The sequence below is a fragment of the Poecile atricapillus genome, chromosome 36 (genome assembly GCF_030490865.1).
Source record: "Poecile atricapillus isolate bPoeAtr1 chromosome 36, bPoeAtr1.hap1, whole genome shotgun sequence".
In the NCBI taxonomy this organism is placed as follows: Eukaryota; Metazoa; Chordata; class Aves; order Passeriformes; family Paridae; genus Poecile; species Poecile atricapillus.
The window spans coordinates 1,367,681-1,438,044 of NC_081284.1; the positions used below are offsets into that span (position 1 = coordinate 1,367,681).

The 70,364-nt window shown below is 50.5% G+C and overlaps 3 protein-coding genes and 1 pseudogene across 3 annotated transcripts in view; all 4 read right to left on the reverse strand.

Annotated features, from left to right (window-relative positions):
- Positions 1-5,562: 5,562 nt before the first annotated feature.
- LOC131590999 (olfactory receptor 14J1-like) lies at positions 5,563-6,495 on the reverse strand. The gene has a single exon (XM_058861418.1). The coding sequence runs from the start codon at positions 6,493-6,495 to the stop codon at positions 5,563-5,565; it is 933 nt and encodes a 310-aa protein (XP_058717401.1).
- A 22,817-nt stretch (positions 6,496-29,312) lies between these two features.
- Positions 29,313-50,143, reverse strand: LOC131591000 (serine/threonine-protein kinase pim-1-like; annotated as a pseudogene).
- Positions 50,144-60,008: 9,865 nt separating this feature from the next.
- Positions 60,009-60,941, reverse strand: LOC131591001 (olfactory receptor 14A16-like). The gene has a single exon (XM_058861419.1). It carries the CDS (start codon positions 60,939-60,941, stop codon positions 60,009-60,011), a length of 933 nt encoding a protein of 310 aa, XP_058717402.1.
- A 7,016-nt stretch (positions 60,942-67,957) lies between these two features.
- The window catches only part of LOC131591002 (synaptonemal complex protein 1-like), a 21,718-nt gene continuing 19,311 nt past the window's right edge, over positions 67,958-70,364 (reverse strand). The window contains exons 26-30 of the mRNA XM_058861421.1: positions 70,282-70,356; positions 69,963-70,022; positions 68,630-68,776; positions 68,249-68,335; positions 67,958-68,163 (exon numbers count right to left, since the gene is read on the reverse strand). Of these exons, the coding sequence (XP_058717404.1) occupies positions 68,020-68,163; positions 68,249-68,335; positions 68,630-68,776; positions 69,963-70,022; positions 70,282-70,356 (513 nt within the window). The 3' untranslated portion in view covers positions 67,958-68,019. The remainder of the gene's footprint in view (positions 68,164-68,248; positions 68,336-68,629; positions 68,777-69,962; positions 70,023-70,281; positions 70,357-70,364) is intronic.

The window sequence follows — 70,364 nt, forward strand, 5'->3', positions numbered from 1 at the left end:
TCTCTGGCTGGTGATGGAATGTGTGGATGGAGGCCCTTGACAGGAGGTTGTTTGAGACACGTGTGGGGCTGAAGGAGAGATGGCAGCTGTCAGTCGGGAGGGCAGGGACCCCACTTGTGAGTCCATTGCCTTGGACACCCTCAGCCACAGGATGTCCAAGAAGTCACACAAGGCTTTGGCACTCTTGGCCTTCTTCTCCCCAAGTTCCTGCTTTCTGTACATTTGCAGTAGAGAATCTTTTTTGTTTTTAGAACTAGAACAAAGATCCCAGAGGCAACAAGCCTTGCTGGTTTTAATCAGAAGCATCAGTGAACAAAACTTGCATTTCATTGTGGGGTGTCCTGATTTGCTGCATTTTCTGAGTTCCTCTTGGATCCTTTGGAGGGCAATAGGTTGTGCCCTCTGAGGATCCTTTGTGCTCCTTGGTGACCCAGGAGAACCTTCCAGGTGGTTTTTGGGGGAGCTGCTGCTGTGATGTCACAGGAACGTTGCCGTGTCCTTGTGGTGTTCCCGTTGCTGTGGGGCACAGAGGCCTCAGTGTCAGAGTGGCTCTGGGTGCCTGCTCATTGCCTGAGGATCCTCCTGCCTGAGGCATTCTCAGCAGCCAGTCCAGTCCAGCCCCTGACGGGTGTCCTTCTGTCCTGGCAGGGGGACAGACAGTCTGCAGACATGTGCAGCACAGCCAAAATGATCCAGCAAGTGGTTGCTGCAGTTTGCACTCTGGACACTGGGGCTTCTTATGGGTATTTTTTAACTTACTCAGCCCCTAAGTCAAGGATTTCCCCAGGTGCACCATATGTGCCTTTGGGATTGCTGTGGGCTTTCTGTTCTTCCTTTGGAATGGATGTGATTTTGAAAGAAAATTGCCATTACATGCCATTCGTTTGGGAGATTTCCTGGCAAAAGCTTCTTTAAAAAGGGTTTTTTTCTAACTAGTAGGGTGTGCACAGCATTTGGAATGGAGCCTGGGGGGGTTGTATTCCACAAGAGGAGAGTCTGTGGCAGCGGACCCTGGCATTTCCTCCATTTGCTGGTCCAGCCAAAAACGGGACACAGCCTAATATTTTGTGTTGTTCTCGTGCCTGCTGTGTGATCCAAAAGGACTGTGGCTCCAGGAGGGAAATTGTGAAAGGAAAATGCTCTCTTGGCATTGACTTGTTGTGTGGGAGTTTCCAGCACAGGCAGCTTTTTCTCCTAACAGCGTCTGGTTCAGGTGAAGGTCACCTCACACATGGATACTGCGAAGCTCCTTCTTCAGTGAGTGGGAAAGGAACCTGTGGTGTTCAGAGATCCCAGTTGTTCCCTTTCAACACCAATATGAGCCCAGTAAGCTCCAGGATGATCCTTGTCACATGCCAGCACTCCCAGGATGGTCCCAGTTGCCTCTGGCTAGATCAACCCAGTCAGTCCCAGTATGATGCCATTTGCCCCCAGTGTGCTCCCAGTTGCTCCCAGTCACTCCCAGTATGGGGGATGATGTGCAATGTATGTTGCCAGTCACTCTCAGATACTCCCAATAGGAGTCCAGTCACTCCCAGTATAATCCAAAGATGGATGGATGGGAGGCCTCATGGAATCATGGAGACCATTGTGACACTCTAGGGCCCCATGGAACCGTGGTGACACCAAGTTGGCTGGGAGTGTTGATGTGCTGCAGGGTAGGAGGGCTCTGCACAGGGACCTGGACAGGCTGGATCCAGGGTCCAAACCCAACAAGGTGAAGTTTAACAAGTTCAAGTGCTGGGTCCTGCACTTTGGCCACAACAACCCCTGCAGTGCTCCAGGCTGGGGAGAGAGTGGCTGGACAGCAGGCAGGCAGAAAGGGACCTGGGGCACTGATGGACAGCAGGCTGGGCATGAGCCATCAGTGTGCCCAGGTGGCCAAGGAGGCCAATGGCACCTGGCCTGGATCAGGAAGAGTGTGGCCAGCAGGACCAGGCCAGGGATTCTTCCCCTATGCTTGGCACTGGTTGAGCTTCATCTCGAGTGCTGTGTCCAGCTCTGAGCCCCAAATTTAGGATGGACATGGATGGGCTGGAGCATGTCCAGAGAAGGGCAGCAAGGCTGCTGAGGGGTTCTGGAGCACACATCTTGTGAGGAGTGGCTGAGGGAGCTGGGGTTGTTTATTCTGGAGAAGAGGAGGCTCAAGGGAGACCTCATCACTCTGTACAACTCCCTGACAGGAGGGTGCAGCCAGGTGGGGGTCAGGCTCTTTCCCAGGGAACAGTCCCAGGACAAGTGGACACAGCCTTAAGCTGCACCAGGAGACTTTTAGGCTGGACATTAAGAAATATTCTTCAAAAAAAGGATGATTGGGCATTGGAATGGGCTGCCCAGGGAGCTGGGTGAGTCACCGTCCCTAGAAGTGTTTAAGGAAAGTCTGGACGTGGCACTGAGTGCCATGGTCTGGGTGACAAGGTGGTGTTGGGTCACAGGTTGGACTTGATGGTCTGCAAGGCCTTTTCCAGCCTGGTTGATTCTCTGATGATTGTGACCCTGCAGGGCCCTGGGGAAGCAAGGGGCCACTGTGACACTGCGGGGCCTGGTGGAACTCAGAGGACCACAGTGACACTGTGTCCCACATGGCACCAAAGAGCCAAGGAGCCATTGGGATGCCGTGGGGCTACATGGAAACAAGGAGTCCATGGTGACAGTCGGGGTCCTCGTGGAACCACAGAGGCCACTGTGACACTGCTGGGCCTTGTGGAACCAAGGGGCCACTGCGGAACCAAGGAGACCCTGGTGAGACCCTGGGCCCCAATGGGATCACGGGGCCATTGTTCCATTGCAGGGACTCCTGGAACTAAGGGAACACCTGTGACATTGTAGTGCCCCATGGAACCAAGGGTCCCTGGTGACACTGCAGGATCTTGTGTAACCAGGGCTCCACTGTGGCACTGCACCACCAAGGGAATCCTTGTAGCACTCAGAGGCTTCATGGAACCAGGAGGCCCCTGTGACACTGCAGGGCCTGGTGGAACCATGCAGAGCATTGTGACAGAGCAAGACCTAGTGTCATGATGGGCCCACAAGGACACTGCAGGGCCCCATGGAAGCAAGGGGCAAGTGTTGCACCTCAGGGACTCATGGAATGAAGGAAACATGTTTGATATTGTGGTGCCCCTTGGGACCAAGAGGCCATGGTGACACTTTGGAACCAGGGAGAGCATTGCTGCACTGTGAGACCTCATGGAACCAAGGATTCACTATGACACAGCAGGGTCTTGGGAGACCAAGGTGCCATTGTGACACTGCAGGGGGCAAGTATGGAAGGGACTTTGTGACACCAAGGGGTCCCATGGAATTAAAGGAACATTGTGACCCTGGGAGGCCTCATGGAATCATGGAGACCATTGTGACACTCTAGGGCCCCATGGAACCGTGGTGACACCAAGTTGGCTGGGAGTGTTGATGTGCTGCAGGGTAGGAGGGCTCTGCACAGGGACCTGGACAGGCTGGATCCAGGGGCCAAACCCAACAAGGTGAGGTTTAACAAGTTCAAGTGCTGGGTCCTGCACTTTGGCCACAACAACCCCTGCAGTGCTCCAGGCTGGGGACAGAGTGGCTGGACAGCAGGCAGGCAGAAAGGGACCTGGGGCACTGATGGACAGCAGGCTGGGCATGAGCCATCAGTGTGCCCAGGTGGCCAAGGAGGCAAATGGCACCTGGGCTGGATCAGGAACAGTGTGGCCAGCAGGACCAGGGCAGGGATTCTTCCCCTGTGCTTGGCACTGTTTGGGCAGCACCTCAAGTACTGTGTCCTGTTCTGGGCCCCCCAATTTAGGAAGGAAATGGAAGGGCTGGAGTATGTCCTGAGAAAGGCTGCTGAAGGCTCTGGAGCAGTTGTTCTGTGAGGAGTGGCTGAAAGAGCTGGAGTTGTTCATCCTGGAGAAGTGGAGGCTCAGGGGAGACAAGGTGGTGTCAGGGCACAAGTTGGACTTGATGATCTCCAAGGTCTTTTCCAACACTGCTGATTCTGTAATTCTCTGAAACCACCCTTGGAGCAGGTGCAGGATGAGCCCTGGGCCTCCTCTTCGCAACTTCCAGCAGCCCAGGTCCCTCAGCTTCTCCACATGGGCCCCAAAACCCATCCTGTCAGTCCTGCAGAGCCTTTCCAGCTCCTCCTCATTGCCCAGAACAGGGAGCCCCACAGCCAGACACAGCAGCCCAGATGTGCCCCCCTGGCCTCTGCTGCCTCTGGCAAGGGAGCAGCACAAGGCACTGCAGGACCCTGCAGACAATTCCTGAAGCACCTGTAGGATGATCCTGCTCCCCAAGGGACCTTCTCATGGTGCCAGCTCAGGAACTGAAATGGGGAGTGGGGCCAGAGAGGAAAGGGCAAACAGGGATGGGCTGTTTGCAGGGCAGGGAACAGAGGTAGGAAAAAGGAAGAAATCTGGAGCAGGAAGAGTAAAGAAAGCAAAGGTGAAGCAAAGGAAATGCTCAGGGCAGTCTGGGGGTTGCTGCCAGGCAGCCCTGGCTCTGAGCAACAACATCTGCAGTGACGCAGGAAACTCACAGCTCATGAGTACAAACTTGCTGTGTGACTTCAGAGGCCACGACAAACCTGAGTGGTTTCCCTCCTATTCCCCAGCCCTTCCTGGCCCCAGGGGCTGATGGCATTTGTGCTCCCTCAGGTTCATCTCCCCACAGCAGCACCATGGGGGTGCTGATGCCTGCTCTGGGCAGTGCAAACAGGGGCTCCTGAGCCAGTGCTGCCGTGTCTGTGCCTGCAAGGATGCGGCTCCTCTGTGAGCTGGGGGAGAGGCCAGGGCTGCACAGAGATGATGTTGCTGGCAGCTCCATGAGGATTCTCTGGGACCCTGGGGTGTCCAGAGCAGTGGGGATGGATCAGCCCCTGCTCTGCTGCTCCTTCCTGTCTCCCCCAGGGACCTTGCAGAGCCCCAGCCATGCTGTTTGCCCCCAGCCTGCCCACGACCACCCTGGGGCTGCTCACAGGGGTTTTCTGTGCTGAGCTTTGGCCTGGGCGTGTTCCTGAGAGAGCTTGGACAAGGAGCCTGGAGCCCCCAGGCCCTGCCCTGAGGCATCAGCACTGCCCCAGCAGTGCCCATGGCCTGTCCCTGCTGCAGCCCCGGCACTGCCACCCCCAGGGCTGTGCCTGGCCCCGAGAGCACTCAGGCCCTGCAGCAACACCAGGGCCAGGAGGGCAGCGGGGCAGTGACACGGGAGCAGCACTGGCAACACCAAGTGCTGCTGCTCCTGGGCACAGCTGCTGTGCCAGCACTGATCTGCCCCAGCTCTGCACACAGACACTGCTGCTGCAGCTCCAGAGAAGGGAACAAAAGGGAGATCTCTGGAGAAAACTTTGCTGGGAGACCCTTTAGTTCCTTTAAAGCCACCAAGAGCACAGCCACTCATTGGCACAGTCTGTGGCCAAAGGGAAGATGGAGAGAGAAACAAAATGAGAAATGGCACAAACGATGATATTTTATTTTGGACAAGATCTAAAAATTAAAACAAAGAAAACATCCAAAATGAAACCAACTAGAAGAATCAAAGATGACTTTTATTACAAGTGATTTGCAGAAACTGGCCAACAGTTTAATGTTTCTGAAACCATCCAGTCATCAGTCTCCACACTGCAGCCTTGAGCTCCTGGTTCCTCAGGCTGTAGATGAGGGGGTTCAGGGCTGGAGGCACCACCGAGTACAGAACTGACACTGCCAGATCCAGGGATGGGGAGGAGATGGAGGGGGGCTTCAAGTAAGCAAATATGGCAGTGCTGAGGAACAGGGAGAGCACAGCCAGGTGAGGGAGGCAGGTAGAAAAGGCTTTGTGCCGTCCCTGCTCAGAAGGGATCATCAGCACAGCCCTGAAGATCTGCACATAGGAGAAAACAATGAACACAAAACAGCTAAAAGTTAAACACACACCAACAGCAAGAAGCCAAATTTCCCTGAGATAAAATTTGGAGCAGGTGAGCTTGAGAATCTGGGGCACCTCACAGAAGAATTGGCCCAGGGCATTGCCATGGCAGAGAGGCAAGGAAAATGTAATGGCTGTGTGCATGAGAGCACTGAGAAAGCCACTGGCCCAGGCAGCTGCTGCCATGTGGGCACAAGCTCTGCTGCCCAGGAGGGTCCCGTAGTGCAGGGGTTTGCAGATGGACACATAGCGGTTGTAGCACATGATGGTCAGCAGGGAATACTCTGCTGAGATGAAAAAGACAAGAATAAATACTTGTGCAGCACATCCTGTGTAGGAGATGTCTCTGGTGTCCCAGAGGGAATTGTGCATGGCTTTGGGCACAGTGGTGCAGATGGAGCCCAGGTCAGTGAGGGCCAGGTTGAGCAGGAAGAAGAACATGGGGCTGTGCAGGTGGTGGCTGCAGGCTACGGCGCTGATGATGAGGCCGTTGCCCAGGAGGGCAGCCAGGGAGATGCCCAGGAAGAGGCAGAAGTGCAGGAGCTGCAGCTGCCGCGTGTCTGCCAATGCCAGCAGGAGGAAGTGGCTGATGGAGCTGCTGTTGGACATTTGATGTGGCTGCACATGGGAACCTGTTCATGAGGAAAAAGACAGTGAAGACTTACAGGAGAAATCAAAACCATTTCTCATGCACCTTCCTCTGCAACACAGAGTTTTTCTTTTTAAGCTCCCCCCCCCCCCCCCCCATGTCTTTCCTGCTATTTTTGGATATCAGAAACTCTCAGCATTTCTGCTGCCCTCTGGTAGAACAGAGTTAGTTCCCCTAGGCAAGCTGATGAGTGGAGACTGAGGGGAGATGATCTGTCACTTCATTCTGTTTGGAGTTTCTCTGGGCTTTCACTTTCCTCAAATGAAGGATGTTTACTCTCCCATGTTTTCCTTAAAGATCATCAGGTATTGCTGAGAGCAGATGGATCCACCACAGCCCAGCTCCACCTTTGTATCCAAGGACTCACATTGCTAATCTCACCAACCCAACAGCATTGTCACTGTCAGAACACCTCTACCTTCCTCTGTGGGTCTTTCAGATAACACAAACATGCTCTAGGACAGGTTTGCATTCTGCTTTGAAGCTCCCAGCTGGGACTGAAATCTCAGGGAGCCTTCCAAGTGTCCATATGATAGCTTTGGATGAAGGGAGATCCAGCTCCTTCCCTGGCTGCACTGCCAGCATTGCCCACAGCTGGGCACTGGGGACAGCATCCCCCTGAGCCAGCTGTGCCCCCCACCAGAGCCCCCAGTGCTGGGCAGCTGCTCCCAGCCCTGTGCTCTGCAGAGGGAACTGGGCCTGGGGCTGCAGAGCTGCCCCACGGCTCTGCTGCAGCTCTGCCTGCACAGGAGGGGCTTCAAACCTGGGAGCCCAGCCCTGAGGGCAGAGGCTGTGCTGGGGGGACAGGAGGGAGGGGGCTTGTTCAGAGGGAGGGGCTGCACTGCAGGGGCTCCTATGGACATCTCTAAACTCTCTCTGTCACAGGATTTCTGGGCTTTTGTTTACTTTCCTTCCCTCATTATCTCTCTGCTTCCTGGAGATTTTCCTCCTGCAGGTGTTTCCCTGTGTCTGATCTCTCCCTGCCAGCACCCACAGATCCCAAATCTCTGTGCACTCTCCTTGGCCTGACAGAACCCTGCCTGTTTGCAGGGCTCTGGCTGGGGGCAGGTTCTGTTTGCAGCTTGGAGAAAGGACAGCTCAGACTAAGGCTGATGGGTCCAGCAAAGGTGCTGCTGGTGCTGTCTATGGGCAGAGTGGTTGAAAGTACATTAGGAATCTCCCGTGAGCCTATTGATCACTAAAAGTAACAGTTTGGATGTCTCAGGCACTTGTCAAGATTCATAATACCTTTAATATTTATTCGCCCCTCCTCCCTGCCTTTCTCCAACATTAGGAAACTGAATGCAAAGTCTTTGGAAGTGTCCTAGTTCTTTTCAAAGTCCTTGTCTTGGAAATATTCTATGACTGATCAGAAGCCCTCAGCATGTCAGAGCTTCATGAGCATTCACCTCCCCTACACCACAAATACTCAGAGTTGTACTCACAGGGTCTGTAGGCACTGGCATGTTCCAGCTTTAGGAGATGGCTCCAGGAGCTGCAGCTGCATTGTTCTGCAGCCAGAGGCTTCCTGTGTCAAGGGCTGGGAGGGATTGTGCCCCAGGCACTTCTCAGCACCTTCCCAGCCCTGACTGATTGAAGCTGTCTGTGCCTCTGGGCTGTGCCCGGGGTGGCTGCAGGCAGTGCCCCAGTTCTGCTGGGCTGGGAGAAGAGCTGCTGAGCAAGAGAAATGTGCTTTTGAAGCTTTTCCTAGTTTTCAGGATCATCCTCTGTGCTGGGAGCCTGGCCCAGCTCAGCAGCACAGACACAGCAGCAGGACTTTAATGACCCTCTTGGGGCTTTGTGCTGAGGCCCTGAACATCAGTCCCTGAGAGGGAAGGGAAGAAACTGCTCAAGAAATCCAAGTCAGAATCCAACTCCAAAGTTACTTTTACTTTTAATGGGTCCCACTGAGGGATGTGACTGAGAAAGTGTCCCCAGGCAGGGCAGAGAACAGGAGGCACTGATGACAGGTGGGGACAAAGAGAAGCCAAGTCTTGGTGCCCTGGGCCACAGCAGCCTCTGTGCCAGCAAGGGCTGTGAGGAGACACCTTGTCCTGAGGCCCTGGGGCCTCCTGGCACAGCCCCAGCAAGGCTGGCCACTGTCACCCCCTTGGCCTGCCCTCAGCATCCCCCCTAGCCCACATGCCAGTTGCCTCAGGGATCTGCTGGAAGGAGTCCCTGGGGAGCCTTGCCCAGGAATGGCCCTGGGGGGCTCCTTCATGCTCCCAGGGTCTGCAGCTTTTTCAAAGCACTTTGGCTTTTGCCTTGGAGTCTCTGAGAGGTTTGTGCAATCATGATCTCCAATTATCTGCCTGTAATTAGTCCACTGAGAGGCTTTGTCAGTAACAACACTCAGTGGGTCTCATTAATGCTTCAAGGTACTTCAGGTCCCTAAGGTAATTTCCTTTTTCCTTCCCACACTGGGTCTCTGAGAAGTTTGTGCAATCATGGCCCCAATTATCTGCTTTAAGGAGTCCCTTGGGAGCTTTGCATTGACACTCAGTGGAGCTCAGCAAGACTTTGAGACACTCAGCTTTTTTTCACCTACTTTGGATTTTCCTTTCACTCTGAGTCTGAGAGGTTTTTATGCACTCTCTAATTTTCTCCTCCAAGGAGTTCATGAGGAGCCTGTGTTGGGGATGGACCTCAGTGGGACCCATTAATGCTTGGAGATACTTTGGGTTTTTTTCTGACTTGGACTCTTGGAAAGGTTTGTGCAATCTCCCCTCAGGCCCTGAAGCTCAAGGCCTCGGCTCCAAATGCACCATGTGGCTCATTAGGATCAAGCATGTCCTAACAAACCATGGCTCTGCCTTGATTTCCCTCTGCTCTGGTGCAGTTCTTAAGAAAGTTTCCTACAATAATTATGGAGAAATAGTTCAATGAGCTTCTAGGAAATATGCATTCCTATTTTAAAGGGTGTCTTTTATTCCTGTTCTTTTTAGAGCAGAGGGGATTGCAGCATTCAGTGATGGATATTGGTCCAGGGTCTCTCCTAAGAACGTCTGGCCAGGTCAGAGAAGCTGTGCCTTGAGGGCTGACCCAGTGTGGACAACCTTGCTCCACATTCCCCAGCCCCATCCTGTCTCTCCTCACTCCCCTGGGACCTGCTTTGCTCACACAACTGGCTGTGCTCAGGCAAAGAGGGGTTTTTCTTCTTTGATTTTAGCAATCTAAACCTCCTGAGTTTCCCCATGGAAAACAGACACCCTCCTCAAGTGTGTGCCAAGCCCAAGGTGCCACCAAGGAGCTTCCCCTTCCCCAAGGCAGAACCATGCAAGGAATGTTTCAGACACACAGGAAGTTCTACAGTGAACACAAAGCCAGAGTTGTCTGAAGGCAGAATTAGAGCAGCTGCTGAAGGACAGACAAGCTTTGAACTCTTGGCAGCTGAAAGCACCAAGTGGGTTGTTGGGAGGTGTGTGAGTGAGCGAAGAGTGAGGGAAGGGAAATGCAGAGAGCCCTGGGAGTGTTTCTGTGCAGACAGGCTGTGGGGAAGGGCACTGGGAGGAAGTCTTTACAAACAAGCTGTGGGTCTGCTGATAGATGAAACTAGCACTGAGAGATAAAAGAAACAATGGGAAGGATTCCACTGATTGATGAATGGAAAAAAGGTATTTGCCTTTACAAACAAACTGTAGGTTTGCTGATAAATGAAATTGGATATTGAAAGATGAGAGAGACATTGGAGGAACACCATAAATTCCATGAGAATTAAAAATTAAGAGGGAGGGTTATACATTAGAGTTGAATGTTAGGTATCAGGCACTCTGGGAAGTCTGTACCTCTCAAGTACCTCAGCCAGTGGGGAAAGAGAGAGGGACATGCATCCAGGAAATCAGGATAAACAGGAGGCTGCGTCCTCCAAAAATTTGAGAGACCCCAGGGGAATGGCCCATGGCCTCTCCCTTTATTCAAATAAAGTGAAAGGACTCTTCTGTCTCCTTTTTAGATATAAATCTCTGGTGTTTGTAGATATATTTTCCTGGCAGGGCCAAAAATACACTGGAAAGGAAAAATCAGCATCAGAAACCTGTGAGATGGGAAACCTTTGGCTGTTTGAGATAAAAAATATTGACTAAAAACCTCTATGGCAAAGAACTACCTTTCTCACAAGGATTACCGTAGAAAAAAACCTGATGCATGTGTTTGAATAACAGCCATTGCCCACAGCAAAGACAATTCCCTGTCCTGTGGGCTCCATAAACCACATGTGAACGTGGCACTCACCCTGATTATTCCCAAAGCACTTCTCTGCAAGAAGCACTAGAGAAGTGCGTGGGGCAAGAATTCTTCAAGTGCCGGTTCTTGCGCAGCAGAAAAGTTGTAAAATCGGAAAGATTCTAGCAACCACAATAAATCCATCATTTATGGCTTGTAAATATTCCCGTGAATCTCTGTTACTTCTGGGTGAAAACAAACACAAAGTACTCTTTCATAACAAAATTACAGTTTGTCTGTTCCTGTTTGTGGGAGAAGGTGAGGTTACAAGCTGGCCAGCTCAAGAAGCCAAGGAGGATCTCCACTGCCCTGTCATATTTTCCAGCTGACACAGGAATTTAGACCAAGAATTTGGCTAAATGGAGGAGTAAAACCAGAGGATGGATGAAGGTTTACATCCTAAGACTTCATTTGCTAGACTACAAACAGTTTTGCTATGCATGGATCTCCTTGGTAAACCTCTTTGTCCTCAAACTCCCTTCCTGTGTGTTTGATACACATGCAGAAGAACAAAAAAGTCACTTCCACTGTGGAAACATGAGCTGCAGCTGTGCAGTAAGTTGTGCTCAGTAGCTGGCCTGCTGGTTTAGTTTTGAGTGGGTTTTAGACAGAAGATACTACAATAAAATTTCACAAGAAAACTATCAAGTGTCTAAAAGAGGCAGTATGATGTTATTTTCTACCTCTAATATTGCCAGCACACAGTTTAAGGAAGAAAGGTATTTACCAACCAGCACAAAAGAAAAACATTAAAATGAAAAAAGGATTTTTAAGGATATCACAGCAATGGCCACCAGTCATTTTCCAGCTTTGCAGGATTTCAGTTCAAAGTCAATCTAACAAGCCAGCATATGTCTAGCAAGAAAGAAATCACAGTTCATGTCTACCCCAAACCCAAGCTTTGCTCTATCTAAGATGGATGGTATTATTTTCCAGCTCTCAATAGATGTGTCATAATTTAAAAATAAACAAAATCTCATTCATAGAAATATTTCATAGATTAGTAAGGTAAATAGATAGATAGATAGATAGATAGATAGATAGATAGATAGATAGATAGATAGATAGATAGATAGATAGATAGATAGATAGATAGATAGACAAAGCAGATACAGATATTTGAATGCACTTGCCTGTATAACTTTGTATAGAAAGGGATGGCGAAGTGAGAGGTTATTCTTTTCCACACATTGAAAACCATTTTTTTTATGCAGGCAGTGCCATAGATATCCCAACCTCCTTCCTGTCCTCCCCCCTTCAGCTGGGACAGCTCCCCCAGCCCAAGGGGACAGAGCCAGGCCCTCTCAGGACACACTGGAGCTTTACCCTCCCCCTTGGCCCTTTCCCCACCATGGGCACCCCTGGCAGACCCTGCCAGGTTTCAGGACGTTTCAGGATGGAGGGACCCCAGCAAGAGAGCTCAGAAGCCAAGTGCCCTGAGCCTGCTCAGGATAATTCCTCTGCACTGTGCTCACACTGCCAAGCAGCAGAGATGGCAGCTCAAGCCTCAGCAGGGCTCAGGCCCAGAGGCACAGCAATTACCTCCTGGGACTGTGCCAGGCATGGCCTCCCTTCCTGCAGCAGAGGCTGCCCATGAGCCACTGTTTCCTCTGGGAAATGCCACCTTCAGCACAGCCTCTCCTTCCATCTCTGGAGAAAGGGACACATGGATCAGGTGGGGCTGTTCCCCAACAGGAAGGTGGCATCTTCAGGAGGCAATACTTGTCAAAGTCATGGATGAGGTTCAGGAAGTCATCCAAACTTTGGAGCCAGGACAGGGCCTTCCCTCCTCCAAAGAGCTGCCATTCCAGATCTACGCCAAGACTGGGAAATTGCAGGGGATCTCAGGGGGTTCATGGCCTGTGCTGCAGTTTGGGATCCCTGTCAGCTGATGCCAAATGCATTCCTGCAGAGGCTGGGGAGAAGCTGCAGCCAGGCCAGGCTGGGAAACAGCCCTGCAAGGCCTGAAAGCAGCAGTGGGGCAGAGAGGCTGCCATGGATCCCTTCCCTCTGTGCTGGGCATGGCGTGTCCAGATGTGCAGAGAAAGCCCCCGGCTGCTGAGTCTCAGGAGAAGGCTGAGGGACATGGACCCACCACGGCGTCTCTCCAGACCACTCATCATCTTGTCTCCTGTAGGTTTGTTCCTCCCTCTAGAAGGACCTTAACACAAAGTGTTTCCATTTCAGATGAATGGATCCCACAAAACCAGGGCTCAGCCTGTGGGATCAGCAGGGACACACCACTCACCCCTGTGATGGGAGCTGGGCTTGTGTGCAGCAACCAGCAAAGGAGCTGGGAAAGTCCTCGCTGCAGACACACCTGTAAGTCAACAGCCACAGCAGCTTCTGTCACCTGGTTCCTGACAGGTTGTCAATGATTATTCCTTGTTGGGACAGTGAAAACACACCTGCATGGGGCTCCAGAGGCTGAAAATCTTCATGAAGCCAAGCTGCTGGAGAAGCCTTCCTACCACCTTCATCAGGAAAGGAGCACAGATCAGAACCATTCCATGGTGGGCTGGGATCCCCTTCTGCCTTAGGGGACTGGGCACTGCAAGGGGGTTGGGGGAAGGCCATGGGAGCCAGATGTCAATGGACATGGCCAAAGCTGCAGAGGGGCCTGCAGAGCTCTGGGCTGGCTCTGGTCATTCTCCATCCTCTTTGCGGACCCTGTGCAACATCCCTGGAGGGGTGGCAGGACCAGCCCAGGGTCCCTGGGGCCTCTCTCCCTCCCACAGAGGAAACCCTCCCTAAAGCCCTGGGGAAAACCATCCCCAGCACTTCCCAGGGAGAAGGGAGCACTGTCCCAAGGAAGGGGAGCCATGCCACCGGCTAACCTGCTCACCATGCTCACCACGGAGCAGCCTGGGCAGCCCTGTCAGGCAGGGCCACTGCCAGGAGGAGCAGGAGGAGGAGGTGCAGAGGAAGGGCCATGGTGCCTTGCCCTCTGCCAGTCCCACAGCTCTTGCTGTCACCACTGTCCTGACACCGCTGTCCCAATGTCAGCACCGCTGCTGCCGCCACCGCTGCTGCAACAGTCGTGGTCAAGGACTGACAGATCTGTCCTTGTGGTGCTGTGCAACCACGGGGCTCTGGGACCTCTGTGACCTCAGAGCCTGCTGTGACCTCATGGCCAGCGTGGAATTGTGGGGGGGGTGGGATCTGCCTTGTTCACTTGGGAGTTCATCCTGCCCAGCAGCTCTGTCCAAGGGCTGTGACACGGTCCCAGCCCAGCTGATCCCACAGGCTGGGGGATGAAGGGATGGAGAGCAGCCCTGCCAAGAAGGACTTGTGGCTGCTGCAGGGTGAGAGGCTGGACATGAGCCAGCCATGTGCCTCCAAAGGAGGGTGCCCAGCAGCTTGAAGGAGGTTATTCCACCATCCCTCTGCTCTGGTGTGAGCCCACCTGGAGTAATGCATCCACCTCTGGGTGCCCAACGCAGGAAGGACATGGTCCTGTTGGAGCTGGTCCAGAGGAGGGACAGAATGCTCTGAGGGCTGGAGCCCCTCTGCTTTGGAGACAGGCTGGGATAGCTGGGGGTGTTCAGCCGGGAAGGGAGAAGGCTCCACACAGACCTGATTGCTACCTTTCAGTACTTTAGGGGGGCTTGTAAAAAAGACAAGATAGAATTTTTAGTAGGGCCTGTTGTGACAAGACTGAGGGGGAATGTTTGCAATCTAAAAGATGGGAGATTCAGACTAGACATAAGAAACACATTTTTTACACTGTGGGTTTTGAAACCCTGGCACAGGTTGCCCAGAGAGGTGGGCATCCATCCCTGCTGACATTCAAGCTCATGCTCTGAGCAACCTGATCCAAAGGTGTCCCTGCTCTCTGCAGGGCATTGGACTCGATGGCCTTTAAATGTCCCTTCCAAGCCAAGCCATTCTGTGCTGCTGTGCACCAGCAGAGCAGTGCTGGAATAATGCTGGGGTGATGATGCTGGCACCTGTGTTTTGGTAGTGATGCCATTTAGCTGTTGGCCAAGAGAGGATTGATGGGCTGCACAGTGAAGTCTTCAAAGAACAACGTACTCATGGAGAAACAGGAGAGGAACATGACTTCCAGTTCACATAAGTGCCAGCATTTTGCTGCCCATTCCTTGTTAAGAAATAAAGGAATGTCCTGCAAATCTCTTCAAGGTGGGTGCACTCTTGGCTCTATCAGTACTTGTGTTCTGTAAAACAGGTGAGTTGTTACAGCCTCTTGCCCCATTTATCACTGGATAAAACCCAAATACTGCATTGCTCCATGTCTACTTTCTTCCAAGTAAAGGCAGATTTTTTTCATTCTTCAGTGGGACATATTCATCTGTTGACAAGCAAATTCTCCTTGCCATTCACACAATGTTGATTTGCTCTAATCGGATTGTAATTAACATCTACCTCTCACTGTAATTAAGGCTGATGGATTGTGAGGCAAAGTGTTGCATCATTTGCCCTGGAGAGAGTTTTATTCTAATTCAATGACATTTGAAGACAGGTGTAGCCTACCATACTTCTGGCATATTAGAAACAAAAAAACAACCTTTGAAACAGGATTCTGCTTTCTTCCTCCTCTTCCTCCCAGGAATTTTAATCCCTGAAGTCTGAACTCTTCAGCTGCCTCACAAACATTGTTTCAATTCACACAGCCATCCATGAAGTGAGCAACATATCAGGACTGTGGCTGTGAAGCTGGAAGCAATGTAGGTTTAGAGCAGCAAAAATAATAATCCATTTCCCAGGTTAAGCCAAGCAATTCCCAATAACTCTACCTATCCTCAGGGATGTTTCCAAAAGTATCATAGTAAAAGCTGGGAGCAGGGAGAGAGAATGTCAACAAAATTAAAAATACAGCTATCTGAGATCTTTTTATTCCTACGGAAACAGAGTCAAAATTGTTTATAAATGGAAGATTAACTAATAAGTGAACAACAGATTGTCAAAATAACTGCTTGGGGAACAAAAATACCTAACTTCAAATAAGTTTACATGTGGATTTATAAGAAAACAAAAATACCAAGAGAAAAAACAGACCTACCAAATCTAAAACCGGTAACACTGTCTCATCTGTCTCAAAGAAAAACAAAGAAAAACAAACAAAAAAAAATTTGAAAATAATCAGATTCTCAAGACCATTACTATATACAAGACACTCCAGGTAGTGGGAATAAACCAAGGAACTTTTTGACAGTTTTTTTTCTCCTTGTGCTGGGGGAGCTGTCACAGGGCAGGTCGGGTCGGGGGTGGCAGTGGCTGCTCAGGGATGGGTTTGGCCCAGGTCCCTGGAAGGAGCCACTGCCCAAGCAGCTGCGCTGACCCTGGGCTCTGCTCTCAGCCTTCTGGGCTCTGTTGGGTGGCACAGCCTGTGCCAAGGGGTGGCAAGGTGCCTGCAGGCCCCAGCTCTGGGGGAAACAGAGAACATCCTGGCCGTATCCAGTGTGCTGCCAGCTCAGCAGTGGAGCACAGCACGGGCTCACGCTGCCCATTGCTCCCACAGATGCAGCCAGCACCACCAGACAAGCTAACAATATCTGGAGAAGCATGAGAAGAGTTTTCTGCAGGGGAGCACAGTGTTTGATTAAGTTAATGGCCATTGTGGCTGGTGGAGCACTTTTCCTGATGATGTGCTATGCTGGAATCTGGTATTGCTGGAAGAGAAAAGGGTGAGTGTTTGGCTGATCTTGGCCTCAAACAGCTTCTTGAAAGGCTGCTCACAGTCAGGAAACATTCCCAGTGAGGCTGCTGTGCACTTGTGGCTAGTCCTTGGTTGCCCAAATCACTCTGCTGAGAGTTCTGCTGCTGCTCAGGGCTTTCACTGGCCTCTTAATTGCTGGGCCTTGTCCTGGGGAGCCCGCTGGGGCTGCAGCCAGTGCTGGCTGCCACTGAGGCTGCCTGGCCAAGAGCAGCCCCAGGAGCAGCGGGCAGAGGCAAAGCAAGGTGGGCAGGAGAAAGAGCAGAGACGAGATTGCCCTTGAAAGGCAGAGGCGTTCTGGGGCCCGCTCCTGGCCAGGGACCCTGCCCAGAGCCATCCCCTGCTCGCCGGGGACATGAAAGTGTCAGGAAAATTAATCCACAAACACCAGAGGTTGATGTCGAAAAAGAGACAGAACAGTCCTTTCACTTTATTTGAATAAAGGGAGAGGCCATGGGGCATTCCCCTGGGGTCTCTCAAATTTTTGGAGGACGCAGCCTCCTTTTTATCCTAATTTCCCGGCCACATGTCTCTCTCTCTTTCCCCACTGGCTGAAGTACTTGAGAGGTACAGACTTCCCGGAGTGCCTGATACCTAACATTCAACTCTAATGTATAAGCCTCCCTCTTAATTTTTAATTCTCAGAAACTTATGCTGTTTCCCCATTGTTTCTTTTGTATTTCAGTATCCAGTTTCATTTATCAGCAAACCTACAGTTTGTATGTATAGGCAAATATCTTTTTTCCATTCATCAATTACTGGAATCTTTCCCATTGTTTCTTTTATATCTCAGTGCTAGTTTAATCTACCAGCAGACCCACGGCTGGTTTGTAAAGACAAATCTCTCATTCCTATCAATCTTTTTTAATTTTTTTAATAATTGTCTTTACAAACATTAGTTATCATTGACTCATTGACTTAATTTCTTGTCATTGACTTAATTTCTTGTTCCTGGTTATTTTTTTTAGTTTTGCAATTATTTGCAGTGACATCAATTTCTGCCCTTTTGTAGCTATTCCTGCATTAGTAGGGATGGCTACTACCGGCATCCTTTTCATCACATGTTGAGTAAGTTGTACTAAGCAAGGGATCATGTGTGCTAAAAAGATTAGAGTTGCTACAGCACAAGAAAAAGCAGTTGTTAAACCCATAGTTTACTAGGTAACCACCAAAACACATCTTATTCTCGTTCTTTCCATGTTTGGACTGGCACATGAATTAACTTACTTATTGCTTTTTAATTTGTTTCACCACCCTTTATCTATCATTTAATTTGCCACACACTCTCCCTTCTTCTGCTGATAGTATTTGCATTTATTAGCTGTCACATGAGGTTTCTACCTGCAGTTACATTTTAGATCTGTTCTCTTAGATCTGGATCAGAGCCTATTACAAAGAGTTCGAGTTTCGTTTCGGTGTTACTACTTCCACTGATAGTCATGGAAAATGTGTGTCCTGTTTGTGGAATTGTTTTGAGAGCAGCTTAAAAATAAGGTGTCCAAAATGCCTTCTCTTTCCCCACTGCTTCACAGCCTTCAAAATCTTTTTGGTAATTATGGAAGGAACACCTTGCTTAGCTACTATTAGTGAGCTTAACATGTGTTTGATTCTATTTGCCGTGATATCTGAAACAATTATAAGGAGGGCACTTGGGGGTCTAACAATCTAAACCTACAGTCTAGTCACAAACATTTTTTCCCACGTATATGCTTCTTGTTCTATTTAGACAATAAATGCTTTTTTCAGAAGAATGAAGCCACCATGGATTTCCTTCTTCATCTCAAAATCTTGTTTATTATGGACCTAACACACTGTTTAGCTTTGACTGGGCTGGCCACCCACGGCCAGTTTTCAGATCTTCCTGGCCTTCCACAGACTTCACAGTTTATAAGGTTAAAAGATTTGCTACTTCTTCTCTTAAGGTTAAAAATTGCTTTTCTACTTTTGGCTTCAATTTCAACTGGCTGACAATATAAAGCTAAGATTATTAAGGCAAACATTTTAATGGTGACATTTAATTTCCTAACTTAATTTTCACTTTCACGTTGTCTTCTGCACTACCTGTGGCGAGTGAAGGCACAGAAAGATCCTAACATGAAGAAAACAATGACAGCAAGGATTGGCCTCTAATGACTGGAGATTTGGGAGAAGTGATGCCCACACAAACTATTTCAGCAGCCAGTTGGTGGGAGGCACACGGGGCTTCCCCCAATGTTGACGTCCTGGCTACTGCTCCAGTCCCCTCTTGTGGAGCATCAGTGGCAGCCTGCTGAGCTTCTCCTCTAGCTGAGATGTCTGAATTTCTGGGGCCTTAGAGACCTTGACTCGAGTGTGATGGGTCTGCCCGTGTTCAGCTCTCTTGACGGCTGTTTCTGTGCTCAGCAACACTTGCACAGGTCTGCGCTACTTTGCTGCTGGTGGTGCTTCTTTCTACTCCTTCACTAGGATTCAATCTCCTGGCTGGATTTTGTGAACAGCAAAGTCTAAAGGCAAGGTCTGTGCTCGCTGAGCTTCTTCTCAAAGAGATTTCACAAGAGATAGTATCCAGGCTACAAAGAGTTTCCAATATATATCACTTATCTCTACCTGCCCACAAGGCTGAGAATTACAAGGATAAGGAATTCTAAACATCAATTCAAAGGGAGATAATTGAGTATACTCCCTGGGTCTGGCCCTTATTTTTGCTAAAGCCAGTGGCAAGAGCCGTACTGACAGCATCTTAGTTTTTATTACTAGCTTCAGAAGGTGTTTCTTTATTTCTCCATTTATCCTTTCAATCCGGCCTGAACTCTGGGGGTGCCAGGGGGTATGGAGGTTCCATTGGACCCTTAAAGCAGCCATAACTCCTTCTGCAATGTTTTCTGTAAAATGAGTTCCCCTGTCTGAGTCTATTGCTTCCACAATCTCATATCTTGGAATTATTAGTTCCAAAAATACTTCAATATCTGACTCTGTAGTTGCTGAAAGGGATGGAAATGCTTCTGGCCACCCTGTTAACTGATATACTATTGTTAGCGTTCAGGAACACATTATCACAGAATGATTATATGAAGGTGCTTTATTAAGAGCTCTGGGTGTCAGGAGTACACACACACAAATCTGACCCGACTTGGTTTTGAGCTGAACATGTTTTTATAGTCTGTTGTTATATAACTTACATATTAATTATTAAACTTACATTGTTCTATTGTATGTATTGTTTTTACCCAAACATGGATTTTTCGTAATCCCCTCTCAACCCTCTAACATTGTTTCTCATGTTCTTAAGCAATAATTATATCTAATCACATCTAACAATTATATAATTCATCATATACTGATTATACAGGTGTAGTTTCACATCATCTTAGCAAGCACAAGGCCTAACATTTCCCAGGGCCTGCCAAGCCTAACTTTTTTTCTATATTCTCAAATTTCTATGATTTTAAATCTTTTACTATCACTATCAGCAGAAAATTTTAAATCTTGCCACTTGAGGCATTTCACTAAAATCTACCTGGCATCTCTGGAAGGGACATACAGCCCAAGGCCTCCCTCCCCTGGCAAGTTTCTTTGTAACTCTGTTATTGGTTTTAGCACAAATCAAACAATCCTCAATAGCTCGCTTTGCCAGAGTAAAAAAAGACCCACAGCAGCACACATTTTGAGGAAGTTTCTTCCCAGTCCCTGGGAGCCCCAATGACTTTTCATGAAGTTGTTTTAGCAACTGTAAGGACAGAGCTTTTGGTATCCACTGTTTACCATCTCTTGTAAACCATTTTCCCCCACTTTTAAATTCTGCATCCTCTTGCTCCATTAAACAAAATTCATACTGGAATAACCTAGCACTGGGCATCCACTTAGAGGCTCTCTCAGTCAACAAAGCTTTAATCTGATGTGAAACTTCAACAATCAGATTCCTTCCCCTTGTCAGCTTTCGGGCCTCAGCCACCATCAGAGCTGTGGCTGCACAGTTCTGCAGACAATGGGGCCAGCCTCTGGCCACCAGCTCTAACATTTTAGAAAAACTGGCAACAGGCCTCCGTGTTCCCCCATGCTCTTGCACCAAAACTCCTTTAGCATGACCCTGTTTAACATCCACATATAGTACAGACATTAGGATTCTCTTCACTTAAAACGTCATATAAAGGTCTGGCCACCACAGAAAAATCTTCAATCCATACTCTGCAGTACCTTACCAATCCTAAAATTGCCGTAACTCTTTTTTTGTCTGGGGTAATGGTACTTGTAAAATCCCCTGCATTCCTTCTGAATCAATATACCATAACTCTCCAGTTAGAATGTGTGCTCAAGATTTGACTTTTTTCTTTGTTTTCAACCAACTGGCCTATTCAGATGCTCTAAGTCGTCTTTTAGCAAAAAAATTAAGCAGCTTTGCAGTAGCCTCTTCAACCACCTTCTCCTGTTCCCCTGACAAAAGCAAATCATCCACATCCTGCAACAACCTAAATCCTGAGGCTGGAGTAAACACACTTAATATTTACTGCAAAGCTTGCCCAAACAAAACCAGGGACTCTGTATATCCCTGCAGGAGGACTGTCCATGTCAATTGTTGTTGTACTATTTTCCCTCCTTTTGTTCCAGTCATTTTCCTTTCAAACATGATCCAGTTCAGTGGCAAGCAATGCCACTGCCTAAAGCCAATCACATTTTTTTTTCTAGTAACCAATTACTCCCTGTCCCTATTTTTTGCATCAAGTCCATCTTAGGTGTAGGGAAGTGACTAACAAATTAACCAAGGAAAGATAAAAAAATACTTTCCCCTAAAGTTTTCCTATAGCCTCCAAAGAGAAAGCTGCATGAGAAATACCTAGGCCTGCATAGGGACAACACCAGCCCCACAAGGCAGCAGCAGCTCCAGAATTGGCCTCAGGATTAGAACCTGCCAATTCCAGCTCTCCACAACAGACCACAGACTGCTGGGAGGTTCCCCACAAGGAAGGAGCTGCAGAATTGGCTTCAGGACTGAAAACAGCAAATTAAAGGTAGATAGAGAGGCTCTGCTTAAATTAGAGCTTAATCATTTGCTAATAACTAATTCTCTGACAACTTTATGCTTGTTCACCTGGGCTTCTAATGAGAAACAGAGTATCTGGTAAAGAACTTCAAGAACAGAAGACAGTTGCACATCAGAAACTCATTGAAGATATGAAACTAGGAGCCCAGCCAAGGGTCCATTTGTCACTTTGCATTGAAAAGGTAGAAAGGTCAGAACGAGGAAGAGCCATATCCCTTCCTCCCCTCTGTGACCCCTTCTCATAAAAAGACCAGTGACCCATTTCAAGAATCAACCTATGCATGCTTAATTGCTTTGTTCCTAAGTAGCATAGGAAGCGAAAAGTGGGTGGTAACTGGGTTATGAATATGTATTTGTATTCAATACTTCTGTAAATAAAAAGCCTGTATTCACCTCTAGTTGGGGTCATGTGTATTAAGTGGTGACCCGACACATCAGCCCAGCGCTGCGAATAAACATACACTTTTTAACCCTAAACCAGTTAAAGAGTCTTTGTCTGTCTCTGTTGGATATTGATACTAGATCATATCCATATGTTAGAAACTCAATCTTAAAATGCACCCAAAAATTGCATGTGGAGAAAGGAAAAGAACTTGTGGGTTTGAGAAGATGAGGATGGATTTTGTTAACAGCCCACTGGAAACAGGACCAACAGAAGGAACAATTGTTTTTGGAATGCTCCCACATGAAGGTACAGAAGAAGGTTTTAGTCTTGAGCTCAGGTTTGTTTGTGCAAGGGAAACAAGAACAACAACAACAACAATAATAATGAACATATAACACAATAATATATATTTAGATCCATAATTAAAAATTGATAATGTGAAATAATCCTGACAATATCAATTTGTTAGCTTCGTCTGCTCACTGTAACACTAAATACCCTACAAAAAAGAACTGGCCAAGACCCAAATGTCAGTGGTAAACTTTGTGAATTGTATACAAGAAATAAAGGAGGAAGGGATTAAATTGGCTGTTTTTATAGGGTTTGGTGATACTAGGATGCAGAATGCTTTGTTTGTTGCTCTGAAAAACACAGTGATTAAGACTGCTGGGTTTTTCATGTACCAGACTATCCATGAGCTGCAGGATTGGTTGAATGGGTGAAGGGGCTGTGAAGAAAGAAGTTGAAAAAATAAGGAGAGTTGGGAAGCTGTCCCAGTGGAAAACCCATCTCCCAGATGTGCTCCATGCCCTTAACAATGGGCCCACTGGGAAATGGAAACCCCTGGGTGTACATGGCTGCACCCAATTTGCAAACACAGCCATGGACAGTGAGACTTGGGCTACCTGGGAAATTGTTCTGGGTGTGATGGCCCCTGCCAGGGCCACCCCAGAGGCTGCAGGGCTGGACCTTCATGCACTGGAATTCATTAGTGTAAATCAGAAGCAAATGAGAGTTAACAATACTGAAACAGGAATTCACATTCCTCCTGGACACTTTGGTTTGCTAACTGCTCACTGGAGCTTGGCTTTGCAAAGTGTTCATGTCATGGGAGGAGGAATTGATGCAGATTATCAAGAATAACTAACCTTGTCACTAAAGCACCACTGATGTCTGTAAATTGTATCTTGAGAGACAGCCAGAATCTTTGTTCACCAGAAACACCTCTAGAGATTTATCAAGGCATTAGCCATCAAAATTATTTTGAAAATTTAAAGATCAAAGTAGCCAAACTACTCAATGTAACAAATTGCTGGGTATGTGTTAACCAATGTTGGGAGGAATGGGGTTCCCTTGGAGGGCCCACCCTGTGGGGTGGCCAGAACTCTGTCAATGGGCTCTGACTCAGAACGGAGCCAGTGCAGGGACACTTAGAGAGAACTGTGCTGTGGAACACAGGAATGCAATTATCACTTTTACAGGATTCACTGAGATCTCCCTTCAGGAGAAACCAAACCCTGTTCTAGTTGGAGGCCACAATGTGAAAGGATTTCTGTGCTTTACCCTCACAAGCTTACTCATTCCTTTTCCTCAACCTCATTCATGTTAGGAACAATAATTCTGTTGTCCATGGAGCTGGCACCTTTTGAATTCCAGAATAATGCCCCCAAGGTCCTTTGCTGTTCAGCTTTACAGCTCTGTCTGTGGCTAACAAGGCTTGCTGGGGTCCTTTTCCCTTTGGCTGAAGAGGAGCCAGGTCCCAGTCCCTGAGGGGCACCCAGGCTCCTGGCTGGAATTGGTGTGGAAATCCCTCAGTGTCACAACAGCCTTCACATGGAGCCCCGTGGATCTGAGCAGTTTCCAAAGGGGCCGTTGGGGCAAACAGGGAGATTTGGTCTGGCAGCATCCGTAAAACAATATCCCATCCCATCAACTTGTTCTGGCAGAGAACACTTGGCTGCAGGGACATATCCCCATTGTTCCTGCCCAGGTTTCAGGATTCAAATGTCTTTGTCTTTGCCCTGAGCTGTTCCTTCAGCTGGCTCAGGAGGGCCATTTGACCTCTGGACTCACACTCTGGCCCAATTATTAGGACTGGAGCATCCAAACCTTTTACCTCCACTAACAGTGCAGATTGGAGGTGGATCTCTTTTCTTCTCAATCGTTTTTAAACTGCAATACCAATATTTGTGCCACCCTGACATGGGATTGAATAATCCAATCTTGTTTGTAACTTTTTAAGAGAATTACTTCAATTTCTCCTTGATAATCTGCATCAATTCCTCCTCCCATGACATGAACACTTTGCAAGGCCAAGCTCCAGTGAGCAGTTAGCAAACCAAAGTGTCCAGGAGGAATGTGAATTCCTGTTTCAGTATTGTTAACTCTCATTTGCTTCTGATTTACACTAATGAATTCCAGTGCATGAAGGTCCAGCCCTGCAGCCTCTGGGGTGGCCCTGGCAGGGGCCATCACACCCAGAACAATTTCCCAGGCAGTCCAAGTCTCACTGTCCATGGCTGTGTTTGCAAATTGGGTGCAGCCATGCACACCCAGGGGTTTCCATTTCCCAGTGGGCCCATTGTTAAGGGCATGGAGCACATCTGGGAGATGGGTTTTCCACTGGGACAGCTTCCCAACTCTCCTCATTTTTTTAACTTCTTTCTTCACAGCCCCTTCACCTGTTCAACCAATCCTGCAGCTCGTGGATAGTCTGGTACATGAAAAACCCAGCAATCTTAATCACTGTGTTTTTCACAGGAACAGACAAAGCATTCTGCATCCTAGTATCACCAAACCCTATAAAAACAGCCAATTTCATCCCTTCCTCCTTTATTCCTTGTATACAATTCACAAAGTTTACCACTGACATTTGGGTCTTGGCCAGTTCTTTTTTGTAGGGTATTTAATGTTACAGTGAGCAGCCAAAGCTAACAAATTGGTATTGTCAGTATTATTTCACATTATTGATTTTCAGTTATATTTTTAAATACCTATTATTGTGTTATATTATAACATTATAATGTTGTATTTTATTATTACTATTACTATTATTAGTATTTTTTCGCTTAAACTAACAAACCTGAGCTCAAGACTAAAACCTTCTTCTGGACCTTCATGTGGGAGCATTCCAAAAACAATTGTTCCTTCTGTTGGTGCTGTTTCCAAGTGCCATTAACAAAATCCATCCTCGTCTTCCCAAACCCACAAGCCCTTTTCCATATGCAATTTTTTGGATGCATTTTAAGACATCCGGCAATTCAGCCTCTTTTAACCCACTGCCCCACTGCTCGCACGGTGCTCTGACCTCAGCCCACTCCAGAGCCAGCAACCTCTAGGGAAGGGCTTCCCATCCAAGAATTACAGACAGGACTGATTCCTTACATTCACATTTAAAAAGTGACATTTTGTTGTGCTCTGGTGAGACTTCGACCAGTGGCAGGGTCAGCCCCAAAAACACAAACACCACCTGAAGGAATCAGTGTCATTTACTGCAGCTCCAAGCAGCAAAGGATCACAAAAGGAGCAGCTCAGCAATGCACCCAATCATCACTGCCAAAGATTGCCTGCAGTGATTAACAAAGATCCAACACCAGTTCCCCTCAGACTCTGCCATCACCACATCCACACATCAGCTGGAGAAGCTGTCACAGCCAAGGGCTGGAGAGCCACTCCTGGACACTGGGAATTCCTGCAGGAGCCTCCAGCCACAGCTGAGCCTCCAACCCTGCTGTGAGAGGGCCCAGCCCTGATAGTGCTGAATACACAAACTGACAGCACTTCTAATGTGGGAACATCTGGTTTCATCCTCCTCTTGGGTCCCTGTCAAAGCCTGGCCAGGCCTCAAGGAGGAACCAAGGGAGTTGACTCTGACCATACAGCCCCAAACAAGGCCAGATGTTGGACTTCATGGCCTTGTCTGACTTCTAAACATAGAAACCTCAATCCATGCTTCACTAATGAGTGGATACATCTATCCCACTGCTAATGACCATGCATAGTTCAGTAATGAGCAAATACACAGATAACCTTTGGCTGGAAGGTTCATCCAGAGGTCACCTTTGGCTCAGGGCCTGTTGTTCAGGCCTCACTCAGGGCCTGTTGTTCAGACCTTTGCACTTCAGGGACGAGGTTTAGTGCTGGGCTTGACACTGCTGGGTGACTGGCTGGACTGGATGAGCTCAGAGGTCTTTTCCAGCAGAATGGATTCTGGAATTCCAGGATTCCATATGCTGCATTCACCTAGGTCCACGTTAGAAGCATTACTTTGGTCCAAAAGTCCCCTCTTGCTCAGCTCTTGTGGCTTGAGGCGTCAGATCCTTCAGCTCCTGGTGCTCAGCTGCTCATGCTGAACGAGACCACTCAGAGTGAAGAATACATTTCATCCAATTCCTTCTGGAACAAGGAGAGGGGAGGTGTAAAAAAAGGAGCATTGTTTGGTGTGGCCTCCTCTCTGCCCTCCACATCTTTCAGCGCTTTGAACCACACAAGAGCTTTCTCCAAGAGTGCAATGAAGCAGCTGCTCCGTTTTTCAGCTCTGGCTCTTCCCAGTCTCTGACCTTGCCTGGTTTTGTCCCTCTTGCTGTGCTCTCTGTTCCTCCAGGGCTCGGTGGCTGCTGCCCAGGACTGTGGGACTGGCACAGATCAAGGGGTCGAGCCCCTCCTTTCTGTGCCCTTGGAGCTGCCTGGTCACAGCAGCCTCTTCCATCTGGAAGCTCCACATGGAGAGGGAGTCCCCAGCTCTGTTCTTGGCACAACTTGCAGGATTCCAGGGCTGCCATCTCAAGTCCCTGCTGGCATTGAGGCCTCTCAGGTGCCTCAGGCTGCTGTGACAGCGCTGCACAGGGAGGGAAGAGTGTCAGGGGCTGTGCTGAAAGTCAGCTCCATGTGCTGCTGTTGGTGCTGCTGGTGCTGGTGGTGTTGCTGGTGCTGGTGGTGCCTCTGCTGGTGCTGCTGCTGGTGATGCTGCTGCTGGTAGTGCTGCTGGTGGTGCTGGTGGTGCTGGTAGTGGTGCTGGTGCTGCTGGTGCTGCTGGTGCTGCTGGTGGTAGTGGTGCTGCTGCTGCTGGTACTGCTGCTGCTGCCACTGCTGGTTGTAGTGCTGGTACTGCTGGTTCTGCTGCTGGTGCTGGTGCAGTTTCTGCTGCTACTGCTGCTGCTGCTGTTGCTGGCGGTGGTGGTGCTGGTGCTGGTATTGCTGGTTCTGCTGGTGGCTATGCTGCTGCTGCTGCCGCTGCTGGTGGTGGTGCTGGTACTGGTGATTCTGCTGCTGGTGCTGGTACTCTGCTGCTGCTGCTGCTGGCGGTGGTGGTGCTGGTGCTGGTACTGCTGGTTCTGCTGCTGGTGCTGGTACAGCTTCTGCTGCTACTGCTGCTGCTGCTGGCGGTGGTGGTGCTGGTATTGCTGGTCCTGCTGGTGGTGATGCTGGTGGTGCTGCTGCTGCTGGTGCTGCTGCTGCTGAAACTTCTGGTGCTGCTCGTGGCGCTGCTGCTGCTGCTGCTGGTACTGCTGGTGCAGCTGGTGCTGCCGCTGCTGGTGGTGGTGCTGGTACTGGTGGTTCTGCTGCTGGTGCTGGTGCTCTGCTGCTGCTGCTGCTGGCGGTGGTGGTGGTGCTGGTACTGCTGGTTCTGCTGGTTCTGCTGCTGGTGCTGGTGCTCCGGTGCTGCTGGTGCTGTTGCTGCTGGTCCTGGTGCTGATGCTGCAATCATTTGTCCAGACCTGCCCCAGACTGAGGGATCAGATCCAGGCACTGCTGCTGCTCCCTCGGGACCAGCCCCAGTTTGGTTGTTGCTGGCAGTGCCAGCAGAAGCCGTGGCTGGAGCAGCAGGTGCTGACAGTGCCCCAAGGCCCGGGACTGGAGGGGTCCCGATGCTGGGGCTGGGAGGGAGCTGCCCCTTGTTCTCCCTCTGCCTCACGCAGAGCTGGGCCGGGCACAAGTGGGGCAGCAGAGCCAACAGGGAGCCTGCGAGTCTCTTCCAGCCGTGCCTGCTCAGAGTTTGGCCTTGGAGCTTCAGGTGGACAAAGGCAGCTGCTCTGGTCCCTCTGTGTGTGCCCATGTTCAGCACTGCTGCTCCATCAGTCTGTGCCCAGCAACGGGGAAAAGCCTCAGCCCTGCAGGGCGGGGAGCTGCCGGGCTCTGCCTGAGCAGCTCAGCCAGCGGGAAGGGAGCTGCTCCACACGGGAACCCAGAGCAAAGGGCATGCCTTTTTTACAGCATGTTTTCTGTTTTAAAGAAGAAAAGAGAGGAAATAGAAAAAAAAACTACTGTAAAATATGAAAGATAAAAACAGAACCCAAGTGTGCAGTGAAAAATCTTCTATAACTTTGAATTAAGTGGTAATTGGTCTTTTGAAACATAAAACTCAGTTATTTACTTTGTAAATGTGCTGTTGGCATGATGCATCTTACTGGCCTCAGTAACCATTCTTAAAAAGCTTTTGGGGTTTGATTCCATTATTGTTATTTTAAATTGTGGTGAAATTGGTGTGAAGGAATACGAAAATGCTTTGCGCCTTGCCAGCTCCAAGCAGCACTGGGAATCTAAACTCTGTCAAACCCCAAATTCTCTACAAGATGCCCTTCCTTCTCACCCTGTGAATGAACTGCACATTCCCTTTCAAACCTTCAAGGTTTCTTAAAGATGCAAAGTCCCACTTACAGCTTTTGGCTCTGGTTTGGAACTGCAGAAGGGCAATTCTTCATCCATCAGCTCCAGACTGCACCGCCTCAGGAACACAGCAGTGGCATTCTAAAGGAGGAAGAAAGTGCAATTGCACAATTCCAGCCAAAAAGAAAGGAAGAGTGGGACACAGAAAACATCCTGTGCAGATCCAGGCATTCAGCTGGGACTGGGGAGAGTTTGGCTTCTTGCCAATTGGATGTGTGTCCCTAACTGCAATCTCTTGGCCTGCACGAGAGTCTCACTCACCTGCAAAAGCAGAAAGCTCAGGTGGTGTGCTGGGAACGGGCTCCTCTGATGCAAAGCTGTCAGAGCAATGTGAGGGCACAGCGAGCCCAGCTGTGCCTGGGGCTGAGCCCAGCAGAGCCCTGGCAGAGCCCAGAGCAGCCTCAGCATCCGCAGAGCCCGGCTGCAAGGAGAGAAATCAGAAACCGCCCGTCAGCTCAAGGCTCCTGTCCCCTTGTCCCAGCCACCCACGGTGCCCAGGCCATGCTGGCCATGCTCAGAGCTGGGCCCAAAGCTGCCCATCACTGCTGCCTTTGGGAGCAGAGCAGGAGGGCAGGACATGTGCCCAGCCTGCAGCCAGCCACGGCAGATCCAGCCCCTCAGCAGCTGCCCAGAGACACAAAGCAGACTGGCAGCTGACTGAAGAATTGGTTGCATCAACCTCAGCAAAGGGGGAAGCCGGCCAAGCTGTGCCATACCCAGATCTGGGAGCATCTCCTGGCTGTGGACTCACCTGCAAATTGGGCATGGAGTGTGTCTTTGAAGAAGGTGCCAGAATCAAAGTTGATCATCTTCAGCTGGCCACATGGATGAAGACATTGTCATCCTTACGGTTGTCCTTGGTGTCTCCCGCAGCAGCCAAACCTGGTACAGCTTCTCCAGGGGCTCCTTCTCCTTCCCTAGGGGCCAGACCAGGCTGTCAGTGCTCTGCCCAGGGCCCCAGCCATCAGTGAACCAGACAAGCAAAACCAGGGGGGATGGTGGCCACCAGTGCTTGCCACACCAGGTCTCCAGCTCAGCTCCAGCCCAAGAGCTGTGTGTTCCCTTCTAATGACCCCTGCTCAGAGCTACAGGCAGGACAAAAACAGTCTGCTTTGCTCTGCCACTGATTGCCAAGAGATGGGTGGAGTTGTTACCTGCCAGGCCCCTGGATCCAACTGTGCACATACATCTCTCCCATCTTCTAGGGCAGATGAAGACCCTGAATCCAAGGATCTTGGCAGAGATCTTCTAAGGATGGCCTGTCCAAGGGTTGCATGGACAAACATCTCTTAATTACATCTTGGCACTCTAAAGAGAGAAACCAGGAATCTCCGGTCACTTGGAGAAGTTGACCCCCGTTCCTGTGCCCAGGCCATGCTGGGTGTGCCCAGAGTTGGGCCTAAATTCCCCATGGATTCCCTGTTTGCAGGAGAGCAGGACATGTGCCACCTCCTCAGCAGTTGCGAGTGGGGGATGCTCATGAGCCCACTGCTGTCTCCCAACACTGGTGTTCCCCCCGTGCCCAGAGATGAGGATCCACCTTGGGAGAGCCGTCGCGGGAAGAAGATCTGCCCCCAGACGATCTGCTGGCCCTTCCTGAATGGGTGCTTCCCTGTCACCAGCTGGTACAGCAGGAGCCCCAGGGACCAGATGGTTGCTGCCTGGCCGTGGTAGCATCGCTGGTAGAACCACTCTGGTGGGCTGTAGGACAAGGTTCCTGTGGAACACAGACAGAGCTCATCAGGGGGATGCTGCTGCTCCCAGAGACTCACCCCAGCATCCCTGGGCATGTGGGGGCTGCCCCAGAGGCACATGGGGTGACCTGCTGCCCTCTCACCAGCACCTGGCACTTGTGTACAAACCTGGGCTTGCAAATGAAGCCACTGCTGCTGGAAGAGGGCAGCAGAAGCACTGGGGAGGCCCAACCATGACCCACAAATGGAAAATCCACCCAGTGGTAGAGAAAACCCACTCTCCTCCCTGCCTGCATGGCCTCCAAAAAATTGTTAATAAGCCAGGGCAAATTTGGGGAGCAGAGGAGTTCAAGACCTTCCTTGCTGGCACACCAAACGGGGTCAGACACTCCCATCTCTGCTACCCCCATGGGGGTTTTTGTCAGGCTGCCTGCCCCAGCCCCAGCCCAGGGCATAGTGGGTGCTGAAGGCTGTCAGCAGGGCTGGGAGCTGGCCCCTCTCACAACCCCTACCCAAATCAACTTGGCTCAAGTATTAATCCCATCCCTGCAGCAACAGGGGAAGGCCCGGTGCCACACCCACGCTGGGCCAAGAGATGCCCAGGAGCATCCCCTGCAAGGGCTCACCTGCAAATCGGGTGTAGGCTGTGTCTTGGAGGAAGGTGCCACAGCCAAAGTCAATCAGTTTCACTTGCCCCGTGGCCAGGTCCAGCAGGATGTTTTCGGGCTTGATGTCCCTGTGCAGGACCCCGCAGCTGGTGCAGTGCTGCACGGCCTCCAGCACCTGGCAAAACAGCCCCCGCGCCTCCTCCTCCGGCAGGAACCTCCGCTCTGCCAGCAAATGCGAGAGGTCCTGGCACCGCTGCGGACGCTCCAGCACCAACAAGAAGCTGTCGGGCAGCTCAAGCCACTCCAGGAGCTGAATCACTGCAGCACACCCAGAGGACACCCTGTCCATCAGCACAATCTCCAGGGGCGCACGTGTACCATCAGGCTGGGGGAGAAGCACGGTGCCGTCAGTGGGGCTGAGCCCGTGCCAGGGCTCTGTGACCCCTCAGCCAGCCCGGGATGCTCTGCACGCCCCGCTGGCCCCACGCCCGCTCTCCCCGCAGGGCTCCCGGCGGCTCCCACCCTGCCGGGCCCCGGCTTATCCCCGCCCGGCACGCCCCGGCTTCTGCCGCTGGCCCCGCTCACTCACCAGCTCGCCCCAGCGCCGGATGCGATCCCGCGGCACCTTTTTGATGGCCACCTGCGAGCAAGGGGCAGCAGAAGGTTGAGCTCGATGCCCGCCCGCAGCGGCCCCGCCTTCTCCTCCGCCCCCTTCTCCCCATCCTGCTCTGCCCGCCGCCGGCCCCGCTGCTCACCGGAGCACGGTCCGAGAGCCTCGTGGCTGCGAAGACGCTGCCGAATCCGCCGCGCCCCAGCAACGAACCCACTCGGTACCGCTCCTTCGGGCCCTTGTGCGCATTCCCTGGGGGCAAGACGCGGCCGTCAGCGCTTGGCCCGGGGCCAGGAACGGCCCCCGAGCGCTCCCCGACCTCCCCGGGCCGAGCATCCGCAGGCGTCCGCTCCTTGCAACGCGACAGCGGCGGCTCGGGGCCAGCGGCCGCGCTGCCGAGCGGCGGAGCTCGGGCCGGGGAAGCCGCAGCGGAGGCGGCGGCAACGGCTGCACCGCCTGTGTTCTCCGCGGACCCCAGGAGGAGCCGTGGCAAGGGCCGGGGCCAGGGCTGGGGCAGGGCTCGGAGCAGGAGGAGCCAAAGGGCGGTGATACCGCCCCAGCCCCAGGCACTGAGGCCCGCCCAGAAGCGCCAGCGCCAGCTCGGCCGGAGCCGGGCTAAGGCGAGAGGGAGGCGGGACGCCCGGGGCCGGCGCCGGCGCCGCGGCCGGGGCCGGGGCCGGGGCCAGGGGCGGGCTGGGGGCATGTCCCGGGCGGGCAAGGGGAGAGGAGAACTGGGAGAAGAGGGGAACACAGAGAAAGGGAGATCGGGAGTGGGTGAGGGACCGAGGGAGGGAGGGTGGAACAGCGGGAGAGGGAGAAGAGAAGATAGGGAGGGTCGAAAACGTGACTTCTTTCGCTGCTTTCTCTTTTTCCACTGCTGCCGCTGCTGCTGCCGCTGCCGCTGCTGCCTCCGCTGCAACTGAAGCACCGGGGCCGTTTGTCCCCGGGGCCGTTTGTCCGTTGCCCGCTCGGCCCTGCCCCGAGCCCCGCGCTCCCCGGGCAGCCCCTGAGCTTGGCCAAACAAGGGAACTTTGCCGTGTTGAGCCAAGAGCCAGAGTCTTGATTCCTGCACAGGGGCACAGCAATGCCCTTGGCTGCTGCTGTGCCTTGTCCCTGCTGAGCATCAAACACTGTCTGAGCACATTCCCTGAATGCAGAATTTGTACCTGACCCAAGCACTGCACTTGTGTCTCCAGCATTGCTTTCCAAGAAGAACAGGGGAAGGCAAACTGGGTGTAGCTCATGGTATTTTACAGTGTCTAAAACTTGTCAAGTCTCAGATCTTAGAGGTGAGATCCATTTGGAATGAATGGGATGGAGAGCTAGTGCAAGATGGAAAAGGGAAACATAAAAATAAATAGAGAAAAAGATGCTGGTCGTTTCCTTTGGTTTTATTTTCATTTCTTAAAAAAGCTGTTTCAATTTTCCTAAAATCTTCTCCACAGTCCTGTCTGTTCTTTCCAAAAACCTGTCCTGGAGAACGACGTGCAGCTCCTGTCCCAAGATGTGCCCCCAGCTGCAGCTTCTCTTGGCTTCCCACACTGTGTGTGCAACACAACTCTTGCAGCAATGCAGGACAAATATTTGAAGAACTTGACAACTTGTTCTTGCTTTTCTTTGTGGACTGGGGAGTTGTGCCATTGGTACGGTTTTCATTGTTACTCTTCTACCCGAAGAAAACATGATGAGCTGCCAGGAATTGTTAGGGAATACAAGCCTGGCTGAATGTGGAGAAAGGATCTCCAGAGCCTGTAGCCAGCAGTGGAGAGCTCATCATTCCAATAGCCCCATGGACATCTTGAAAGTGATCTGGAACATGAAAATGGGATGACAGAGGGAGTTTGTTTGTGTGTTCAGTTGAGAGGATTCTACATCTCTTGCACTGGGAGAAATCAAGAGCACAATCAGTGGATGATAAGAACCAGAACATGGGAAGTTGGACCTCTCAGTAGATGAGAGAATGTGAAAAGGACAAATGCAGGGAATGTCTTGGTGAAGTTTGTCTGTTAAGAAGGGTCATTTTTTCCTAATTATTCCCAATTCATTCCCTTTGCTTTTGTCCTTTTTAGCAAGGCTATTTGCATGGCAGAATCCCCAGGAAATGAGAACCTGGAGCTTGTGGAAGTGCCTGAAAGGTGCCCTGTTCCTCTGCAGGGACACTCAGGCTGAAACAGGAGCCTGAGGCCTCTCTTGGGAAGCCTCCTCCGAGCTGGGATTTGTGCCATGCCAGGAGAGGAGGAGGGGGAGGACGATGGGAGCTGTGTGTGAGGAGCAGGAGGTTTGGGCCCCAGGACATTCCGTCTGTGCCGCTGCCCCGCAATGGGCGGCCGTGCCCGGGGCTCTGGGCCTGCCCCGCGTGCGCTGAGCTCCCGACACTGCGGGAGCTGCCCGGGCTGGGCTCAGGTTCCCACTGGGACTGGGCAGCAGGCTGGGCTCCAGCTGGGATCAGCAGCAGCTGGAAATACCTCTGGGCATCTCCACTTTCTGCTGTTGCTCGGAAGAAGCAATGAAGCGACAAGTTCTGGTTTTCCTTTCTCCTGGTGTATTTTTCCATTTTATTTGCCACTGCAGAGGCAATTTGTGTGATGGCCTCTGTCAGTTGACTCGATTTCAGCAGCAGCAGCAACAGGGCTGTGTTTGAGCACTGCAAATGTCAGCTGTGTGGCTTTCATTCCCCTCAACTTAGTGCTCAGGGACTTGAGAGCATTTCAAGATCTGCTACTCCTGATGCCTGCAACTCAAATTCAGGTGCCAAGCAGAAGAGGGACAAGAGCAGATGAGATCTACAATGTCCAAGGCCAAGGCACCAAGAGCCTCCTGCTGTCACCTCAGGGTGAGAAAAAGAGAGCTGAAAACAGCGCTGGAACCCGATCCTTTCTTCCTCTGAGGGCTGGCTCAGGGCAGCAGAGGCGGGCCCTGAGGAAGCCTGAGGGCTGTTTGTGGGGGATTGTTGCTGTAGTCCAGAATTGCCCTGGAAAAAGCCCTGGGAAGCCGAGGCAGGAGCAGGTGGGAAGGGCCGGCGCTGCTGCTGCTCCTGGCCGGGAGCCCCGGCCGGGCCGGGCCGGCGCCCGCTGCGCTGCGGCTGCTGCTGCTGCCAGAGCCGGGCGGGACTCGGGGACAGGGAATGGACACGGGGGGACAGCAAAGGCCTTGGGGGCTGCAGGGATGGTGGTGCTCGGGCCAGCGCCAGCACAGAGCTTCAGCCCGCAATGAACCCTGAGGGAAACGCTGGGGAAAGGCTCCATTCAGCCTTTCTTTACTCGGCGCTGTGAAGGGACGGAAATAAAAGGAGAACAAGCAGGGCCCGACCCCTTCTCCTTTGGGAGGAGCCCCGCGCCTGGGGCTGTGAGGGGCTGTGAGGGGAAATGAAGGGCTGTGAGGGGCTATGAGAGGTTCTACAGGGCCATGAGAAGTTCCATGGAGCTGTGAGGGGCTGTGAGGGGCCATGAGGAGCCTCAGCCCTGGCAGGAGGGGGTCCCACCATGTCCCCAGGGCAGGGCAGCCGTGAGGGGCTGTGAGTGCAGACGTGGCAGCAGAGCAGGCTTGGGGCACCTCTGGGAGGGGATGAGACCCTTCCCCAGCTCCAAACCACACCAAACCCAGCATTAACAGGATTTTCCATCTTTAGAATGCACTGGCAACTTGGAGTCAAGTGTACAGTTTAATCCTGGTTGGAAGAGCAAAGGAATTTTCCCAGTGAGTGACATCTTGCCATTCGTATTAATGTCGAAGATTTAAAAGTCTAAAAATGAATAGGTATACTATTAAATATTAAGAAATACAATAACAAGAAATAAAGCCCCAAATCCCAGCACCCTGCTCAGTAATATGCTCTTGTCTGTATTAACAGATTAGCAATATACAAATAAATGAAAGAGATTTCATTTATAATTCAGACTTCTTTCATTTTTTTCCCAGGGTTCTGGTCCCTTTCCTTCAGGGACATTTTTTTTACTCACCCACTTTCTAATAGTTAGAAGGGAGTTAAGCATACCAGAAAAGGCAACAGCTTCTGTTTCAAAGGGAAGCAGCCACCACTCCAGGGAACCTGAATTGCCCCCAGGCACGTGTGTGCACTTGAAGGGTGAGCAGGTGTTGGGGACGGAGATCTCAAACCCCTTCTAAGGCTGTGAGAAACCCACAAGTGGCAAAGTATCATTGAGGGTCAACTCCAGCTGGATTCCATTCCCCCACACCCTCCAAATGGGCAGGCAGGGCTGGGCTCTGGCAGGGTTCAGTTTTGAGTGCCTTGTGCTCCCTGGCAGGGAAGTGATCTAATGAACTCTTGTACTGATGGATTGCGATATGGCTGCTGAAGGAAGAGGGGGAATCTCAGGAGACAGGAAAGTCTCTTCTTCTCCTTTCTCCCCGCAGAACCCCCTCCCCAAAGAGAAATGCCTGTGCTGGGTTTCCATGGCACCCCTTCCCTCAGCCCAGTGTCTGACCCACTGTGTGCTCTGCAGGAGCCAAAGCCAGAGCAGTCCCAATATCAGTCACCACACGGTCCCCACACAGCAGGAGAAAGCACTGCTTGCAGTGGGGCTGCTGATCTGTGACCCATCCCGGTTCCATCCACCCCACTCCTCTCAGCCACAGACACCAGAAGTATCCCAGGAAAGCCAGTGCTCTACCAGATGCCAGGAGCACTCCCTGCTGTGGCCTCAGGGATGCTGGGTGACCTCATTGATGAGCATCTCTGGCTGGTGATGGAATGTGTGGATGGAGGCCCTTGACAGGAGGTTGTTTGAGACACGTGTGGGGCTGAAGGAGAGATGGCAGCTGTCAGTCGGGAGGGCAGGGACCCCACTTGTGAGTCCATTGCCTTGGACACCCTCAGCCACAGGATGTCCAAGAAGTCACACAAGGCTTTGGCACTCTTGGCCTTCTTTTCCCCAAGTTCCTTCTTTCTGTACATTTACAGCAGAGAACCTTATTTGTTTTTAGAACTAGAACAAAGATCCCAGAGGGAACAAGCCTTGCTGGTTTTAATCAGAAGCATCAGTGACCAAAACTTGCATTTCATTGTGGGGTGTCCTGATTTGCTGCATTTTCTGAGTTCCTCTTGGATCCTTTGGAGGGCAATAGGTTGTGTCGTCTGAGGATCCTTTGTGCTCCTTGGTGACCCAGGAGAACCTTCCAGGAGGTTTTTGGGTGAGCTGCTGCTGTGATGTCACAGGAACTTTGCCGTGTCCTTGTGGTGTTCCCGTTGCTGTGGGGCACAGAGGCCTCAGTGTCAGAGCGGCTCTGGGTGCCTGCTCATTGCCTGAGGATCCTCCTGCCTGAGGCATTCTCAGCAGCCAGCCCAGCCCCTGACAGGTGTCCTTCTGTCCTGGCAGGGGGACAGACAGTCTGCAGACATGTGCAGCACAGCCAAAATGATCCAGCAAGTGCTTACTGCACTTTTCACTCTGGACACTGTGGCTTCTTATTTTTTCACCCACTCAGCCCCTAAGTTGAGGTTTTCCCCAGGTGCACCATATGTGCCTTTGGGATTGCTGTGGGCTTTCCATTCTTCTTTTGGAATGGAGGTGATTTTGAAAGAAAATTGCCATTTAGATTCCATTTGTTTGGGAGAGCTCCTGCCATCAGCTTCTTAAAAAAGGGTTTGTTTCTAGCCAGCAGGGTGTGCACAGCATTTGGAATGGAGCCTGGGGGGGGTTCTGTTCCCCAAGAGGAGAGTCTGTTGGAGTTTGTAATACAGAGTGTGTGCCCTTGTCTCTGATACTTTGGTATAAGATCTAGAAAAACAGTAAATTTCATATTATATGAAAATCATGATCATGTTTTCATGGTGATACATGAAAACAAATTTTGAAGTTGGATAGAAAAAGCTAAAAGTGTAAGTGTGTAGATGAGAAAGTTTTTTTAAATCACTGGGTGAAAAAGTTAGTTTAGAGAACAGGAGACAAGATGGAGGATTCAGGGTGTTGTCTCTTGTCCTTCTTCTTTCTTCTTCATGTTCTTCTCCTAGTGGTTTTTTGGTAATAGGAAATGGTTGGATGGAAAATGCCGCAGTGCATCACAGAGGTGATGGGTCATTGGGCCACTAAGAAAAATAATATACATGTCTGTTGTTAATTGGGTAAAAATAGGTATAAAGATAAAAGAACTGCGTATTTCGGAGACATTTTGTGCATCAGACACGAAGCGTGCCACAAGGCCTTGTTTGTACCATCAGAAGAAAGAAATGTACCAGATTGCAAAGATTAACCTTGTGTAGCCAGCCTGGAGAGACCTGTTAATTTTTGTGATGACCTTTTAATAAACACGAGAAACAAGATTCTAACGAGCTCAGGAGTTTTCTTCGAATCATAAGAACTGAGATAAGCAGGGCTCCCCACAAGGGAGGATGCCAAAAGAATTCAGTCCAAAGGAGGCTGAGAAATCCAAGAACAAAAAGAAAAATACAGAAGAGATACAGCAGAAACAGAGAAGCAGAAAAAGGATTTTGTAGAGAAAAGTTACATCTTAAAAAAGGGGTTGTTTGTAGCCAGCAGGGTGTGCACAGCATCTGGAATGGAGACTGGGGGGATTCTGTTCCCCAAGAGGAGAGTCTGTGGCAGTGGACCCTGGCACCCCCTCCATTTGCTGGTCCAGCCAAATATTACACAGCCTAATATTTTGTGCTGTTCTCTTGCTTGCTGTGTGATCCAAAAGGACTGTGGCTCCAGGAGGGAAGTTGTGAAAGGAAAATGCTCTCTCTTGGCATTGACTTGTTGTGTGGGAGTTTCCAGCACAGGCAGCTTTTTCTCCTAACAGCGTCTGGTTCAGGTGAAGGTCACCTCACACATGGATACTGCAAAGCTCCTTCTTCAGTGAGTGGGAAAGGAACCTGTGGTGTTCAGAGATCCCAGTTACTCCCTTTCAACACCAATATGAGCCCAGTAATCTCCAGGATGATCCTTGTCACATGCCAGCACTCCCAGGATGGTCCCAGTTGCCTCTGGCTAGATCAACCCAGTCAGTCCCAGTATGATGCCATTTGCCCCCAGTGTGCTCCCAGTTGCTCCCGGTCACCCCCAGTATGGGGGATGATGTGCAAGGTATGTTGTCAGTCACTCTCAGATACTCCCAGTATGAGTCCAGTCACTCCCAGTATAATCCAAAGATGGATGGATGGGAGGCCTGATGGAATCATGGAGACCATTGTGACACTCTAGGGCCCCATGGAACCGTGGTGACACCAAGTTGGCTGGGAGTGTTGATGTGCTGCAGGGTAGGAGGGCTCTGCACAGGGACCTGGACAGGCTGGATCCAGGGGCCAAACCCAACAATGTGAGGTTTAACAAGTTCAAGTGCCGGGTCCTGCACTTTGGCCACAACAACCCCTGCAGTGCTCCAGCCTGGGGACAGAGTGGCTGGACAGCAGGCAGGCAGAAAGGGACCTGCGGCACTGATGGACAGCAGGCTGGGCATGAGCCATCAGTGTGCCCAGGTGGCCAAGGAGGCCAATGGCTCCTGGCCTGGATCAGGAACAGTGTGGCCAGCAGGACCAGGCCAGGGATTCTTCCCCTATGCTTGGCACTGGTTGAGCTTCATCTCGAGTGCTGTGTCCATTTTTGAGCCCCCAATTTAGGAAGGACATGGAGGGGCTGCAGCTCTGCCTGCACAGGAGGGGCTTCACAGCTGGGAGCCCGGCCCTGAGGGCAGAAGCTGTGCTGGGGGGACAGGAGGGAGGAGGCTTGTTCAGAGGGAGGGGCTGCACTGCAGGGGCTCCTATGGACATCTCTAAACTCTCTCTGCCACAGGATTGCTGGGCTTTTGTTTACTCTCCTTCTGATCTTCTCTCTGCTTCCTGGAAATTTTCCTCCTGCAGGTGTTTCCCTGTGTCTGATCTCTCCCTGACAGCACCCACAGATCCCAAATCTCTGTGCACTCTCCTTGCCCTGACAGAACCCTGCCTGTTTGCAGGGCTCTGGCTGGGGGCAGGTTCTGTTTGCAGCTTGGAGAAAGGACAGCTCAGACTAAGGCTGATGGGTCCAGGAAAGGTGATGCTGGTGCTGTCCATGGGCAGAGTGGCTCAATGCATATTGTGAATCTCCCATGAGCCTATTGATCACCAAAAGTAACAGTTTGGATGTCTCAGGCACTTGTCAAAATTCATAATACCTTTATTATTTGTCCCCAACCTCCCTGCCTTTCTTCAATGGTAGGAAACTGAATACAAAGTCTTAGGAAATGTCCTCATTTTTATCAAAATCCTTGTCTTGGAAATATTCTATGACTGATCAGAAGCCCTCAGCATGTCAGAGCTTCATGAGCCTTCACCTCCCCTACACCACAAATACTCAGAGTTGTACTCACAGGGTCTGTAGGCACTGGCATGTTCCAGCTTTAGGAGATGGCTCCAGGAGCTGCAGCTGCATTGTTCTGCAGCCAGAGGCTTCCTGTGTCAAGGGCTGGGAGGGATTGTGCCCCAGGCACTTCTCAGCACCTTCCCAGCCCTGACTGATTGAAGCTCTCTGTGCCTCTGGGCTGTGCCCAGGTGGCTGCAGGCAGTGCCCCAGTTCTGCTGGGCTGGGAGAAGAGCTGCTGAGCAAGAGAAATGTGCTTTTGAAGCTTTTCCTAGTTTTCAGGATCATCCTCTGTGCCGGGAGCCTGGCCCAGCTCAGCAGCACAGACACAGCAGCAGGACTTTAATGACCCTCTTGGGGCTTTGTGCTGAGGCCCTGAACATCAGTCCCTGAGAGGGAGGGGAAGAAACCTCTCAAGAACTCTGAGTTAGAATCCAACTCCAAAGTTTCTTTTACCTTTAATGGGTCCCACTGAGGGACAGCACTGAGAAAGTGTCCCCAGGCTCCAGGCAGGGCAGAGAACAGGAGGCACTGATGACAGGTGGGGACAAAGAGAAGCCAAGTCTTGGTGCCCTGGGCCACAGCAGCCTCTGTGCCAGCAAGGGCTGTGAGGAGACACCTTGTCCTGAGGCCCTGGGGCCTCCTGGCACAGCCCCAGCAAGGCTGGCCACTGTCACCCCCTTGGCCTGCCCTCAGCATCCCCCCTAGCCCACATGCCAGTGGCCTCAGGGATCTGCTGGAAGGAGTCCCTGGGGAGCCTTGCTCAGGAATGGCCCTGGGGGGCTCCTTCATGCTCCCAGGGACTGCAGCTTTTTCAAAGCACTTTGGCTTTTGCCTTGGAGTCTCTGAGAGATTTGTGCAATCCTGGCATCCAATTATCTGCTGTAATTAGTCCCTTGAGAGGCTTTGTCAGTAACAACACTCAGTGGGGCTCATTAATGCTTCAAGGTACTTCAGGTCCCTAAGGTAATTTCCTTTTTCCTTCCCACACTGAATCTCTGAGAAGTTTGTGCAATCATTGCCCAAATTATTTGCTTTAATGAGTCCCTTGGGAGCTTTGCATTGACACTCAGAGGGGCTCATCAATACTTTGAGATACTCAGGGTTTCTTCGGCTACTTTGGATTTTCCTTTCAACACTGAGTCTCTCTGAGAGGTTTTTATGCAATCTTGGCCTCTAATTTTCTCCTCCAAGAAGTCTATGAGGAGCCTGTGTTGGGGATGGACCTCAGTGGGACCCATTAATGAAATGAGATACTTTGGGTTTTTTTCTGACTTGGACTCCTGGAAAGGTTTGTGCAATCTCCCCTCAGGCACTGAGGTTCAAGGGCTCTGCCCCAAATGCACCATGGGGCTCATTAGGATCGAGCAAGTCCTAACAAACCATGGCTCTGCCTTGATTTCCCTCTGCAAACTTACTTCCTGGGACTGTGCCAGGCATGGCCTCCCTTCCTGCAGCAGAGGTTCTTCATGAGCCACTGTTTCCTCTGGGAAATGCCACCTTCAGCACAGCCTCTCCTTCCATCTCTGGAGAAAGGAAGAGGGACACATGGATCAGGTGGGGCTTTTCCCAACAGGAAGGTGGCATCTTCAGGAGGCAATACTTGTCAAAGTCATGGATGAGGTTCAGGAAGTCATCCAAGATTTGGAGCCAGGACAGGGCCTTCCCTCCTCTAAAGAGCTGCCATTCCAGATCTACTCCAAGACTGGGAAATTGCAGGGGATCTCAGGGTGTTCATGGCCTGTGCTGCAGTTTGGGATCCCTGTCAGCTGATGCCAAATGCCTTCCTGCAGAGGCTGGGGAGAAGCTGCAGCCAGGCCAGACTGGGAAACAGCCCTGCAAGGCCTGAAAGCAGCAGTGGGGCAGAGAGGCTGCCATGGATCCCTTCCCTCTGTGCCGGGCATGGCGTGTCCAGATGTGCAGAGAAAGCCCCCAGCTGCTGAGTCTCAGGAGAAGGCTGAGGGACATGGACCCACCACGGCATCTCTCCAGACCACTCATCCTCTTGTCTCCTGTAGGTTTGTTCCTCCCCCTAGGAGGACCTTAACAGAGAGTATTTCCATTTCAGATGAATGGATCCCACAAAACCAAGGCTCAGCCTGTGGGATCAGCAGGGACACACCACTCACCCCTGTGATGGGAGCTGGGCTTGTGTGCAGCAACCAGCAAAGGAGCTGGGAAAGTCCTCGCTGCAGACACACCTGTAAGTCAACAGCCACAGCAGCTTCTGTCACCTGGTTCCTGACAAGTTGTCAATGACTATTCCTTGTTGGGACAGTGAGAACATACCTGCATGGGGCTCCAGAGGCTGAAAGTCTTCATGAAGCCAAGCTGCTGGAGAAGCCTTCCTACCACCTTCATCAGGAAGGAAGCACAGATCAGAACCATTCCATGGTGGGCTGGGATCCCCTTCTGCCTTAGGGGACTGGGCACTGCAAGGGGGTTGGGGGAAGGCCATGGGAGCCAGATGTCAATGGACATGGCCAAAGCTGCAGAGGGGCCTGCAGAGCTCTGGGCTGGCTCTGGTCATTCTCCATCCTCTTTGCAGGATCTGTGCACCATCCCTGGAGGGGTGGCAGGACCAGCCCAGGGTCCCTGGGGCCTCTCTCCCTCCCACAGAGGAAACCCTCTCTAAAGCCCTGGGGAAAACCATCCCCAGCACTTCCCAGGGAGAAGGGAGCACTGTCCCAAGGAAGGGGAGCCAGGCCACCGGCTAACCTGCTCACCATGCTCACCACGGAGCAGCCTGGGCAGCCCTGTCAGGCAGGGTCACTGCCAGGAGGAGCAGGAGGAGGAGGAGAAGAGCAAGGACCATGGTGCCTTGCCCTCTGCCAGTCCCACAGCTCTTGCTGTCACCACTGTCCTGACACCGCTGTCCCAATGTCAGCACCGCTGCTGTCGCCACCGCTGCTGCAACAGTCGTGGTCAAGGACTGACAGATCTGTCCTTGTGGTGCTGTGCAACCACGGGGCTCTGGGACCTCTGTGACCTCAGAGCCTGCTGTGACCTCATGGCCAGCGTGGAATTGTGGGGGGGGTGGGATCTGCCTTCTTCACTAGGGAGTTCATCCTGCCCTGCAGCTCTGTCCAAGGGCTGTGACACGGTCCCAGCCCAGCTGATCCCACAGGCTGGGGGATGAAGGGATGGAGAGCAGCCCTGCCAAGAAGGACTTGTGGCTGCTGCAGGGTGAGAGGCTGGACATGAGCCAGCCATGTGCCTCCAAAGGACTGTGCCCAGCAGCTTGGAGGAGGTGATTCCACCATCCCTCTGCTCTGGTGCAAGCCCACCTGGAGTACTGCATCCACCTCTGGGTGCCCAACCCAGGAAGGACATGGTCCTGTTGGAGCTAGTCCAGAGGAGGGACAGAATGCTCTGAGGGCTGGAGCCCCTCTGCTTTGGAGACAGGCTGGGATAGCTGGGGGTGTTCAGCCTGGAAGGGAGAAGGCTCCACACAGACCTGATTGCTACCTTTCAGTACTTTAAGGGGGCTTGTAAAAAAGATGGGACAGAATTTTTAGTAGGGCCTGTTGTGACAAGACTGAGGGGGAATGTTTGCAATGTAAAAGATGGGAGATTCAGACTAGACATTAGAAAGACATTTTTTACACTGTGGGTTTTGAAACCCTGGCACAGGTTGCCCAGAGAGGTGGGCATCCATCCCTGCTGACATTCAAGCTCATGCTCTGAGCAACCTGATCCAAAGGTGTCCCTGCTCTCTGCAGGGCATTGGACTCGATGGCCTTTAAATGTCCCTTCCAAGCCAAGCCATTCTGTGCTGCTGTGCACCAGCAGAGCAGTGCTGAAATAATGCTGGGGTGATGATGCTGGCACCTGTGTTTTGGTAGTGATGCCATTTAGCTGTTGGCCAAGAGAGGATTGATGGGCTGCACAGTGAAGTCTTCAAAGAACAGCGTGCTCAAGGAGAAACAGGAGAGGAACATGGCTTCCAGTTCACATAAATGCCAGCATTTTGCTGCCCATTCCTTGTTAAGAAATAAAGGAATGTCCTGCAGATCTCTTCAAGGTGGGTGCACTCTTGGCTCTATCAGTACTTGTGTTCTGTAAAACAGGTGAGTTGTTACAGCTTCTTGCCCCATTTATCACTGGATAAAACCCAAATACTGCATTGCTCCATGTCTACTTTCTTCCAAGTAAAGGCAGATTTTGTTCATTCTTCAGTGGGACATATTCATCTGTTGACAAGCAAATTCTCCTTGCCATTCACACAATGTTGATTTGCTCTAATCCGATTGTAATTAACATCTACCTCTCACTGTAATTAAGGCTGATGGATTGTGAGGCAAAGTGTTGCATAATTTGCCCTGGAGAGAGTTTTTTTCTAATTCAATGACATTTGAAGACAGGTGTAGCTTACCATACTCTTGGCATACTAGAAATGAAAAAACAACCTTTGAAATAGGATTTTATACTTTCTTCCTCCTCTTCCTCCCAGGAATTTAATCCCTGAAGTCTGAACTCTTCAGCTGCCTCACAAACATTGTTTCAATTCATACAGGCATCCATGAAATGAGCAACATATCAGGACTGTGGCTGAGAAGCTTGAAGCAATGTAGGTTTAGAACAGAAAAAATAATAATCCATTTCCCAGGTTAAGCCATGCAATTCCCAAATAACTCTACCTATCCTCAGGGATGTTTCCAAAAATATCATAGTAAAATCTGGGAGCAGGGAGAGAGAATGTCAACAAAATTAAAAATACAGCTGAGACCTTTTTATTCCTATGAAAACAGAGTCAAAATTGTTTATATATGGAAAATTAACTAAGAAGTGAACAACAGATTGTCAAAATAACTGCTTGGGAAACAAAAACACCTAATTGCAAATAAGTTTACATGTGGATTTATAAGAAAACAAACATACTAAGAGAAAAAACAGACCTACCAAATCTAAAACCAGTAACACTGTCTCATCTGTCTCAAAGAAAAACAAACAAAATGGAACAAAAAAAAATGAAAATAATCAGATTCTCAAGACCATTACTATATACAAGACACTCCAGGAAGTGGGAATAAACCAAGGAACTTTTTGACAGTTTTTTTTTCTCCTTGTGCTGGGGGAGCTGTCACGGAGCAGGGACGGTCAGGGGTGGCAGTGGCTGCTCAGGGATGGGTTTGGCCCATGTCCCTGGAAGGAGCCACTGCCCAAGCAGCTGCGCTGACCCTGGGCTCTGCTCTCAGCCTTCTGGGCTCTGTTGGGTGGCACAGCCTGTGCCAAGGGGTGGCAAGGTGCCTGCAGGCCCCAGCTCTGGGGAAACAGAGACCATCCTGGTCGTATCCAGTGTGCTGCCAGCTCAGCAGTGGAGCACAGCATGGGCTCACGCTGCCCATTGCTCCCACAGATGCAGCCAGCACCACCAGACAAGCTAACAATATCTGGAGAAGCATGAGAAGAGTTTTCTGCAGGGGAACACAGTGTTTGATTAAGTTAATGGCCATTGTGGCTGGTGGAGCACTTTTCCTGAGGATGTGCTATGCTGGAATCTGGTATTGCTGGAAGAGAAAAGGGTGAGTGTTTTGCTGATCTCGGCCTCAAACAGCTTCTTGAAAGGCTGCTCACAGTCAGGAAACATTCCCAGTGAGGCTGCTGTGCACTTGTGGCTAGTCCTTGGTTGCCCAAATCACTCTGCTGAGAGTTCTGCTGCTGCCCAGGCCTTTCACTGGCCTCTTAATTGCTGGGCCTTGTCCTGGGGAGCCCGCTGGGGCTGCAGCCAGTGCTGGCTGCCACTGAGGCTGCCTGGCCAAGAGCAGCCCCAGGAGCAGCGGGCAGAGGCAAAGCAAGGTGGGCAGGAGAAAGAGCAGAGACGAGATTGCCCTTGAAAGGCAGAGGCGCTCTGGGGCCCGCTCCTGGCCAGGGACCCTGCCCAGAGCCATCCCCTGCACACCGGGGACATGAAAGTGTCAGGAAAATTAATCCACAAACACCAGAGGTTGATGTCTAAAAAGAGACAGAAGAGTCCTTTCACTTTATTCGAATAAAGGGAGAGGCCATGGGGCATTCCCCTGGGGTCTCTCAAATTTTTGGAGGACGCAGCCTCCTTTTTATCCTAATTTCCCGGCCGCATGTCTCTCTCTCTTTCCCCACTGGCTGAAGTACTTGAGTGTGGGTGCGGAGGAGCCCGCTGGGCCCGAGATACTGGCCCTCCCCTGGAGAGGAGATACTTCTCTGTAAGAGCGACACAATGTTGCTCCCAGGGGTCTTTGAGTTAGTTATGTTAAACTGTTGTGTTTCATTGGTGTTCCCCCTGCTGTCCCACCCCGATACAGGTATCTCGGGCTTCCCCCCGCCCCTCTCCTTCCCCATAAATATCCCGGGTTTTCCTCTGTTCGGGAGATTCGCTGTTACCGGCACCCTTTGCCGAAGCTTTGCCTGAATAAAGGCTTGTGCCTCTGTGGAACGCTGGACCAGCTGTCTCGTCCCTGCTTCCTGTGTTGCCTGCCGCCGCCGCTGCCGAGCTGAGCTGAGCTGAAATCACTATACTATTACTGAGCTGAGCTAGAATCACTCGACTGCTCGAAGCTGCTCGCATGCGCTTCAGGCCAGCCTTTTTCAAGGCTGCTTCTGGAGAAGTCGCGGTGCTCCAGGCTTTCCACCGCCGCGGCAAGTGGCGCCCAACGTGGGGCTTTGAAGAAGCCCTGAAGAAGCGTCCGCCTGCACCTTCAGCTGCGAGGCGAGCCGCCGTTGGAGCCGCCGCCCCTCGAGGAAGCTTGCTTGCGTTCTAGCAAGAAGCGATCCAAGAGGCTGCAACCGGGACCCTCGCTGACCATCTGGGGCAAGGGAAAGCCCCTGAGGACCAGTCGCCCAGGTGACCACCCACCCAGCAGCTTTGTTTTCGCCCGCCGGCATCTGCCGAAGAGAAATTGTAAGTGTATCCTGTGAAAGGTTTTTTCTTCGGGCTTTTTTTTTTTTTTGCTGTTTTACTGCTGGGTGGGGAGTGAAAAAGGATGGGGAATGAGTCCTCTGTATTGAGGCTGACCCCACCTGAGAGGGACTTTTATATCCAAGTTGTAACTACCTTAAAAGCGGGGAATTTTAAGTTTTCTAAAGGGGATTTAAAAAGATTTATTCATTGGGTTTTTAAGCATTTTAAGATTAATTCGGACTCTGCTAAATCAGGAATTTTTTGGGATAATGTGGGGAGAAAGTTATATACAGTTCAAGCTAAAGGGGATTTTTCTGTTGCAAAGTTTTTTCCTGTGTTTCAAAATATTATTTTCTCATTGGAAAAAGAGGGAAAAAAAGAAGAGGGAGTTTTGGGTCCCCAGTTAAATCCCCCAACCCCGTCAGCCCCTCCAGGTGTCCCTGAACCGCTTTCCCTATCTGAGAGCCAGTCGGCGGGTGGACGTTGCCCCCAGGCACAGGGCTGCTGCCGTCTCCCTGACACCCCCCCACTGTCTCTCTACCCGCACCAGAGTGGCAGTGGCCATGCCGCTCTGGGTCTTTCCTCTACCCTCTCTCCTATGCCCTCACACCCGGTTGTGTCCCCCCCAGTTCCTAGCGTTAGCACAGATGGCGCCGGCAGCGTGGCCAGCCCCGCCATTTTGTCCCACTCCCACCCCGGTTTTCCCGCCCTCGATGCCCAAAATGGCCACTTTCCCGCCTTCACCCCTTCTCTTCCTGCCGCGTCCTGCGGCTCCTCCACCCCCACTGCGTCGTTGGGTGTAACCGCGTCGGGCCCTCCCCCATCCATGGGGAAACCCCTCCCCGTCGCGGGCCCCGCTCCTGTCCCTTTGTGCCGGGGCCCCGTCCCCAGCGGCGCGCCCGCTCCAGGGTCCCTGTGCCCCGGAGGTCGGGACGGCTCCGGCCGGAGCGGGGCCACCCCCGCTTCCCCACGCAGCCACAAAAGGGCCAGCTCTAGACACCTGAGCCGGCCCCGCGCTGCCACCAAGCACCCCCCATCTCCACTAGGAGATGAGAGCAGTGAATCTTCTTATTCAGATTCTGAGTATGAAGATCACTGGGCCGAGGTGCAGAGGGAAGCCACACGGGCGGGGAACTCAGCTCTGTCCCAGAAAATACTTGCCTTTCCTGTAATAATGAGGAGAGACAGGACAGGGGCACAGGTTGCTGCATGGGAGTCCCTTCACTATAGGGAACTGCAGGAACTTTGTAAAGCTGCCGAGGAACATGGCAGGAGTTCACATTTTTTTAAACACCTGCTAGAAGCCTCCTTCTCTGCCCACGTCATGGTCCCGCATGACATCAAAAATATTATGAACTGCCTCCTCTCTCCAGCAGAATACATGTTGTGGGAGAGGCAGTGGAAAAAACATTTAAAGCAATTGGCAGATGTTTATGCAAGAGATGCTAACAGACCCAATTTTACTTTAGAGCAATTAGCAGGAGAAGGAGATTTCCAAAAGCCCCGAGATCAGGCCCGAGATCTGCCTGAAGCAGCTTTACAAGATATAGCTAATGCTGCCAAGATATCTCTTTTTACCACCCCTGATGATAAAGTGCCAACGCAGTGCTTCACCAATATTAAGCAGGGGGCAACTGAGTCTTTTATTAAGTATATTGATAAGTTAAAAATAGCCATTGAAAAACAGATAGAGAGCCCTCAGGCACAAAAGGAATTATTAGTAAAAATAGCAATGGCCAATGCTAATCAGGAGTGCAAAGCAGTTTTGCGAGCCCTCCCTCTGGACCCCGAACCAACCATAGATCAGATGGTTGAAGCCTGCACCAAACACTCCTCTGCCTCAAGTGAGAATACAGTGGCACTTGCAGTGGCTAAAGGAGTGGCAGAGGCGATATCTGGAGCTTATGCTGCAGACCCCAATAGAAATTGTTGTTTTAATTGTGGTGAGCCTGGACATTTTTTCAAAGACTGTCCGGAGAGACATTCTATACAACCGCCAGCCCACCAACGATTCCCCAGACAGAACTGGCAGTCGGGAAACTTCAAGCAGAGCGCGGGACGGCCCCGCGCTTCGACATCAAATCAAATGCCGCACCGCTCCGCCCCTCCTGCCAAACCCACCATCCTGCCTCCACGGGGACCCCGATATCAAACCCAGCAGGTGGAGCGCTTCAGATGGGAACCCGGCGTCAACTGGTAACTAGACTCTCTTTACATATGAAAGGTGACTGTGTTTACAAAGTCCCCACAGGGAAACGTGGACCACCAGGCGGTCCCTCTAACATCTTAATACTTGGGGATCCAACTAACTGTCCAGGACAAATTCAGACTGTTCCTGAAGTCCAGACTATATACCCTGGAGATGAAATTTCCATCTCTTTGACCTGCATAGACCCTCCTTATTATTTAAAGGAACAGACTCCTGTGGCACAGGCCTTTTTACTTCCTAGTGACTGCCCAGATCATGTTCCCCTCAACCCCAGCGCTATGTGGACACAGGTTGTGGGCTCCTGCAAACCCATTGTGGACTGTAGCATGTTTTGTTATGGGGAAAGGATTCAGCGCCCAGGAATGATAGACACTGGAGCAGATGTTACCATCATCGCTCGCTCCGAGTGGCCAGACAATTGGGAATTACAACCTGTAGCAGGCATGATTTCAGGAATTGGAGGGATGACAGCCTCCATGAGGAGCAAACGGAATATTGTCATCGAAGGACCTGAGGGACAAATGGCAACCATCAGGCCATTTGTGGTGAGAGCACCAATCACCCTCCGGGGACGGGATCTCCTGTCCCAATGGGGAGCTTCTCTGAGGATTCCCAGCAGGGATTTTTAGTGGGGGTCACTGAGAAGCGCGCCGCGCCTACCATCCCCCAACTCACCTGGAAACAGCACCATCCAGTGTGGGTTGATCAGTGGCCCCTATCTGAGACCAAACTGCGCGCACTGGAAGCCCTTGTAGAAGAGCAGCTTGCCAAGGGCCACATCACTGAGACCAATAGCCCTTGGAACTCCCCTGTCTTTGTCCTGCGCAAACCAGGCAAAGACAGGTGGAGACTCCTTCAGGACCTCCGGAAGATCAATGATGTCATTGAAGACATGGGCCCCCTCCAGCCTGGCATGCCCTCCCCTTCAATGCTCCCCCGAGATTGGAAGCTGGCTGTCATTGACATAAAGGACTGTTTTTTCAACATACCCCTCCACCCTCAGGACGCCCCCAGATTTGCATTCTCGGTTCCCTCTCCAAACAGACAAGCACCTTTAAAAAGATACCATTGGCTAGTCCTTCCTCAAGGGATGAAAAATTCTCCTACCATCTGCCAATGGTACGTGGCCCGCATCCTGTCACCGGTGAGGACCCTGTTCCCAGATGCCATCATCCTCCACTACATGGATGACATCCTGGTTTGTGCTGCTGACGATGACTATCTGCACCGGACTTTACAAAAAACTATCCAGACAATCGAAGACGCTGGATTTGAGATCCGTGAGGACAAGATCCAGCACACCTGCCCTTGGACCTACCTGGGACTCCAGATCCGTGAGCGGACCATCGTGCCCCAGCAGCTGAGCATCAAAGATGACCCCAAGACCCTGCGGGACTTGCATCAGCTCTGCGGGTCCATCAACTGGATACGCCCTCTGCTTGGGGTAACAACAGAAGTCCTTGCACCCCTCTTCAACCTGCTCCGTGGCAGTGAAGCCCTCGATTCACCGCGCTCCCTCACACCAGAGGCTCGAGAATCCATCACCAAGGTCCAGGAGGCCCTGTCTTCACGGCAAGCCCACCGGTATGAGCCCAGCCTGCCCTTCCAGCTGGTTGTCCTGGGTAAGGCCCCGCGCTTACACGCGCTCATCTTTCAATGGGACACTGCATTGAAGGATCCTCTCCTTATCATTGAGTGGATCTTTACACATAACCAGCCCACTAAGACTATCACCACTCCACAGGAAATCATGGCTGAACTCATTAAAAGAGCTAGAGTCCGTCTCCGCACTCTTGCAGCCTGTGAGTTCACCTGCATCTTCCTCCCATTGGCAACTGGAAGTTTGGACCCTTTGCTCCAAACCAATGAGAGCCTTCAGTTCGCTCTCGATAGCTATTCAGGCCAAATTTCTATACACCCACCTGGCCACAGACTTTTCAAAACCACATTTAATTTGGTCCCCAAATCATTACAGAGCAAAACACCGCTCCAGGCCCTGACGGTTTTCACAGATGGCTCAGGGAAATCCCACAAGTCAGTCATGACTTGGAAGGACCCCAGGACACAGAAATGGGAGTCTGATGTCCAAGTGGTCAAGGGATCACCACAAATTGCTGAATTAGCAGCCGTTGTCAGAGCTTTTGAGAAATTCCAAGAACCTTTCAACCTGGTGACTGATTCGGCTTATGTGGCTGGAATAGCTATGAGAGCAGAACATGCATTTCTGAAAGAAGTCTCTAACCCAAATTTATACAAATTGCTTTCTGAATTAGTATATCTTATCTCTCACAGAAAGCAACCTTACTATGTCATGCATGTGAGGGCACACACCGACCTCCCAGGTGCCATTGCCGAAGGAAACAGGAGGGCAGATGCCTTAGCCATGCCTGCTGGAGCAGCCAATGTCCCTGACATTTTCGCACAAGCGAAATTGTCCCACCAGTTCTTCCACCAAAATGTGCCTGCACTGATGAGAATGTTCAGACTACCCAGAGACCAGGCTAGGGCAATAGTTGCCACCTGTCCTAATTGCCAATCGTTCCAAATACCGGTCGTTAACTCCGGGGTTAACCCCCGAGGACTTAACAGCTGCCAGATATGGCAAACTGATGTCACTCACGTCCCATCCTTCGGGAGAGTCAAATACGTACATGTCTCCGTAGACACCTTCTCTGGTGCAGTGTTTGCCTCAGCCCATGCAGGAGAAAATGCCAAGCACACCATCCGACATTTTCTCCTTGCTTTTGCTACCCTGGGAGTCCCAGAACAAATTAAAACAGACAATGGACCTGCTTACAGCTCTCACAAACTAAGAGACTTTTTCAATGAGTGGGGGGTGAAACACACCACGGGCATTCCTCATTCCCCTACAGGGCAATCAATAGTAGAAAGAACCCACCAAAACCTAAAAAGAGTCCTTGATCACCAGCGGGGAGGAACAGAGATCATTCCTCCCATTGAGAGGCTCTGTAAGGCTCTATATGTCATGAATTTTCTAAATTGCTCAGCTACAGAGCCTGACCCCCCTGTAATTCGGCACTTCTCTAACTCAACTCATGCCAAACTCACAGAGAAGCCACCAGTGCTGATCAAGGATCCTGAATCACAACGGACATCAGGACCCTTCCCACTGATTACCTGGGGGAGAGGGTATGCGTGTGTGTCCACACCATCAGGACCTAAGTGGCTCCCAGGGAAAAATGTAAAACCTTACTTAGGCCCTACAAACCCTGCACCAGATTCAGAACTTTCAAAGTCTCCTGAGACCCACACAGGTCCAGAAAAACAGCAGCCCACTGCAGCCTGGAAACGGAGACGTCATCGGAGTCCACAGAACCGACCTGCCACCAGACCAACAACCAGACAGAGGCCAAACCGTCCTGCTACCAGAGCTGCAACGAGACGACTGCCAACGTCACGCCTGACACCGTGACAGTACACAAGTCTTCTTAACTCCCTCCCCCTTCCCCTTCTTGCCCTCGTTGCCTAGCCCAAATTGCCAGCTTACACCCAAGTGCACCTCTGTGCTGCTGCTGGTGTTGAGTCTTGTGTCCCAAATACACAGAATAACCTTGCTTATAATTGTTTGGTGTTTTTGTTTTTGTTTGTTTTTTTTTTTTTTTTTTTGTTTCTTTTTTTAAAGAGGGGGGAGACGGGAGAGGAAAGGGAGAAAGAAAATAGCTCCCCCCCCTCCAAAAATTAGAGCTAATCTTCTATGTCCTGTTGTAGAAAATGGAGAGCAAAACCATCCTTGAGTTCCTGATGTCCCTGATTATCTGGATGCTCCTGAAAACATCAGCTGTGGATGCCTGGCTAGTAGCACAGCCCCAGGAAAACGTGTGGATCACCCTCGCAAAGACACCCCAACAAGAACACATGTGCTTGTCCATGGGCAGCGCCACCAACCCTCTGTCATCCTGCCTGGTAGGGATTCCTTTAAAGCCCCATGAATATCCTTTCACAGGGAAAGAACCCAACCCAGTAGACACTTGGGATGAGTGGACAAAGATCTTGCCCCATGCACCAGAGGAACCCCAGGAATTAGAGCTTTTGGGATCCTCCAAAGCTGCCTACTGCATAAATTTTAATTATCACCCAGTAGCCAATGCATGGCCTGCCTTGAAATACCAAAAGGCAATTAAATCAAGGAAAAATGTGACTCCCAACAGTAAAATTTACAGTCAGTCCAAATGGTGCAATTACACCAGCAGCACACGATCCACCTCCTCTCACTATCCCAGAGTGCTGCCCCGGGGAGTGTTCTTGATCTGTGGGGATAGAGTGTGGGCAGGAATCCCTTCCCTACTCCGGGGAGGTCCTTGCACGCTTGGACAGCTTACCATCCTCACTCCAAATTCAACTCTAATAAATGATTGGCTGAAAAAGAATGAATTGGCCCACCAAAAGAAAGATCTCACACAATTAGATGAAAAATGTGATAACCAAATTAAAGATCGGTCCTACACGAAGAAGATGGTGATGTCAGCATTTTTGCCGTGGGCAGCTGCTGCTAAAGCCCTTGGTGAGCCTTCTCACCTGGAGTGTTGGCTTGGTAAGCAGGCCAACCGGACCTCCTCTGTCCTGAGTGACCTCCTGACAGATGAAGAAACTGTTAGGCATGCTACGCTACAAAACCGAGCTGCCATAGACTTTCTGCTCCTGGCCCATGGACACGGCTGTGAAGAATCAGATGGTTTATGCTGCTTTAACCTCTCCAGCCCCAGTGAAGGCATCCACGCCCGCATCCAGAGACTCCAACATGCAGTCCAAAAACTCCAGGCTGAAAAGGAGCCCCAGTGGCTTGAAGACCTTTTTGTGAGCTGGGGACTCGAGAGATGGGTTGCCTCCATTCTCAAGAACATTTGTTGGGTTTTCTTGATTGTTATTATCTTCCTAAGTATGTTTTCATGTTTTAAGAAGCTATCAGCTAACTCTCTAGGAGATGCCTTTTTAATAAATAAAGAAGTGGGAGTTGTGGGTACGGAGGAGCCCGCTGGGCCCGAGATACTGGCCCTCCCCTGGAGAGGAGACACTTCTCTGTAAGAGCGACACAATGTTGCTCCCAGGGGTCTTTGAGTTAGTTATGTTAAACTGTTGTGTTTCATTGGTGTTCCCCCCTGCTGTCCCACCCCGATACAGGTATCTCGGGCTTCCCCCCGCCCCTCTCCTTCCCCATAAATATCCCGGGTTTTCCTCTGTTCGGGAGATTCGCTGTTACCGGCACCCTTTGCCGAAGCTTTGCCTGAATAAAGGCTTGTGCCTCGGTGGAACGCTGGACCAGCTGTCTCGTCCCTGCTTCCTGTGTTGCCTGCCCGCCGCTGCTGCCGAGCTGAGCTGAGCTGAGCTGAAATCACTATACTATAACTGAGCTGAGCTGGAATCATTCGACTGCTCGAAGCTGCTCGCATGCGCTTCGGGCCAGCCTTTCTCAAGGCTGCTTCTGGAGAAGTCGCGGTGCTCCGGGCTTTCCGCCGCCGCGGCACCATCCTGATTCCATCCACCCCACTCCTCTCAGCCACAGACACCAGAAGGATCCCAGGAAAGCCACAGTGCTCTACCAGATGCCAGGAGCACTCCCTGCTGTGGCCTCAGGGATGCTGGGTGACCTCATTGATGAGCATCTCTGGCTGGTGATGGAATGTGTGGATGGAGGCTTTTGGTTGTTGGAGACACGTGTGGGGCTGAAGGAGAGATGGCAGCTGTCAGTCGGGAGGTCAGGGACCCCGCTTGTGAGTCCATTGCCTTGGACACCCTCAGCCACAGGATGTCCAAGAAGTCACACAAGGCTTTGGCACTCTCAGCCTTCTTTTCCCCAAGTTCCTTCTTTCTGTACATTTACAGTAGAGAATCTTTTTTGTTTTTAGAACTAGAACAAAGATCTCAGAGGGAACAAGCCTTGCTGGTTTTAGTCAGAAGCATCAGTGACCAAATTTGTGTTTCCTTTTCTTTGGTCACATCTTTGTTCCTTCTGAGTGTTCAGGCTGGGTTGTGGGGTGTCCTCATTTGCTGCATTTTCTGAGTTCCTCTTGGATCCTTTGGAGGGCAATAGGTTGTGCCCTCTGAGGACCCTTTGTGCTCCTTGGTGACCCAGGAGAACCTTCCAGGTGGCTTTTGGGGGAGCTGCTGCTGTGATGTCACAGGAACGTTGCCGTGTCCTTGTGGTGTTCCCGTTGCTGTGGGGCACAGAGGCCTCAGTGTCAGAGCGGCTCTGGGTGCCTGCTCATTGCCTGAGGATCCTCCTGCCTGAGGCATTCTCAGCAGCCAGCCCAGCCCAGCCCCTGACGGGTGTCCTTCTGTCCTGGCAGGGGGACACACAGTCTGCAGACATGTGCAGCCCAGCCAAAATGATCCAGCAAGTGGTTGCTGCAGTTTGCACTCTGGACACTGGGGCTTCTTATGGGTATTTTTTAACCCACGCGGCCCCGAAGTCGAGGATTTCCCCAGGTGCACCATATGTGCCTTTGGGATTGCTGTGGGCTTTCTGTTCTTCCTTTGGAATGGATGTGATTTTGAAAGAAAATTGCCATTAAATGCCATTCGTTTGGGAGATTTCCTGGCAAAAGCTTCTTAAAAAAGGGGTTTTTTCTAGCCAGCAGGGCGTGCACAGCATTTGGAATGGAGCCTGGGGGGGTTCTATTCCGCAAGAGGAGAGTCTGTGGCAGCGGACCCTGGCATTTCCTCCATTTGCTGGTCCAGCCAAAAACGGGACACAGCCTAATATTTTGCGTTGTTCTCGTGCCTGCTGTGTGATCCAAAAGGACTGTGGCTCCAGGAGGGAAGTTGTGAAAGCAAAATGCTCTCTTGGCATTGACTTGTTGTGTGGGAGCTTCCAGCACAGGCAGCTTTTTCTCCTAACAGCGTCTGGTTCAGGTGAAGGTCACCTCACACATGGATACTGCAAAGCTCCTTCTTCAGTGAGTGGGAAAGGAACCTGTGGTGTTCAGAGATCCCAGTTGCTCCCTTTCAACACCAATATGAGCCCAGTAAGCTCCAGGATGATCCTTGTCACATGCCAGCACTCCCAGGATGGTCCCAGTTGCCTCTAGCTAGATCAACCCAGTCAGTCCCAGTATGGTGCCATTTTCCCCTAGCGTGCTCCCAGTTGCTCCCAGTTACCCCCAGTATGGGGGATGATGTGCAAGGTATGTTGCCAGTCACTCTCAGATACTCTCAGTATGAGTCCAGTCACTCCCAGTATAATCCAAAGATGGATGGATGGGAGGCCTGATGGAATCATGGAGACCATTGTGACACTCTAGGGCCCCATGGAACCGTGGTGACACCAAGTTGGCTGGGAGTGTTGATGTGCTGCAGGGTAGGAGGGCTCTGCACAGGGACCTGGACAGGCTGGATCCAGGGGCCAAACCCAACAAGGTGAGGTTTAACAAGTTCAAGTGCTGGGTCCTGCACTTTGGCTACAACAACCCCTGCAGTGCTCCAGGCTGGGGACAGAGTGGCTGGACAGCAGGCAGGCAGAAAGGGACCTGGGGCACTGATGGACAGCAGGCTGGGCATGAGCCATCAGTGAGCCCAGGTGGCCAAGGAGGCCAATGGCTCCTGGCCTGCATCAGGAACAGTGTGGCCAGCCAGACCAGATAGGGGATTCCTCCCCTATGCTTGGCACTGGTTGAGCTGTACCTCGAGTGCTGTGTCCAGTTCTGGGCCCCCAATTTTGGAAAGACATGGAGGGGTTGGAGCGTGTCCAGAGAAGGGCAACAACGCTCCTGAGGGGTTCTGGAGAACAAGTTTTGTGAGGAGCAGCTGAGGTAGCTGGAGTTGTTTATCCTGGAGAAAAGGAGGCTCAGGGGAGACCACATCAATCTCTACAACTCCCTGACAGGAGGGTGCAGCCGCGTGGGGGTCAGGCTCTTTCCCAGGGAACAGGCACAGGACAAGTGGACACAGCCTTAAGCTGCACCAGGAGACTTTTAGGCTGGACATTAAGAAATATTCTTCAAAAAAATGATGATTGGGCATTGGAATGGGCTGCCCAGGGATGTGGGTGAGTCACCGTCCCTGGAAGTGTTTAAGGAAAGTCTGGACGTGGCACTGAGTGCCATGGTTTGGGTGACAAGGTGGTGTTGGGTCACAGGTTGGACTTGATGGTCTGCAAGGCCTTTTCCAGCCTGGTTGATTCTCTGATGATTGTGACCCTGCAGGGCCCTGGGGAAGCAAGGGGCCACTGTGACACTGCGGGGCCTGGTGGAACTCAGAGGACCACAGTGACACTGTGTCCCACATGGCACCACAGAGCCAAGGAGCCATTGGGACCCTGTGGGGCTACATGGAAACAAGGAGTCCATGGTGACAGTCGAGGTCGTCATGGAACCACAGAGGCCACTGTGACACTGCTGGGCCTTGTGGAACCAAGGGGCCACTGCGGAACCAAGGAGACCCTGGTGAGACCCTGGGCCCCAATGGGATCACGGGGCCATTGTTCCATTGCAGGGACTCCTGGAACTAAGGGAACACCTGTGACATTGTAGTGCCCCATGGAACCAAGTGTGACACTGCAGGATCTTGTGTAACCAGGGCTCCACTGTAACACTGCACCACCAAGGGATTCCTTGTGGCACTCGGAGGCTTCATGGAACCAAGAGGCCCCTGTGACACTGCAGGGCCTGGTGGAACCATGCAGAGCATTGTGACAGAGCAAGACCTAGTGTCATGATGGGCCCACAAGGACACTGCAGGGCCCCATGGAAGCAAGGGGCAAGTGTTGCACCTCAGGGACTCGTGGAATGAAGGAAACATGTTTGATATTGTGGTGCCCCTTGGGACCAAGAGGCCATGGTGACACTTTGGAACCAAGGAGAGCATTGCTGCACTGTGAGACCTCATGGAACCAAGGATTCACTATGACACAGCAGGGTCTTGGGAGACCAAGGTGCCATTGTGACACTGCAGGGGGCAAGTATGGAAGCGACTTTGTGACCCCAAGGGGTCCCATGGAACCAAAGGGACATTGTGACCCTGGGAGGCCTCATGGAATCATGGAGACCATTGTGACACTCTAGGGCCCCATGGAACCGTGGTGACACCAAGTTGGCTGGGAGTGTTGATGTGCTGCAGGGTAGGAGGGCTCTGCACAGGGACCTGGACAGGCTGGATCCAGGGGCCAAACCCAACAAGGTGAGGTTTAACAAGTTCAAGTGCTGGGTCCTGCACTTTGGCCACAACAACCCCTGCAGTGCTCCAGGCTGGGGACAGAGTGGCTGGACAGCAGGCAGGCAGAAAGGGACCTGGGGCACTGATGGACAGCAGGCTGGGCATGAGCCATCAGTGTGCCCAGGTGGCCAAGGAGGCCAATGGCACCTGGCCTGGATCAGGAACAGTGTGGCCAGCAGGACCAGGGCAGGGATTCTTCCCCTGTGCTTGGCACTGTTTGGGCAGCACCTCAAGTACTGTGTCCTGTTCTGGGCCCCCCAATTTAGGAAGGAAATGGAAGGGCTGGAGTATGTCCTGAGAAAGGCTGCTGAAGGCTCTGGAGCAGTTGTTCTGTGAGGAGTGGCTGAAAGATCTGGAGTTGTTCATCCTGGAGAAGTGGAGGCTCAGGGGACACAAAGTGGTGTCAGGGCACAAGTTGGACTTGATGATCTCCAAGGTCTTTTCCAACACTGCTGATTCTGTAATTCTCTGAAACCACCCTTTGAGCAGGTGCAGGATGAGCCCTGGGCCTCCTCTTCGCAACTTCCAGCAGCCCAGGTCCCTCAGCTTCTCCACACGGGCCCCAAAACCCATCCTGTCAGTCCTGCAGAGCCTTTCCAGCTCCTCCTCATTGCCCAGAACAGGGAGCCCCACAGCCAGACACAGCAGCCCAGATGTGCCCCCCTGGCCTCTGCTGCCTCTGGCAAGGGAGCAGCACGAGGCACTGCAGGACCCTGCAGACAATTCCTGAAGCACCTGTAGGATGATCCTGCTCCCTGAGGGACCTTCTCATGGTGCCAGCTCAGGAACTGAAATGGGGAGTGGGGCCAGAGAGGAAAGGGCAAACAGGGATGGGCTGTTTGCAGGGCAGGGAACAGAGGTGGGAAATAGGAAGAAATCTGGAGCAGGAAGAGTAAAGAAAGCAAGGGTGAAGCAAAGGAAATGCTCAGGGCAGTCTGGGGGTGGCTGCCAGGCAGCCCTGGCTCTGAGCAACAACATCTGCAGTGGCACAGGAAACTCACAGCTCATGAGTACAAACTTGCTCTGTGACTTCAGAGGCCACGACAAACCTGAGTGGTTTCCCTCCCATCGCCCTGTGCTTCCTGGCCCCAGGGGCTGATGGCATTTGTGCTCCCTCAGGTTCATCTCCCCACAGCAGCACCATGGGGGTGCTGACGCCTGCTCTGGGCAGTGCAAACAGGGGCTCCTGAGCCAGTGCTGCCGTGTCTGTGCCTGCAAGGATGCGGCACCTCTGTGAGCTGGGGGAGAGGCCAGGGCTGCACAGGGATGATGTTGTTGGCAGCTCCGTGAGGATTCTCTGGGACCCTGGGGTGTCTAGAGCAGTGGGGATGGATCAGCCCCTGCTCTGCTGCTCCTTCCTGTCTCCCCCAGGGACCTTGCAGAGCCCCAGCCATGCTGTTTGCCCCCAGCCTGCCCACAACCACCCTGGGGCTGCTCACGGGGGTTTTCTGTGCTGAGCTTTGGCCTGGGCGTGTTCCTGAGAGAGCTTGGACAAGGAGCCTGGAGCCCCCAGGCCCTGCCCTGAGGTGTCAGTGCTGCCCCAGCAGTGCCCATGGCCTGTCCCTGCTGCAGCCCCGGCACTGCCACCCCCAGGGCTGTGCCCGGCCCCGAGAGCACTCAGGGCCTGCAGCAACACCAGGGACAGGAGGGCAGCGGGGCAGTGACATGGGAGCAGCACTGGCAACACCAAGTGCTGCTGCTCCTGGGCACAGCTGCTGTGCCAGCACTGATCTGCTCCAGCTCTGCACACAGACACTGCTGCTGCAGCTCCAGAGAAGGGAACAAAAGGGAGATCTCTGGAGAAAACTTTGCTGGGAGACCCTTTAGTTCCTTTAAAGCCACCAAGAGCACAGCCACTCATTGGCACAGTCTGTGGCCAAAGGGAAGATGGAGAGAGAAACAAAATGAGAAATGGCACAAACGATGATATTTTATTTTGGACAAGATCTAAAAATTAAAACAAAGCAAACATCCAAAATGAAACCAACAAGAAGAATCAAGAATGACTTTTATTACAAGTGATTTGCAGAAATTGGCCAGCAGTTTAATGTTTCTGAAACCATCCAGTCATCAGTCTCCACACTGCAGCCTTGAGGTCCTGGTTCCTCAGGCTGTAGATGAGGGGGTTCGGGGCTGGAGGCACCATCGAGTACAGAACCGACAGTGCCAGATCCAGGGATGGGGAGGTGATAGAGGGAGGCTTCAGGTGAGCAAATGTGCCTGTGCTGATGAACAGAGAGACCATGGCCAGGTGAGGGACGCAGGTAGAAAAGGCTTTGTGCCGTCCCTGCTCAGAGGGGATCCTCAGCACAGCCCTGAAGATCTGCACATAGGAGAAAACAATGAACACAAAACAGCTAAAAGTTAAACACACACCAACAGCAAGAAGCCAAATTTCCCTGAGATAGGATTTGGAGCAGGTGAGCTTGAGAATCTGGGGTACCTCACAGAAGAATTGGCCCAGGGCATTGCCATGGCAGAGAGGCAAGGAAAATGTATTGGCCGTGTGCATGAGAGCACTGAGAAAGCCACTGGCCCAGGCAGCTGCTGCCATGTGGGCACAAGCTCTGCTGCCCAGGAGGGTCCCGTAGTGCAGGGGTTTGCAGATGGACACGTAGCGGTCATAGCACATGATGGTCAGCAGGGAACACTCTGCTGAGATGAAAAAGACAAGAATAAATACTTGTGCAGCACATCCTGCATAGGAGATGTCTCTGGTGTCCCAGAGGGAATTGTGCATGGCTTTGGGCACAGTGGTGCAGATGGAGCCCAGGTCAGTGAGGGCCAGGTTGAGCAGGAAGAAGAACATGGGGCTGTGCAGGTGGTGGCTGCAGGCTACGGCGCTGATGATGAGGCCGTTGCCCAGGAGGGCAGCCAGGGAGATGCCCAGGAAGAGGCAGAAGTGCAGGAGCTGCAGCTGCCGCGTGTCTGCCAATGCCAGCAGGAGGAAGTGGCTGATGGAGCTGCTGTTGGACATTGGCTGTGGCTGCACATGGGGACCTGTTCATGGACAAAGGACAGTGACAAGTCAGGAGACGCTGCTTTGAGCCAAACTTGGGCCATTCCCTGTACACTGTCCTGCTGGGTCACACTGGATATTTGGTTCCATGAAGTTCTGCAGTGTCACAATGGCCTGCCTCATTCCATGAGCTTCCATAGTGTCACAATGAACTCCTTGGATGTGCAGTGTCACAGTGGACCACTGGCTTCACGCAGCCCTGCTGTGTCACCAGGGACTCCTTGGTTCCATGAGGTTCTGGTGCTGTCGCCATGGTCTCCTTGGGTCCACAGTGTCACAATGGACCACTGCATCCACATGACCCTGATGTGTCACCACAGCCTCTTGGTTCCATGGGACCCCAGTGTACAAAAAGTGCAGGCAGAGCCCTGAGGAGAGCAGGTGGGATGTGGTGGAATGGGACATGGAGCTGCAGAGCTCAGGGGAAAAGGTTCTGCTTCAGGGCACAGGGATGTCAGTCCCAGGTGAGCCATGTCAGACATGGTGAGGTTGGGGGTGAGGAGCATGTTGGCAGAACAGGGTTAGCCCTCAAGGGGCTCATTGTTCTATGTGCCCAGACCTCCTAAGGAGACACTCAGCATCAGGATCACCTGGGGAATGCTTCTGTCAGCTCTTCTCTGAAATTAAAAAGAAAAAGAAAAATTCTCTTGATTAAAGAAGTCATGAGGTTCACTTTGAAATCTTTCTTCTTAATAGAACTCCAAACTGACTCCAATGGGCTGCAGAAGTCTCCTTGAAGACAATTGGAAGAATACAAGGAGCTTCTGAGAGTTTCCTGTATTTTAATGAGTCCCACAATGATTTTGGGGCTGAGTCCAGGACCCTCAGGCACTGAGAGAAGGTTGAAGAAGCTGCTCAAAGAGTCAGAAGCAAAACTCCAAGTCCATTGGAGCATCAATGGGCCCCACTGAGGGCAGGGACTGCCAAAGGCTCACCAGGGACTGGTGAGGGCAGATCCTGGAGGCCAGGATTGTCAGGAGCCAAAGGCTCTGAGCAGGGAACTGCAATGCTGAGCAAGCCCTGGGTGGGTTGGAGGCAGCAGAAAGGCCAAGCCCTGAGCACAGGCCTGGCACAGCAGGGCCTGTCCCTCACGGGTGGCTCGGGGCTGTTTGTGGGGCAGGGGGATATGAGGGGCAGCAAGGACAAAGTCCATAAACCTGTGTGACACTCCAGATCCTTATGGAACCAATGGGCCAGTGTGACACTGTGGGAAGTTGTGGAACCAAGGGAATCATTGTGGCTCTGTTGGGCCCATGGAACCAAGGGGCCAGTGGGACACTGTGAGGCCTTATGGAAACAAAGGGCAATTGTGACACTCTGGGTGCTCGTGGAACCAAGGGGACTCTCAGCAGGCCCTTGTGGAAACAAGTAATCATTGTAAAAGAGGCCTCATACACAAGGGCAGTTGTGACTCTGTGGGGGCATATGGAACCAAGGGACAATTGTGACACTGCAGGATGTCATGGAACAAAGGGGATCTGTGCAGCCTCTTGGTGCCCAGGAGCCATTGTGACACTGCAGGGCCATGTTGAAGCAGATGGCCATTGCAAACATGGGGCTGAGGAGCCCCTGTGACACTGCAGGGCCTCATGGAACCAAGTGGACACGGTGACACTGTGGGCCCTCATCATTAGCAATCTCTTGTGATAGTTGTGAGCATCTACAGGGAGGAAAACCAGGGGTGCCTAAGCCTGTTGGTCCCAAATGTGCCCATCTTCGTATGAGCATGTCCCTGCTGACAGCGGTGCCGTGTGTTCCCTCTGCTCTCCAGGGCACCTCCATCCTCTGAGGGATGCCGATTAATCTGACAGCTGACACCACTGGGCAGGACCCCCATGGCCCCAGTCTGACCCTAACACCTGGGCCCAATTCTCACTCCCACCAGAAGGTCTCACCAGCAGCAGGCACTTGGTCCTTACAAGCACACACACACACAGAGTGAAACTGGGAATACACAGAGAGCAAACATTGAAGAATACTGAATAGGACAGGGCAGACTCTGGTGATCAGGTACCAGGATCAGCCAGCAAGGTCCACTGAGCAGCCCCTTTTCACCACACAGTTGGATTTGGATTGGAAGAGCTCTGCTCTCATCTGACCCACCCCTGGAATGAGCAGGCACATCTTTCACCAGATCAGGTTGTTCAGAGCCCTGTCCCATCTGACCTTCCTTGTTTATGGGAATGGGGCATCCACCACCACCCCGAGAACTTGTTAACACAGCAATTATCAATCACACTTGTTATCACAGCAACTACCAACTTAGGACTCCTTCCTAAGTGTGGTACACAGCAAGCAACCTAGTGCTGGTTTCCACGGCAACTGAGCATCACATGAACCAGTTGTGATGCTCAGTTGCCATGGAAACCAGCACTAGGACCCCATTGCTATGGGCTTGTGCCATGGAATTCTGGAGCTGTGATGTTACAGAGTCAGCCAAACACACTGCTGATGCCCAATGCCATGGCAACCAGCCATGGAAATGCTATGCCAGGGACTATTTCCATGGTAACCAGCATTTGGGATGGCTGTCATGGCAACCATCATGGATACATTGCCAGGAACTGTTGCCACAGACATTTCAGTGAGACCTTTTGATGTGGTTGGCTGTCACCACAACCATTTCAAGTGCTGTTCCCAGGGCTGGTTGCCATGACAAGCATTGGGGCAGTTGCTATGGCAGTTGCCATGACAACCTACACAGAGACCCCTCTCATTGCTGCAATTTCCATGGCAACCATCAATAAACCAATTGCAAGGGACTTTGTAAGACGCTTGCACGAATCATTTGCCATGTGTCATGAGGTTAGTTTACCTTTAAGAAAGTTAAAGTTGCTGGGGGCTCTTGGGAGTCTTTTCTCCTGACCAATTATCGGTCATTGCTGAGAATTGACAGCAGTTTTAGCCATTGAAAAGTAGAATCAACTTGTGAACCCCACCTTAAAGTGTACACCCAGAAGTCTGTGGTGCCTCTTTGTTTCCTGGCTGTGAAGGGTGGCGGAGCTCCAAGCCTCCCGTTCTCTGCCCAGGCCATGCGGCCTGGGTGGGGAGCCGGGCTGAGCCTGCCGTTCTCCCGGCCGGGAGATGGGGGCCGGCGGGGGCTTGCCCCGGGCTGAGCCGGGCCAGGCCGGTTCCTGGCTTAGCTGCAGGTTTTGCTGTGATAGAATTTACTAGAAAACTGCCGAGTAAAGAAGAAAAGCTTTGGACCTGCAGCAGGCTGAGACAGCAACCACACTGCAGAGCAGCCATGAAGAATCTTCTATCGAAGACAGCTCCAGCTGCTGCTCCGGCAGAGATCACAGAACCATCTACAAAAGCCTGGGCAAGATTTTAACTCTTTCTTATCCAGATGAAACTTGCGGATTAATCTTTTCGTCCAGAAAGAGAAAAGGAGAGTGATCCACATGAAAAGAGACTTTATAAACTACTAGTGGCAAGAAAGAAAAGAAAACTTCAAGAAAGGTAGAGAATTAAGAAGATGCTTTAATTAAGCTGAAATATCTTTCTGTTAAAACTATGGAAATAGACAATGAAGTCCTGAAAAGAACTCCTTTAATTCATAATAGAGTATGGGGAGGAATAAGGTGTTCAAAGTGTAAATTTGAGTAAAAAGTGGAGTAATTGTGGTATAGTGAAGTGCTGGGAGATTTGAAGCCTTGAGAGGCAATGAGAAAACTGTTTTTCTAGTGAAGCTCACAGGAGCAGATGAAGAATACTTTTTTGCCTTTGACTCACTTATCCTTAAAAATACTATCCCCAAACTAATGACCTATAACATTTCAGAGTGATGTGGAATAGGAGGGGTGGGCTCTGATAATAACAGCTCTGAGCAGCTGATATCAGAAGAACGAGAAACTATAACAAAATAGTTTTCTTGTGAAAAACTCCATAAATTAACAGAAAGGAACTTCTCTTTCTCTACAGAAACTGAGGAAAAGACTATAAAAAGAATTAGAACTGTTTAAACCATCAAAATTATAAAGTTTTTGTCTCTGTTGTCATGTGAACAAAAGAATAGTGAGCAGTAAGAAATGAAAAGGTTTTTCTAAAAGTTTATTCTGGTGTTCTTATTCTTGTAGTTTGTCAATAAACTTCTCTTTATTCCTTTTAAGTTTTATGCCTGGTTTGCTCTTATTTTAATCCATATATCACAGCAAAAAAATAATAATTCTTTTTTCCCCCTTGTTTATTAATTACTGGTTCAAAACCACGACACCATGGAAACTATCCCAGAATACAATTGAAAGGTCAGTGCCATGGCAACCATAATAAAATTCCACTGCTACAGTTGGTTGCCATGGTAACCATCCTGCTGCCCCATTGCCAGGGCTGGGTGCACAGCACTGACAGTGTTGGCCCCTGGTGCTGGGGGATGGGCACTGGGGACTGGTTTGTGCTGGGGGGAGTTAACTTCCTTCCCAGGGGCTGCTCCGGGGTGGGGCTTGGATTTGGGCTGGAAACAGGGGTGGGGGGGGAAATTTGGGTAGGTTTTTGTTCCTGCCCAGAGCCAAGGCCTTTCCTGTTCCTCATCCTGCCCCGCTAGTGAGGGTGTTGGGGGAGCAGCAGAAAGCAGGAGAGACACAGCTGAGACATGTTGATGTACAAAACACTCGCTCGAGGTGAGAGACTTCTCCAGGGTAGAGCTGCTGAGGTATAAACTGCTGTTTATTATATGGGTAAAGAGACAAAGAGACCCGTGTCCACCACCATCCACAGCGAACACGTGGTCAGGGAGGGAGAGAGAGTGGAGCAGGGAGAGCAAGAGAAGAAAGGTTAAAAAGAGAGAGGGGGGAAAACAAGAGAGAGAGGGAGAGTGGGGAGAACAAGGGAGGCTTAGGAGAGAGTAGGGATAACAAGAGAGGAGGAAGAGGGAACACAAAGGAGTTAAGAGAATGGGGAGAAAAAGAGAGAGAGAGAGAGTGGGGAGAACAAGAGAGAGCGAAGTTCCTGTTACAATCCAATATATCCTTTTCTATAGCGAATATTCTAATTCCAGTAACCAATCACTACGAGACACACCCACTAAAGAATTTACATACAGCCTATAGGAACTACTATAACACCATACAGTGTTACATTTCAAACTCTAAAAGCTTTACAAATTCTTCTCTCGCTGCTTGACCTTTGGATTCTCTATGTGCAGAAGGACATTGTTTCATCATCAGGGATTCTCCTTTAGCTGGCTAGGCTACTGTTCTTTGGATAGCACTCAGTATCCCATGACTCAAAGCCAGCTCTCATTTCTATTTCTATTCTAGGCTTCATATTTTCAGAATCTTTTGCTAAACAATCATATTCATAAGGTTTCCCTGTTTAATCCTCCCCAGCATAGACAGATGACCTTGACTTGGCCCCAGACCCTGTGGAAGAAGAATCAGATTGGGAAGTGGGGGGAGGAGCAGGAAGGGGGGATGCTGGAAGTGATGGCATTTGTGTTCCCAAGTCACCATTGCCTGGGATGGAGCCCTGCTCCCCTGGGGATGGATGAACAGCCACCTGCCTGAGGAAAGCAGGGAATGAATTCCTGGGTTTGCTTCCTTGCACAAATTTTCCTTTCCCCATGGACCTGACTGTGTCTGAGCCCAGGAGTTTGGTCTCTTTCACTCTCTGGATTCTCCCCCATCGGGTGCTGCTGTGCAAGGGGCAAGTGCCAGAGAAAAGAGACAGGGAGAGATGTAGCTGTGGACTGTTGCCACGGTAACAAGTACGGGGAACCCCAGCCCATGTATAGAGTCAGGCACAGAAACAGGCAGATGTGACTTTACACCCTTCCCTGCTGTTTGCATTTCCTGCAAGCTTTCTGGAGTGTTGCTGGCAATATTTTTGTAATTTTTCAGGTTGATTTGCACACCACCTCACAGGACACACTCATGGTCTCAGGAGAATTATGTGATATACCGTGGATTCATGTCCCTAGAAAATACCAAGGCTCTAATTGATTAGTCACTGAGCCTAGAAGTGAGCAGTACAGACTTCCATTTCTCACTTTCAAGTGCTCATGGGGAAAGCACAGTATATTCTTCCAGATCTTTGCACAATATTTGTTAGTTACATACAATAACAAATCTTATTTACATCACTGCTCAACAGCTCAACATAAAGAACCCAAGCTACTGGCCTGTCCATAAGACTACACAAAAAGAATGCAGCAGGTATGTTTTGCTTCCCACTTCAGATGAATCTGGAATTTTTAATTTTTCATTATCTTTTAAGACATAGTTTTCTTGTTATCTCTAAGCTCTGAAGTAGAGTTTGTCATTACTGAAATTGAGATTAATCAAGGATTAATACAGAAATAGATGTTCTAATCTATCCTTACACTTTTGTGGCAGAAGCTGCTGGTCCCTAGGAAGGCTGGCTGGTAATTTCTGTCTGTGTTCAAATATTTAAAGCAACAACATTTAGTCCCACACTTTGTATTTCAGATAAACAATTTAATGGCATCTTAACATTGTTTTCACAATTGTATAACGTGCGTATTTTATTTCTTATGTAGCTGAAATCTTTTTAAATACAAGTAATTCTATTAAAACTTCAGTTTTAGAAGTTTCAAAACCGTTTTAATGTACAATTTAAAACAGTCTAAACAGACAGGTCTAACAGCCATTAAAAGGCAGGAAAAAGCAAGAGGATTTCAGGTAAAAGTGCATACATTTAAAAGCTACATTTCTTTCACTAAGTATTATGTGTTAACAAAAACAGAGTAAATTTAAAGGAACAGAAGTTCTTTAAAACCAGAATTTCTAATGCCAGAAACAGCTTTGAAACAACTTTCTATATAGTTATATTCCTTTCAAAATTTAAAATTGGCAAATTTGTGTCCCAACATTTTCCAGCAGAAGGGAGGAAAGGTGGAAAATACTCTGCAGGGGGATGTATTTATAGATCTATAAAGTTTGTATGTGTAAAGGAAATGAACATAGAATTCAACGCACTGGGTATGACAGAAAAATGCAACAAAGTACTGACTCGGAGAGAATAACACCCCTATGGTGGCACCCATAAGCAATGCCCAGGCACTGGGGATTTCTGCATTTTAAGTAAAGAACTTTGCAGCTTCTTTAATTTTTCTTTTCCTGTCCATTTTGGAAACCGCAGTCCAGTCCGCCTGGCGCGTTCTCCTCATTGTTTTGAATCTCAGTGAAGAGCCTGGAGATTTCACATTGGATGAAGTTGGTGTCTAGGAAGGAAAATAAAGCCATCCATTAGCTTGTGTAGACAATCAGATTAACTGTTTGGTTTAATCATATGAAAGGCTAACATACCTTTTTTGGTGCTGTGGAATGTAATTGTGAAGCTTGTGGATAATCTTTGTACAATTTTTCAAACATTTCTTCTTCTGAGACTATGGTCTAATAAATTAAAAAGTTACTTAGTCACACTATATTAAAAAATACTTTTTCTTTCCCCCTATGGATATTAAACGATAAAAAAAAAAGTTAAGATGTCATTATGAGGCATAACAGTTCCATGAAAAGAATGTAAATTATGTACATACAACTACAATTCCAGAAAGAACCAATTAAGTAAAAAAGATACATAAATATTGGCTTGAATGTGGAAGCCTAAACTCTTTATTTTCATTCTTAGACACAGCAGTGAGCACAAAGAACTGCTCAGTACATTATTTGTTCTCTGACTCTTACCAGGAGGTCAGTGTACTCAGAGCTGTCTGACTGACTACCCAACTGGAGAAGCACTTTTTGCTTTTTCCTTGTGCTGTCCTCTGAAGGTAGGTTTGTGCTTCTTCCACTTTGCAGTTTATCTACTGGAGGAGTCTTTACAATATATGTCTGGAAAATAAATTTTTTATATTTTTAGATTATATTTTATGGGGTAAATATAAACCTAAACTCATGACCCAGTTTACAGTCTGAGTGTCCAAGAAGACACCTGGGAGATGTGGTGGAACTATTATCTTTCCATCCAAACATGAAGCAAAGACCCAAACAAAGTGGGGTGGGGTGGAAATATCCTTTTCTGGTTGCCAAATGAGGAGAATGAACAGGAGGCTGTGGAAGAACTGAGTTTCATGGCATACTAAGTTCTTCATGCTTCTCTGTAGAAATTCAGATTATTCTGAACTGTAGCCACTGCATATGGACTATATCAAACATCTAAGAAAATGGAAATGAACAAAACTACAGGAAGAGGCTTTCAGAGAAAGATTGATGGCAATATCAACATTGGTGTTATTTAAAATAGTCTTTTCACTAGAAATTAATCTGAGAAGCTTTGCAATAGTCCAGTGCAGTCCCTTTTTTGAAAGATAACATCAAAATGGGAGTGGATTTTATTGTTCCAATATGAAAACCACAAGCAAACTCTTGACAAGGAAGAAGAGTAAGTTTTGCAGTCAGAAATACTTTGATACTTTGACAATTTTTACAGCTAGATAAGTTTTTTTTCTCTTCCATAGAGAAAAAAATTCTTTTTCAAATCGATACTTTTGAACACTAAGTAAAACAATTCCAGAGACATAAAGCAACAACTGACATAAAGAAAAATGACATATTGGGAACCCTTCCACAAACTGCTGTCTAATATCTCCATGGAATGGTATCACCCTTTAAAATCCCTGCTTATCCCAGGGAGAAAATAAATAAGTATCTGTAGAGAATTAATAAATACAGGCAGCAAAATGCAAAGAGAAAAATTCACTGTTAGGAGTTACAAAACTTCAATGTTGAACTGCCCAAGGGGCTTCCTGCAGGTACCACAGGAGACACTTTTTTCTTTTCCACCATGTTGACTTCCATAGGAATATAATTTGGAGACTTTCTATTTTTTACATTAATAGATTCACTGTCTGGACCTAAACAAGGTTTAGGAGTCCCAGGAACATAAGTTTAAAAAGTTTTAAGTTAAAAGCATTCCAATGTCTTTTGTTGAATGCAAATAAATTATCATGGCACTTCAGTTGATTCTACACATATACACACTACCAAATTCTAAATCCAATTAAAAAGTTAAAGTTACCTTGTGCTTCTTTTCACTTTCAGAAATCATCTTTTGAGAGTGCTCTTTTACAAGATTCTCCTAAAAAAGAATTATGTGATAGGCAGGAAATATTTATTTCAATTCAATTGTTATAAATATTCTTGGTGTAATTGCAGAACACAGTCTACAATCACCAGTTGTTACAAAGTTTACACAAATAAATGACCAGATTTAGTACAACTGCAGCATTCAAAATCATGTTTTTTCTATTCAGTTTCATTTCTTATACAACTTCTCCCAGAGCACAAGGCCAAGCCACACCTCTCACCCACACTGCTCAGTTAGTAAAAAACTCCACCTTCTCTTCAATTTCTGCTTTCAGTTGTTCCTTAAGGGATGACAGTTCACTTTTCAAACATGACAGCTCATTTTCCTAAAAAC

Excerpts from the sequence above, each read along its gene's own strand:
- LOC131591001 (XM_058861419.1), bottom strand. The coding sequence starts at position 60,941 with ATGTCCAACAGCAGCTCCATCAGCCACTTCCTCCTGCTGGCATTGGCA.
- LOC131590999 (XM_058861418.1), bottom strand. The coding sequence starts at position 6,495 with ATGTCCAACAGCAGCTCCATCAGCCACTTCCTCCTGCTGGCATTGGCA.